Source organism: Ptychodera flava, chromosome 18, assembly GCF_041260155.1.
Source record: "Ptychodera flava strain L36383 chromosome 18, AS_Pfla_20210202, whole genome shotgun sequence".
In the NCBI taxonomy this organism is placed as follows: Eukaryota; Metazoa; Hemichordata; class Enteropneusta; family Ptychoderidae; genus Ptychodera; species Ptychodera flava.
Window position 1 is genome coordinate 27,092,766 of NC_091945.1, and position 72,089 is coordinate 27,164,854.

Here is a 72,089-nt window from a genome sequence, read left to right on the forward strand (position 1 = left end):
ATTCTCCCGCAGAGTTGACTTCATATGTCGAAAACAATATTCGCAGACATTGTATTGTGGGTTGTATGGCGGTTGATAAATTAAACGCACACCACGTAATAGTTCAATTAGATGTGGTTCAACGTGCCGCGCGTGATGAAACGGACAATTGTCCATGATCACACAATCACCTGGTGATAGACATGGCAGTCCTGTTTCGTGTGTCTGCACGACTGCCTCTTCAAAAAAGTTCATCATTTCGTAGCCATTCGACGGTCCCTCGATGATATCAGCATGGTCTACCCCGAACACGCTCACTAACAAATTGATAGTGTATGTCGCGTTGCTAGCATACCGCTGTATTTCGACGGCCGGTGTGCCGACAATAGAATGGCCGTACCGACGATTTCCTTCAGTACGCACGACTGACGCTTCGTCGAACCAGTGTAATTGCTCCGGTCGAAAATTAGACATTTCTTCGACGAAATCCAATTGCTTTTGCTGGTTTTCTTCGGTACATGCCTCGTACGGTAACCTGGATATTTTCTTCCGCGACATGAACAGTTTTTCCCGGATTGCTCGGTCCACAGTTTGACGACTTGGCAGACTTTGAACGTTGCAGACACCATCTTCTAGTAGTTTTTGCTGTATTTCACGAGCATACATACTGGGCTTTACAGTTTTGTAGTAACTGATGTACTCCAACACGTTTGGTGTCAATTTTGTGTTTACCGGTGTCTGGTTGACCTTGGCGGGCAAGACATCTCCAGTCTCGTTAAATCTCCTGACAATTTTGTATGTTGTCGCCTTTGTAACGCCACATTGTTGACCAATTTGGCCAAAAGAAATGCCACTCAAATAAAGTTTAACAACTCTTTCTCGCACCTCAACGGATACTCTTCGGTATTCCATTTGGAAAATGTCCGTGACTAGACTAGACTGGAGTGTTTAGGTGAATTCTTGTGCGAACTCGAGAGAAAATGACGAGCCTGAGTATTTGATTTCACGTAGACACGTGTCTGCCAAGGTTTTTTTTTTTTTGGGGGGGGGGGGGTTGGGCGCGGTATCATCATTTCTATTAAAAACAACTTGCGTGCATGCCTGGCTAGCCTTTCAAAAAGTTTATTTTCTAGCTACGTATGTTGCAAAATTGGTTTTGATCATTTTGAGTGAAACAGCTTCAGAACCCTTGACTTGAATGCTAGGCGCTCTCTGATCTTTGACCCAATCGGATCAGCATATTTATAGATCTTTTCGTCAGACACATTAGCAGCGCGTACATGTTTTGTGATTTTGCAACAAAGTGTTTAGATTGATACTTTTAATAGTTTGACGTTCAGAGGTCGTGAACTTGTTGCAAAGTGTGTCCACTGTTACAGTATAGTAGTCATGTTGAAAAAAAATCAATTTGTTTGAACTCGTGACGACTGCTCAGTACTCAACATCGCGTCCGCGTCGGCCGGTCTACCCCGGCGATGACGTTCATTTCAGCAAGAACTACAGTTGTCTTTTTGTCGCTGTGTAATTAGTATCGTGGTATAAGATTACGGCAATAAACCAGTGGAAAGAGATAAGGCACTCATGTCGGCAGAGAAGCAGGCAAGCGACTGTTATGTTAAGGAATCATTTAGGTCTGGTATTTGTTATTCTTGTCTTTGAGAACTTGCCGCTCGCAAGCAATATTGTGAGGTACTAGTGTAGATTTAGAAATAAAGTGTCTGATGTAAATTAGTAATTGAGTAAGGTATCATTTAATCTCATCGTCTACTTTCGTTTAACATAGTATAATTAAACGAGTGAACTAAAATAATATACACATATTGGCGACTGTCCATGAGGGAAACATCATGCGTTTGTTTCATTAGGCTCTAAGCCGATGGGAACTGACTGTTTTGGGAGACTGTCAGGCCCGAGAGAACACAAACGTATGCTGTTATCCGAATTTAGCTAGTCAATGTACGTTTGTTCTGTAACACACCCAATCCAATTACCTTGCAGAAAAATTGAAAAATTCCTCAGTCCTCGGTCGCAGAGGACTCGCTTGCTTCCAGAGTGTGCGCACGCGCAGACGACACTTTCAAAAATTTCCCCAGTCAAGAGTGCTTGGAACTGTTAACCGGTTCAGTTTCGGAAACTGTTCACCTGTAAGTTGCTCTTTGCATGTATCAGCGTCAAAACTATGCATACCACGTACCCACAACGGTCAATTAACGAATCTCAACGAAGATTCAGACGAGATGTGTTACAACGCCCTTTGATTGCTGCTATTTCCAATGTTAGGCTACAGAATGCGAACAACTCACTCGAGCAAAAATTATTCCTCTTTGATGCACATGTACACAAGAGACGAATCTCAATCATCTCTTTTTCTGCACTTCAGGTTATTGAAAATCTTCGCTATTTCGAGCTGAGCCACCCTGACAAGACCACGAACAGTAACACCAATCTGCAAGATACACCATGAATAACCAGTCGAATTCTTCAATTGTGTCTCCAACGGATACCACTCCAGGCACCGAAAACTACATAGATGCACCCGACATCGTTCTCAAAGTCTGTTACAGTTTTTTCGGAACGCTTGGAATTGTTGGAAATTTGTTGGTCTGCGTAGTGTTTATCAAACTGAAGAGGCTACGTAAAACACTGACCAATGTTTTTATTTTAAATCAGTCACTTATCGATCTCACTATCGCCACCATCTTTATCGTACTCATGTTTGTCCCGAAAGTTTACGTCATGCGGGATAACATAGGCGGGGATATCGTTTGTGCGATCTGGGTTTCCGAGTATATTCTTTGGGGTCTGTTTATTTCATCGACATATAACCTTACTGCACTGTCGATTGAGAGATATCTAGCGATCTGCCACCCTGTGTATCACCGCAACAAAGTCACAATCGGCAAAGTGAAGATAGTTGTAGTTGCCGTGTGGGTTCTCGGTTACATACGCGAATGCTACTGGCCCACGCTATACCACAACATAAACGGCGTGTGCCATGTCAAGGATTGGCCAACTAAGACTGTCAGGGCTGTGGTCGGTTGGGTCGTCTTCCTGACCGAATACGTGCTGCCGCTCGGCATCATGACGTTTTCATACGGCAAGATCATAGTCGCACTCCGTAAGCGCTCCAAGAAGAAAGGGCAAGGCGGCCCCCAACCTGCCAGTGTCTGCCCTGCCCCTGCCAGCAGTCGAAATGACGACGCCCAGGGTGACCCGAGACATGCGGCGCCCTCAGTCGGCCAAGCCCAGCCAGGAGCGAGAACCAATGATGCCGGCAAGAAGGAAGACGACACTATTAGCAGAGCCCGGAAGAATGTTACTAAAACCATGCTTATAGTCTCAGTTACCTTCGCAGTATGCTGGTCGCCTACGTCAATAATTTTTTTCGCCGACAACCAGGAGATAGTAGATATACATTACGATGGCCCGCTGTACTATTTCACCGTCATTATGGTGTTTTGTAACATGTGTGTAAACCCCTTCATATATGCCTTAAAGTACAAAGATTTTCGCGCGGGCGTTCGTGAAATTTTCCGATGCGGTCGCAGCCGAGTTGGAGCAGCCGATCAATTTGAAAGCGTCCAAACTCAGTCTACTGCTCTGAGAGAAAACCCGAGTAGAACATAAGATAACCATACATTGGAGAAACGAAAATATTTATCGAACGTCATTATTTCTCCCCCACCCCTCCCCGAACGATACCCTCAACTGCGACCGCCACTTTTGAGCTCCCGGGTCTAGTCACAGGCGACATCACTGATTAAAATCTTTTGCGTTCCTGATTTTTCATAGTACCATGGCTGGTAAGTATTTCTCGCAAAGTATGACTAAACCTTTTAAATTGGTCGGCTGCTATCACCGTCGCAAAGAAAATGATCAAATCCATCAAACATATCATTCCGTCAAATGCAAAACTGGTTCTTGAAAAATAATGGCCTTGTGACTAACTTGCCAGTCTAGAAAAAAATTCCATTCAGTCACAAAAAGCACATATCCAAATACAAAGTTTCGGCAATCGCTGATATATTTCTATCTGAAGTGGCCAGTATTGAGGCTTTACCCAATTTCTCGTAATACGCGCATTTTCATTTCACACAGTCATAGTGCAATTATTTTTTGAAGTGAATTTCTCTTTTCAATGAAATTTGGTCGATCGAGCATACATACGTATATGCATGCATGCATGCACACATACATATACATATAGCCTACATACATACATACATACATACATACATACATACATACATACATACATACATACATACATACATACATACATACATACATACATACATACATACGCACGCACGCACGCACGCACGCACGCACACACACACACACACACACACACACACATACATACATACATACATACATACATACATACATACATACATACATACATACATACATACATACATACATACATACATACATACATACATACATACATACATACATACATACATACATACATACGTTTTATGTATACTGTTTTCAGCATATTGAACTTAAACGTTATGTTGTGTGTTATAGTGATCGTGACAAATATAGTGATAGTCAATATTTTTGCCCTCGAGACATGCGTAGGCCTGGTGTGAGATTCAGTGATTGGTGTGAAATAATGGGCAGTGAACAGTGGAACTCTGGTTGTGAGGCTCTTACATATACAGCAGAGTAAGTTGACAGATGAAAGGGCGTATCCTGTTCGTGGAATGAACTGAAAAGTGTACTGTTTGCAAATTATGATGTATGATTTACAGGACGCATCTTGAGACTAAAATGCATGTAACTTTTAATAATCATTTTAGAAAACTTTATGCACAAGTTCTTTTTTTCTCGTGTTGCAATCTCATAAAATACTATTAATAGGCAGGAAACAACGACGTGGCAGTATCTATATGAACGAATTCTTTTTGGCCTCAAAGTATTATTAGCGCTCTGTTTAAAATATTTTGACGACAGTTTATAATAGTCTAAAATATTTATTTATTTCAATAACCAAGCATAAAACTTAGGGACCAGCCTACAAATTTTGTAGAGAAATAAATTGCTCTATATTGACCGATATTTGAAATTCAAAATGGCCGCCATCCCTGTGTTATCTCTATGGCGGAAAACAATATTTCCGATTTTCACAAAACTTTCTTTTCCCCATAAGCTTAAAAATGAGTCCCCTCAAGTGGCCGGCAGGCCAAAACACTATTGTAAAAGGTTGAGACTCCGAATATCTGTCTAAAGGACGGATTCTATCTTAATAATATGAAGACAACGATTACAATAATATAAAGGCAACGAAGATATCCAGCCATAAAATAGACGCTGTATTACTTGTTGTCTCAAATCTGACATTTGCTCACAGACTGAAATAATCTTTCGTAAATCGTATCATGTTTTCTTCACTGCTGTCGTTTCGTCATTTTTAACGAATTTCAACGTTATCCATATTCGTCTTTTTGGCACATTTTCCTCACCTTGCAAGCTTATAAACAGTCTGATTTCAACGCACACCTATACCGTGCCAGGAAATCCCAAGAGGATTTGACGGTTGACCTCGCTGTTAATTTTATGCACCAGCTGAGAGAATATAGGCGTATTGACGTGTTGTGTAAGTGTAAGTTGCACAATCACTGTACAGTTATATTTTCAATGATAGCTAATACGTATATGTTGTATACATTGAATATTATTTGCTTAGAAACGAATCTTAAGCTTTAAATTGAGTATTGGCTTTCTTCAGACTGTTCTAATTGTCAAATAAAACTCTTAAGTATAGCGATTTCTATTCCTTTCATGTTTTGCACCATATCAAGATAAATCATTCTATAATCATTTTATACGGTAATGGCGTCCTCAGATGACGACGTGAGCTAATCAACTTTCTTCGGAAACGGCTTACTCATCAAAGACATATCATTTGTGAAAAGAAACATTTTTGATTCGTAATTTTTTAAAGTATGCTGTTTAGGTATAAAATACGAAAAAAGATGGAAAATAGGCAATGATTTAGAACATTTGAACAAAAAGAGCATGTGTATCTTGTGTAAAGTTGAAATATTTTATTTGACGTCTATAATCACAAAAAGTATAAAATTACTGTTTTTTTGAGTAGTAATAAGTAGAATAAAATCATGATCAGATAGTCAGATAGTCTATTTTTCAAAAAAGTCACGCACTAGCCCTAGTTGCGTTATAGAATTTGTATTTCCTGTTGATTCATATTATAATTTTTCGATTTTTGTGTCGATTTTATTGAATATGTAGACATGTTAATTTTGTTCAATAAATTGATGTCCCCGAGTCGGTTACAAAAAAAACTGTATTATTGTATTTTTGTTTCCGAGAGTGATCCCGTCAAATGATGACTATGTGGCTTGTGACGTCATCAACAAGTTCGCGGTTCGATACGGTCTCCTGCCCTGAGCGTACATAGTCCCATAGTTTGGCCCATAATATATTACATGCCTTTCTTACACAATTTACTCTCCAAATTTTTGGGTTTATTTGCACATGACGGTCATATTCCTTAGTTCCATTTTAGACAAAAGTTCACTGAATGCATGATGGTAAAACGATTTTATCATCAAATATAGCGCATTGATATATTGAAACCAGTGTTGTGCAGTTTCAAATTTTTCTGCACAATTTTCTAAAAAGTGGAAATCCTATGTAAAACATGTAATTTGAACATTTTTAAATTCCTAAGCTATCAAGCTGAAAATAGTTCCGGTTCACTTCAGTTAAAAGATGATTTTGAGGCCCGCGACGTCATCCACGAGTTGCCATTGAATCCTATGAAGCGTGCGACGTTCGATATACGATAATATTTATTTTATTTTATTTTATTAAACCTTGTTCAACGAGGGTAGCCTGGTAAGCTTCAGTAAAGATGCTTATCTTCCCCAGGGCCCTCAGATGAACATACATGCTGATACAAAGCAGAACAACATGAAACATGACAAACAAAGCTAGCACAATACAATGCACAGAAAAAATGGCCAGGAGTGAACCTGCACACAAGAGAAAAAGAATGCACAATCACACTAAACGACAAAAACAATTTGACAAGAAAACTAAAACTCACAAACGCAAAAATTATTCTCAATAAGCTTTAAGGTAAGCAGTTTTAAAACTGCTTAATGTTTTACTAGATCTTATATTTAAATCGACATTATTCCACTGATTTGCACTATTTACCCTTTTCGATAAAAATCCTTATTTGTTGCAGGAACCACTAACAATTTCTGCATCTTAGATCTTGTAACTCTTTATGATCAATTTCGGTAAAAAGACGTCATATATTGCGGTGCAAGATTATTTAAACATTTAAAAACCATACAAACATTCTTATAAACTATTCTATCTGGTAATGGCATTATATGCATTGTTTTAAGTAAATACTCGGCATTATACCCTGCATCACACATCACTCTGATTGCGCGTTTCTAAATCTTATGCATCTCTTTCATAAACGTTGATGCTTCCCATAAATGACAACAGTAGTCCAATTGTGGTAAAATATAGCCATTATAAAAATGTTTTCTTATATTCATAGGTAAAAACTGTCTTATTCTCTTGAGCAAAGCATTATTACTATTTACTTTTTTAAAAATCTTGTCACAGTGCTGCTTCCATGACAGATTTTCATCGACAAGTTTACCAAGAATCTTTTCACATTGAAGTGCTTGCCATTCCGTTTCACCAAGATTACAGTCTAAAGTTTATTTATTCAAATGTTTACGTTTAAAGTTTCTTGTTCTTCTCGCCAAAGCATGTTGAAATATCTAGTAGCTTGCCAGTATTGCCAACACAGCGTCTATACGGTCCAAAATGCACTGTTACTGTTTTACGTTTGAATGCTGGTCCGGAGCAGAATTCAATTGTCAACAATTACGCAGTTTACACAAATACAGGCTGAATTGACATGCTGAAAACTGGTTTTCTCAACATGCTTTTGGGAGAAGAACATGAAACTGCAGTTAACTTTCATTAAAAACAGAAAGAATGAATAAAAATCATCAAAAGGTACTGTTGATACCCTTTAAAATCCAATAATTTAAAATTCATGGCATTTAGAAACCCTTGATTCATTTCGAGTACAAAATTGTCGCATGAATGTAAAAAAAAGTTCATCACAACGCCATTAAAACTGACGATAAGTGAAGTCATTATCATTTGAGAATTTATTCTTTGTGGCAAAAATACCAATAAGCAGACGAATGAATCAGGCAGTGAGTAAGCTTGACTCTCTCGCAGCCCCTTGATGGCTGCGGCACTGTGGCTGCTGTAGTCCGACTCCAAGAGATGGCATCTGTTGTTGTTGTCGTTATGAAATATACTTATTTGTTGTTGTTGTTGTTGTTGTTGTTGTTCATGCTCGCAGTTTCATTTTTATCTTTATTTTTATTTTATCTTATTTTATGCTCGTCAACAGCACAAGTCGACATCCACTTACAGACAAGTCTAAAATTACATATAAAATCTAAATGTAATAAAAGACAAAAATTGAAAATAAAGAACTACATACATACGCACAAGAAACATACAACGGAATGATTAAAATCACACAGACAAAACGGAAATTGTTTTGTAAAGTTGCATTGAATTGGCAAAGATATCAATATTAAAGTGCATGGGAAATGCGTTCAATGAACCCTCTCTTCGTAACGTCGACTCTATTATGAGGTATATAAATTAGGTCTCTCCGTCTGGCACTCAAACGAGGAACATTGAGACCAAAGAAAGATACACGATCTGTACAATTAAAATGTGACAAAAAACACCTACGTAGGAATAGACAGTCAAAATATCCCTACCAACAATACATGTAGATGTGGAATATTATAAAAACTACAGAGTAAGTTATAATCACATTACACCATACACTGCTGTTCTTATGAAAGCCATGTTTGACATGTAAAAAACGCAAAAAGCGTTTTTGGATTGATTCAATTCTCATCGCTTGGTGCTTTGAGGTAGAATTAAAAATGACCGTATTGTATTCAAAAAGTGAGCGAACAATTGTACAAACAAGCGATGAAGAGCTGGAGCATTATTAAATTAATAAAGCCAAAAATTCGATTTGCCTTGGCAACACTATGGTCAACATTAGAAGACCAACAACGCCGGAGTTCCCCATGACTTACCGACTTCCAAGCGCGCTGAGAAATCTCGTCTTTACGGTTCTGCCCGTGAATAGTACAGTGCTTAGCTTCCACTGATAGACAGGCGTTTTTGCAGTAATGAGTGCAATGCCCAGACCTTGCACTCTCTTTTCAAAATTGGAAAGCCATACGAAAAATGTGTATTCGGCCACAGGTATACAAAAACATTTAGAAGACCCACAAAGAAGACCGACACCGCCAGAGCTGCCTTATGACTTTCCGACTAGTTACAACTCGCCCTCGTCGTTTCACGATATGTAGCTAATGGACAGAGAAAGCTGCAAAACGCTACCACATAGAGTATTTCGTAGCCTGACCTTGGCACATTATTTTCAAAATTGGAAAGTAACGGAGACACAAATGATCTTCGAGTGACTGCGTTGTGTATTCGCGGCTACGACTGTTTTGAAAACCCACATAAGAAGACCCGTACTATCTGAGTTGCCCAAAGCTTCCCGACTCAGAAGCTGTAGGACCTCATCTTCTCCGGTTCAACTGTGTTAAGGTGTTTTTTAATGGACAGAAAAACAAAACTCAGTCACATTGATGTGTTTCGTACCCGTCCTTTTGCTCTCCATTTTCAAAATGAGAAAGCCATGCAGATCAAAATGATTGTCTTAAATGTGTTGTGTTAGAGTAGTTGGGCAAAAGTATACACAAAAATTTACAAAGACCGTAAAAATAATTAAATCAAACCTGTACACAATTTCTACTAATCATTCGTAACATAAGTTCAAACAGATAAAAAAAAACAGTTATCGACATGAAGGTTAATCTGAAATATCCAGGCAGAATTTGCGATTATTTTTCCATGCCTTATGGTAGTGTGCCTCGATGACAGATATCCGGACGCTCAATTCGCTCACGGTCTACCACCTGTAGGGGTTCATTGTAAAGCTCTCGGAGTTATTTGTTTCTCAAGCGGCAAAATGTCCACGGTGACCCCTGTGTTTATCCTTGTTTTACCGTGAGAATAGTGGAAAGTGTCCTCAAGGAAAATTGGGCAATTACATCGGTGTGTTTCGTACCCGAATCTTGTCACTCTATTTTACGAAATTGGAAAGATATGCACACACAAATTGTCATAGGTACACACGACTATTTTGAAACCTAACAAAAACAACACACATAGCCAGAGTAAAAAATAGCGTCAATGACACTGTAGCTCCCATTCTGGACTATTTAGTGTTTGTTCTCTGGTCAGATATTTGAACATGTGTGAAAGGGATAAAGTGCATGAAGTGAAAATACTTAAATGTAATGTACTGGAGACAGTGAAATATGTTTAATCTATTTATTCAGAATATAAAATGGAAAAAATACAGAATTAGATATATCGAATACTGTGATACAACCATTAACTCAACAAGTCATTTACAATGACATAGTCCCCACTTGTAATAGGAGTATTAGTCTTGATAGGGCAGGAAAATGTGGTCATTAAGAAGTATCACTGGAGTGTATATGTTGAGATCTATGAGCACATATGTCTATGTCGTTGTTCCCAATTTGAAACACATGAGGCATGTCTAAGTAATGGTTCTAAATCGGGAAAAAGATCAGACCTCTAGAAGTATTGGCCAGCCAAGAAATACATATGCGCATTATAAATGAGGTACAAGATGTGACATCTTAAGGTCTAATATCCTATCAAAATTGGAGGGTATAGAACTTGTGGTTACTTAAATATGCATATATATGTATAATCAAGGTCAAAGGTCATCGAGGTCACATGACATTTTGAAAAAAAAAATTATATTGCTAATTAATCCATATATGCCAAAAAATCAGATCTCTAGCTCTATTCGCTTGCCCAGAATTAGATGTGTACATAATTAATGAGGTAAAGCGTGTGTTGTCATAAGGTCTCCCATCCTACTAAATACAAAGGACATAGCACTTGTGGTTACTGAGTTATGGACAAATATGTATATTTGAGGTCAAAGGTCACCGAGGTCACGTGACATTTTGTCAAAAAAATTGTATTGCTAAGTTATCCCTATATACCAAAAATCAGACCTCTAGCTCTATTGGCTCGCTCAAAATTAGATATGCGCATAATTAATGAGGTACAATATGTGGCGTCATAAGGTGTCCCATCATACCTTACATGAAGGGTGTAGCACTTGTGGTTACTGAGTTATGGACAAATATGTATATTTGAGGTCAAAGGTCACCGGGGTCACGTGACATTTTGTCAAAAAAATTGTATGACTAAGTTATCCCTATATACCAAAAATCAGACCTCTAGCTCTATTGGATCGCTCAAAATTAGATATGCGCATAATAAATGAGTACAATATGTGGCGTCATAAGGTGTCCCATCATACCATACATGAAGGGTGTAGCACTTGTGGTTACTGAGTTATGGACAAATATGTATATTTGAGGTCAAAGGTCACCATGGTCAAGTGACATTTTGTCAAAAAATTGTATCGCTAAGTTATCCCTATATACCAAAAATCAGACCTCTAGCTCTATTGGCCCGCTCAAAATTAGATATGCGCATAATTAATGAGGTTCAGTATGTGGCGTCATAAGGTGTTCCATCATACCATACATGAAGGGTGTAGCACTTGTGGTTACTGAGTTATGGACAAATATGTATATTTGAGGTCAAAGGTCACCGAGGTCATGTGACATTTTGTCAAAAAAATTGTCTTGCTAAGTTATCCCTATATACCAAAAATCAGACCTCTAGCTCTATTGGCTCGCTCAAAATTAGATATTTGCATAATTAATGAGGTATAATATGTGGCATCATAACGTGTCCTATCATACCATATATTAAGGGTGGTAGCACTTGTGGTTACTGAGTTATGGACAAATATGTATATTTGAGATCAAAGGTCATCAATGTCACATGACATTTTGTCAAAATATCCGAGATATCTGCGTGAACGGATGGACTCACGGATGGACGAACAGACAGACATGACCCAATCTATTAGCCCACTGGACTTCATCCGTGGGGACTAAAAGTTGTGTCACTGCATCCTTTTTGCAATATGAATACGATGAGAAACTAAATTTTTATTTTTCGTGGCCTTATACATGGGAGTCTATGGAGATCTGCCTTATACATGGGAGTCTATGGACATGTAAACTAAAAATATGCAACTTTCACCACGATTTGCCCAAATTTGGGAAAGGTCACTCCTATGCACTTCCATACCAAGTTTCAAATCAATCGGACTTGTGGTTTCAGAGAAGAAGATTTTTGACCAAAAATGGGAGAAATTACAAAAAAATTCATGAAAAATAGCAAGTCCAAGATACTGACCCAAGATGTGCACAATCATTTCATGTCAGCCCAAAGTACTTACATGCTAATTTTTCATGTAATCTGCTCAGTGGTTATTGAGTTTTTTCAATTTTGACTGTTTTTACATTTTTTCACTTAATTTGCATATTTTTGGCAATGACAACTTCATTTGAACAAAATCATCTACAGCCCATCATCCATGTACACACCAAATATCAAGATGAAATGTACAGCGGTTTTGGAGTTTTTGATGTTGACGGACAGACATACAGACATACAGACATACATACAGACATTTCCCTAGCCTATAAGAATAGCTTCCATTGCCATATATACATATGGCTATGGGAGCTAAAAATGGCTTTCAAGCGAGCTGGTAGGACCTGGTCATCGCCCTTCGGGGTTATCCAGGTGTTACTTGTGCACAGAAAGCAAAAAGTCATTAAACTGATGTTTTTCGTACCCGTACTTTTGCAGTCTATTTTCAAAACGAGAAAGCCATGCAGACACAAATAGCCTTCGAGATAACTGTGTTGTGTATTAGGGCATGAACATTTGAAAACCCAGCACAAACACAACATTAACGAAAACCACGCACAAACACAGACATACACACAGACACACAAACAAACAAATCCTCACACACCGACTATTTGTTCGTATTCGCTCACAGAGTAATAGTTACCGGCATGCAGATTAGCAGATTATCTGCAATATCCAGGCAATATGCGATCATCGTAAAATGGTACAGGCGACTTAGCGGACGATATAGCGCCGCGGTTCGTTTTTCTTAATTTTTTCTCAAAATGAGCGGAATCCCTGCATAGCATATGAAAATCAAATGACTGTTTGTCGCAATCAAAATGTGCAAATTTTTTTTTGACGTACCCAATTTGGACAAATCTCGATAAGGTCATCTCTGCCGACCTGTATACTACGTATCAAACCTGTCTGATAAGCTATTTCGAAAATGACTTTTGAAGATATTTTGACCAAAATTGACATGAATTGCCTTAAAATACAAATTTGTATATTTTATCACAGTTTGAACAAATCTGACCATGGTCATCCCTGGGGGCTTGCATACTAAATATAAAAGCTATCTGACCAATGGTTATAAAGATTTTTGACCAAAATGCCTTTTCTGATTGATTTGCATATTTTCAACAATATCCTCAAAACGATAAAAAGACGGTTTGCCAATATCATGTGATGCATCTATACACCAAATATCAATTCTGTAAGTACTGTGTCCATCCACTCCATCCTATCATCCCATCCAATCCCATCACATCCATCCATCAATCCAGCCATCAATCCATCCATACAGACATCCATCCATACAGACATCCATCCATCCATGCATACATCCATCCATGCATACATACTGTTGCCAGATGCTAGATGGATACCCATCTAAATAGCTACTACAGACTATAGTCTATTGTAGCTAAAAATACATGACAAATTGACCACAACTCTCTTTTACATTGTCACTACATTTTATGAAATATCATACAGTAAGACAAGGAACAAAATGAAACCGTTTCCCCTGTACCTGCCAATTTTAATGGAAAGGTCACTATATGTACAGAGAATTCTTAGAAATGAGGAAAAATGAGGTTAATTTCGTAATTTAAATGGTCATTAAGTTGTGGTGTTCGCTGCTCATAAGGAAACACGGTGTAAAGTTTGTTTCTTTGCGGACAAGACAGAGAACGCACTGTGTCCAGTTTTCTGTTTTACTCCGTACAAGTTGCTGTCAAAGAAAACACAGATTTGGAAGATTTTCATATGAAATTTTGCCTTATTCTTCCTTAAAATATCAAATTTTGGTCTTTCAAAGGGCATTTTAAATGTTACAGTAAACACTCCAGCTACAACTGGTGACATGATCCTTCAACGGTACCACAGAGAAAGAATTTGTACTTTTAACTACCAACAACATTGATATTGACAATGTTTGGCAACACTGTTCACCAACAATGTTAAATTCCTCTCAACCCTGCATGTCAAAATCAAATGAAAGTCTATTATTTATATACAAAAGTTGAAATTCAAAATCAAATTAAGAACATTTTGACTGTATGTGTCATCGCCATGCCCCTTTGCTCCTCCAATCAAGAAATTCTTCAAACTCGGCCTCCTCCGTAAGATTACTGCTGTCGTCTTCCGCCGTTGTTCCCGACTTGTCATTTGTCTTGGTAAGAATTTCGTCCTTCTTGTCTCTCAATTTTTCCACTTTTTGGAGGCAGTGTCTATGGAGAAAAATATAACTTCACTAAATATTTGCCCCAATTGGAAAATGCCGAGTCAGCAATTCACATCCCCCTCCTCCTCCTCCCCCCTCCTCCCCCCCCCCCCAAAAATCCCTGCTAAGTCTATGGCAATATATTACATTTACTGGCTTTGTGACTGCTATAATTTTGGTATGGATTTTCATGAAACTTACGAAGGACGATTCAGAAACCAACAACAAAAGTACATGACGTTGCTTTGTGATCCATGTGTACCCATCCCACATCCTTAACAACTTACATTTGCTCGTCAATTTCATCAATCTGTCTTTCTCTCTGTCTCTCTTCATCCTCTTCTTCTTGAATGGCTTCCGAAACCTGCAAAATATGATGTGATCTTCAACTCCCCAAAAGATGTTCACTCAAAGATAAAGTTCTCACGCCAGTGTTATGGTTTGCTTTGTCAGTTGATGTGTAGATTTAATCTATGCTAGGATCTTAGTTAGGTCCAAAGGTTCCTAAGAATCAAAATTAAAACACAGATCAGACAGTGAAATGAACAAATCAGGAAAGTTCTCTGTTCTGCCTTGGCAATGAGAAAAAATTTCCATAGTAGGCAACAATCAGAGGTCTAGAAACAATATTATCGGTGATGAAAATTTATCTTTCAGTGAATACATGCTACTTTATTCAGTGTTGTGGAAGTGACAGGTCATAGGTGAGGTCATAGGTGACTATTTCAAAAGATCATTATGAGGAGCTCAAGAGCTGACAAGACCACACTGCTGAAGCTCACAAACAAATATTCAACATAATAGACATTTCGCTTCAAAACTTACATTGGTTTCTTCAGCAATTGTTTTCTTGAATTTTTCCCATTCCTCTGTCATGGGATCTTTTACTTCTACTTTCCGAACCTATGGAAAGAAAAGAACGGGAATGAGTTTACTTGGATAGTTTTGCCTTTTTAGTTTTGCTATCCATGCAGTAGACAGGAATATTGTGTGACGGTGAACTGAACATACCAGTATCTACTAATGTGCGCTCTCTCTCTCTCTCTCAATCTCTCTCTCTCTCTCTCTCCATCAATCTCAATATATCTCTCTACTCCCCATCTCAATCTCTCAATCTATCTCTCACACCCACCCTCTCTCTCTCTCTCTCTCTCTCTCTCTCTCTCTCTCTCTCTCTCTCTCTCTCTCTCATTCAATCAAACAATCAAAACCTCATGCACATATTTCGATAACTACTTCTCCAAGAGAGCATGCTGAAAGGGGAAGGGAAGAAAGAATGAATGAAATTTCTGGATATAATGATACATGGGTATGTATTTCAACAAACATGCAACATCTTTCAGAAATTCAGAAAAAATGTATTCCACACAAGATCTAAAGAAGTCTTGCTGAAGACAATGTCTGCTGCTCACTTTAGCGTCCATGACCGGATCATCAAAGAATCCTTCGGGAAGAGCTTCTGCCGTGTTGATGACCGGATCCTTACTGAATGGAAAACAAAATCAAAACGATGTTGTTTCATTGCTGTGTGAAATACAATTCCAATGTGTTATTTTATTATGATTGATAATAAAACATGAAGAGAGCACTTTCAGACTTTTTCATGCGAGTTGTGAGATAGTAATATGGTAAGAATGATTAAACTTCAAAATATTGATTTGGTGATGTTTACAGTGACAATGGGTGAAGCTTTCAATGATATTTTTATTATTTTTTTGTTCCAAAAAATACAGAACATTGTATTCTTCTTCTCACTAATCAATGAAGCATTGAATACAGAATGTCAGTCTTGCCAATAAAATGAATTGGTCACACAATGCATTGTTATTGTTGGCAAGTGAAGACTAGTTGGCGACATTACACACATACAGACTGTATTGATGAGTTCTAAACAGAGCATTTAAACATGAATTTTGAAAGTGGAACAAGAAAGTGTGTTTTCCAGACAGCAGAAAAAACACTGGTAAATGAATCAAAAGTTACAGATATTATGGAGTTTTAAAAGGTGGTGAGAAATATGCAGTTAAACAAATGCTGTCATGGTTGCCCACCTGTTCTCTACAATTTTGCATTAAATATTAATGAACTCTTTGGGGAAAAATCAAAATTTTGATTTTCACAGAAATAAGCTGGTGAAAATTTTAGATATTCTACCAGCTTCCGAACGAGCCCAAACGAGTGGTAGATAGTATACATGGTAAAAGTGTGATGGTCTGAATATCTGTCTGTCAGTGAGATGGATTCTATCCTCATTATTATCTCACCTCGTTGACTCTTTGTCTTCCGGTGTTGCCGAGCTTTCTTCTGTTGTCGGGTTGGAAGACACAGAGCTATCAAAAAAATCTGAGAAGACGATGATAAGAAAACGTCACGAAATGTAGATTGACGGACGGGAGTCACAGAAACACGCTAAGTGACTGGTTTTCAACAGAAAGGGCATTGGTTTTTCAAGCCTGTGCATTCACCATAGTATTGAATCTGAATGGCATTATGATTCTGCATTTATATGTGAAAAAGGTTTGAGTCTCAAACCTTTCAAAAATCTTTCAGAAATAAAAAAAAAAAGAATATCAAATTGTTACTTTGTGACTAGCTATGTTTCAATGAAGAATGCAGTTTTAACTTCAAAAAGTGGAAGATGCTGGGATGGGTTTTACTGGTTTCATTTACATATAATATATACTGCAATATAATGTATACCTCAAGTATACATGAAAAATTATTGTAGCATTTTAGAGGAATGTGCCATGAGTGAATGCAGAGGGTGAAGTTGAACCATAATGCTGCATACGGTGTCTTCTTTACCTTACCTGCTGGCAACTTTGACGTCGATGACAACGCAGCGGTTGTACTTGGTGCTTCCATCTCTTCTTCTGAACTATCACTTTCATCATCGAAGAAATCGATGGGCAGCCTGGGAAATGAGATTACAGACGAAGCAAAAAATTAAGGTGGGACTACTTTGCATTGCAATGCCAGGAAACAGTGACTGGTGTGCGGCGGGGGGGGTGGGGTGGGGGGGTGGGGGGTGTTCTATTCCACCAGACACAAGAAATGTACATGTATGCAAATACAGAAAGAAAATAAAGTGGCACTATCTGAGCTAGCTCTATTTGTGTCCCTGATAAAGTAATATATACATAGCGATCACACACTTATGATTGAGACAGTTATTCTTCGTAGTGATGAAAAAAGAAAGGTGATGATGCACAAAGGGTAATGAATTGGTGTATTGCCACTACTGTAGCCAGCAACAGTGTCTACCATAATATCACCTGTGAGGGCGCTCTAACAGTAAATTACTGTCCAGGATTTTTTTTAAGAAAACGATGACAAAAGTGAAAGAAAAGATTTGAATTTCTGGCTGACAATGTATCAGCTTCTTGATAAATTTGATTCAACTGGTTGCCAAAACATTGACAACAAAATGTCATGGTAACACAGGAAATTTGTGAATAACATAAACATGATGTTTCTAAGCATTATTACATTTTGAAAGACAGAGGCAAGTACATGTAAACGTACTGAGTATTTTGGTACATGTAATTGCTATCGTAGTGTCACTGCAAGTCCAGCAGTCTAGTACGCTTGTCCCGCATACATTCTTTAAGGGCTGCCCTCTGTCTTACAAACTCTTTGAGTCAATTGAGACATTGCCTGATATTAACAATCTTGACCTGTTACTGTTATAGATGAATCTAGTGGGAACAGAGCCAAGGCAAGCATTTTGCAGTCATCTATCACAGATTATTGTAAGCTTTTAGAAAGGAATGCAAGTCAAGCAAAATGCAGATTCAAGGTTACAATACCAGAGCAAGATACTAACTAAGAACAGCACAAAACTTTTCACTTGTCTTCCAGTTCATGCCATCAAAATGAATGAGGACACCTACCATGCTGTGCAAACATGCAATTTAAATTCTGTCTTTTTCAATCAAAAGAGCAATGACCAAACATGCACACAGTATTCACTAAGAGGGTAACGATACACAGCACAAAAAAAGAAACATGAACAACATTGGCTTCCAGTCTTTGCTACACTGTAAGTACCTGAACTTTTACATGATTGTAGAAGATATGTAACATCATTTCATGTGCGTGAAAAAAAAAATTAATGGTATCTGGGAAGATTCTTACCCTTTTGACTTTGTACTCGTTGGAATATTGTCCTCTGACACTGAATAAAAACAAAAACAAAAATGACAATCAGGCAAAAGGTTTCAATCAAAACAACACAATATGCTTCAGATGTCTTCATATTATTGTTGCGATGTACAGGTGTTTTAAGTTGACCGTTTACACTTGCATGTTCATCACACGCGTTTTCTCGTAAAGTACACACAGACTTTGTTGATAAGCCAGACATTAAAGTTGCCGACTCATTTAATAATTGTGTGTGAGTGATCAACTCGTGTGTGTGTGTGTGTGTGTGTGTGTGTGTGTGTGTGTGCAGTTGATTGCCTTTCTGTTTACGTGAAAGAGATCATAAACTGGCACCCTGTGTTCTGGCAATTAGTGATTCATCTCTGCTAAGACCGTATAACCCCTGGTATGTTTTTCTTGCAAATTAGAGGTACCTCTTTCCTAACACCCGAGAGACTTTCGTGTTTTTCTAACCAGTGATTAAATGAGTCGGCAACTTTAATGCCTGGTTTATCAACACATTCTGTGTGTAATTTATAAGAAAATGTGTATGATGAACATGCAAGTGTAAACGGTCACCCTGAGAGACCTGTAAGTTGCATAATATCAGGGTAATTTCACACTTGTGTAACTGTGACAAACCAGGAGAACTAAAATCATAGAAACAAATCTGTGTGACCTCAACTTTGTGTATTTACGTCAATGCTGGGGAAGACTGTCAAGATATTGTGATACAAGCGTCTAAAACAAACTTTCTGACAACACTCAGATTAGGTTCAATTTTGTTATGTTCAGTGATTTGGAGGGATTTACTTGTAAAGAAAAAGAGGCAGTTTATTCATACCACAATGAAAAAGGTTTCTACAGCAAATGAACACAACGGACCTGGAAACACTAGCATATATGTGCTAGGTAATTGTATGATGTTTAAACAAAAAGAATAAAACACTGAGATAGAAAAGTAACTGGCTCTGGTATGGCATTGGCTAAAAGAGCAAAGTGCTAGTTTTTCATTTCACATACAAGAAATTGCATTCTGTGGGTAATGTTGGGCTGATTTTTCCCTCTGGTCGTCAATACAATTATGAGGACATATTCATTTACAGCAACAGCAGATGGTTGGGATGTTATGCTGACAAGCAGAGCCACAGAAGTAGTGCTCTGAAAACTGACAATCCAGTACCTCTCTGACAGGAGCATCAACATAGCAAATTTTTATCATAATCACGAGGGGGAGGGGTGAGGGTTGTGCTTAGTCTGTCCTTCTCCACAGCCATTTTAATGATCTAAGGACTGTGAGACACTGCCTCTTACCTTTACTTTTCTTTGCAGTGATCGCCGTATCATCTGCTTCGTCATTCTTTCTCTTGACCACTGTTGACGATGTTGATGTGACTTGCGGAGTCTTTGGTTTGACAAAGGTGTCAGGCCTAGCTGGTTCTGTCTTGGTCTTGAGTTGAGCAACGTTCTAGACCAGGACAGAGATCACAAGATAACATGTGAGATTTCTGTTGTATTTTACAACCAAAAAGTCTGTGCAGAGGTCCAACACTGACATACAAAATGACAGGATTGGGTCAAAGCATAATGGTTAATAGGGGTTAAATGAACACATATGTGTAAATGCTAATGTGTAATATACATGCTGTGAATGAAACCAACATGCATTTAACCCTTTCAATGCCATGGTTTAGCCCAAACCCATTGTTATCAATGGTGACTGTGGACCTGTATACAGAGAATTCAAAGGTGAAAAGCTTAAATGAAATATGTGTTTTAGAGGCCAGTAGCTGTAACTTTTGATTATTTTTTTACTACATGTATTTTAAGTCTTTAATGGCATCTAGTTTCTTGTTCGACTCCCCAAAGCATGTCCAGATACACTGTATTCAGCTTGTCAACTCAGCCTGTACGTACATGTGTAGACTGCATTGTTATTGTTGACAAGTAAATTTTGGTCAGGACTAGAATTCCAATTACCAATAACTGTACATTTTATTCATATAGATGCTATGTTGACAAGGTAAATAGTGGGTGTTTCAACATGTTTTTGGGGTAGAACAAGAACTTGCACCTGGGATACAAAAAATAGTCATAGAAAGTTACAGCTACTGTCTCTCAAAAGTTATATAGTACATTTCACATGTGGAAATGTAAACTTAAGAAAAGATGATAGCTGGATGGATGTAGGAGACAAAATGCACTGTTGGGGTTCTAGAAAACAGTTTGTCCATTGCGTACATAAAAGATTAATGCACAGAAAGTCTCTAGAAATCTTATACAGAGAGTATAGAAAAGATTAGCTACACTGGGAGCAAGGTCATATTTGAGAAGGACTCCATGGATGTAACAAAGAATATTTTTGTGTAAGTGACACATTACATCACACAAAACAAATATTCTGTAATGGAGATGTTGCAAGAAATCACAACTACATTTAAAAACATATGCCAGTCTTTGCTGTTAGGAAAAGGTAGTGGTTACTACAAACATACAAAATCAGTTTGAAGGAAATTTTGTTTGCTTTGTCTCAGACTAAACTGACACGTAAATGATACCATTCCTCTATTTTGTGACCTTGCAAGAAAGATTTTTTTCTCTGTGCTATTTTGTATTTTGTTATCTATGTAGCACCTTTATCCCGAGGGCGTTATTAGTGGATCAAACCCTGTGCCTACCTCTTTGTGTTTCTTTCCTTGGATGTGTGCCGGCCATATCAATTCACTCTTGACGACAGCATTACACACCACACAGACCAACTGATCGATGTTGTTATACTTGCAATGGAATTAAGAAAACTTCTGGAAAAATGTTGAATTACACAGACTGTATGAAAACCTAGGACAGATATTACTGCATGCTGCTGTTCACATGGCTGGGATGTTTCAAAGTATACTAGAACTTTCCATATTCATCAGAAAGAGACAGAAAGAGCCAGACATACAACAAAACTTCTTCACAGCAGAAATAATATTGACTGTATAAATTCACTATATCAGATCAGAAAAAATGCCCCTCTCTGTGGATGAGAGCTTTGCGATCTCATTTAGAGGGTACAATTTTATAGTTTTCTTGCCCTCAACCCATCATAGTAGGTCCACCGACTGCATATCAATATCTTGCAGGCATAATGTCCTGTTCCAAAATGTCACAGCGTGAAGAATAAATCTGCATACAAGTACACATTCATGTACACAGTCACTCTGTATGCACAGTCACTCCACACAGATGACCGTGATTCATGCTACTGAGAAGAGGTTTTTGCTTCTATAGATACCAGTTCAAAAATGCCACCGTAGGCGGCATTTCCAAAGACAATATAATTCTGTTTTCAAAGATTCTTGTTCAAAAATGCCGCCCTAGGTGGCAGCTCCAGAGACCACTGAATGCTGGTCTGCCACCCAAGGGTGCATCACAGCAAATGTTTTTGCATCCTTCCTAGAAGCATTGTTTTCCTTTCCTTCTGCAGAGACATTTTTCCAGCATATGGCAAGTGCAACAATTTTTTCAAAAATTCTCCAGCCTCCTGAATCCAATGGGCCACCTCTTAAGTTGACATTGGGTAGTTTCATAAGGTGGAAAGTGGACTTGGTTCAAGTCTGTGATTTGTGTGAATTGGTGAATGTTTGAGTGGGGTAAACGCGATGATTTGTGTTCTGTTTTCATGTGAAACGCGTGAGTTGGGTGAATACTATACAGGGGAGTTTCTCCCAGAAAACTGTGTATAGAGCCTTAGGGACCGTCTCAGATTGTCGCAGAAGTTCAAGAAACGAAATTAATTCGTTTTGATCAAAACCCCCTCCCCCCTCCCCCTAAACGAAACTTCAAAAGTGCGAAATGTTCATGTCTGCCTGAGGGTACAATGTTGCATTTTGCTATAGCTACTAAAGACGCATTCCCCATGCCACATTACCATTAAAGTAATCGATCAGATTTGACTACTAACAGGGCATTTTACCGCATAAAAGTTTCATTTTATTTTACTTTCCCTTTTTGCATCTGTTCTTTGTCTCTGCAAACACGCAATTTGTACTTGGTAGGGGCGGTAAATAAGCGAGAAACTTTGACAAGGGGGCCAAGGCATGTTCAATCATATTAAAACGACTATGACCAGGTGCATAACATGTGAGAATAAAGACATCAAGTGGTTAGAGCATACGCTTATAAATAGCACATTTAAAAAAATGATACTTTTGTCTTTGTTGAATTTGATGAGTGAAAGGTTTAGGATACAATGTTACTATCGGTAAATTGTGTTTGGGGCACAAACGAGATGGAAACGGTTACAAATTTGTTGGCACAAGTGTGCAATTTTTCTTTAATTTAAACACACGAAAACTTGTGATCACAAAATAAAAGTGCGAAAGTGAAGTTCACTAATTGAATAGAGGTCAAACCCCCTCCCCCCCCTAAACGAATGAATTTCGCTTTTTGAACTTCTGCGACAATCTGAGACGGTCCCTTAGGTCAGGAAATCTACTGGATTCAACCACAGTTTTGCCTGGTGTAAGTTTTATCCTTCGTTCACGTCTGACACGGTTTTTTCACAACAGTCCCTCCGTGGTTGGAGGAACTGCGGGACTGTACACATGCCAACGGCGTTAAGAAACTCATGTTACAAATGTATTCTATGTTCGGGGCACAAGACAAACATCAATGGAAACTGTGACTCCATCATGGTATTTCACCCTTCAAAAATGGATTTACTAAGGGTTATCAGTAAATGTTGTCGAAACTCACACGACTACTACAATCGTCTGGGGTTGAAGGAACCAGAATAGGCTAAAGGAGAGTTTAAAATGACTGGGTCCAATCGCGAAACGACCTGCAAGCAAGAGCAATGCCATACCAGGCTGACTACCAGGCGGTGCCGCGCCGAAGATATAAAATGCGAAATGTGAGGAAGTTACTGGAATGCATACTTGTTTAAGAAGGATCCATGTCAGCAACTGTATGTTCGATAAAGGATATTTTGCAAGTGGTGAATCTATCCTTTTTCGGGTTGTTTTCGTGTCGGAACGCTGCTTTTTCATCAACTGCCGCAGATCGACTTTGTTTTTCATGGAGGCTGCCATCTTGAAAATAACCTAACAGTGTGTGTTTGCTTGTAAAGGCTCACCTCCAATTTAAGTACTTGTTCTTGTCTGTATGCTGCGACGACGACCATTCCAGGAAGACTCTTTTCTTGTAATTTCCTGTTAAGTTTTCAACTCGCTATCGGCAATACCAATTTAATTTTAAAATACAATCACACTGAAAACAGCACTGATAAAATGATTGCAGTCTATTTAAGGAGGAATATGACACACGACGTATTCCCGTTTCCCAAGTGAAAACTCGATGGAGCTCGCAATGCTTTTTAAAAGGTAGAGGCGACGAGTTTGATGACAAACTCTAACGGCAAACTGTTCCATATTTTCAACGAAGTAAGGTGTGTACATAATGTTTCATATAAAAAATGTTCTTCGTATGCAAAAAAAAAAAAAAAATCTCTGATGAACTCATTAGGCCTACTGAAAGCTTGGCCATCACAGAAAAATAATGACGGTGTCTGCTTACAACACGAGAAACTCAGCCTCCGAAACTTTCTTGTTGTTTGTTTTTGTTTATTTGTTTACGAATACATACATAGAATATATACCTACATTTCTGAACCATGAAGAAGTATGTTTGCTTTAAATAAAGCTATAAATAAAACATACGATGTAAAATGAATATATTTTGTCCGAATAGAAGGCAGACTTTTTCCTGCTTTCATCTTACATTTTATCTTTTTATTTATGCTTCATTTCAAACAAAAAGGATGTCTTGTATATAGATTAAATAATTAAATGATATAAAAATTAATTCATAGGACCTTAATTTATGCGCACAGCCAACCCGGTTCTCCCCTCTCGAACAATTAGGTCATTATGTCCAAAATAATCAGGAAATAAAATAGGACACTTAAAGAAAATTCTTTGTTTGCCGTTCTTGGATTTTTGGAAAACCTACCAGCCAGCCAGGGAAAAAAACAAACAAACACATGTACAGTGTATTAACATATGCTCACTTTTTATTTGGTTCCTTGGGGATAATAAATTTTTATTAGTAATAGTGTTAACATTGTGTTTGTTTTCCTAATTTTCTCTGAAATCTACCAGCACGCGGACGGCAAACACAGAACTTTATTTAAAGTGCCTTATAGAGAACACAACATACTGGTTGGAACAATCGTCCCCCCAAAAGAAAAAAATGGAGGGACTGTGTCGGAAACAGTCAGCATAGTGCAACTGACTGTACGGGGCTCAGCCAGCCTTCAACTGCATAGCAATCAAGGTTACTTTGACTCGTGATCAAAAGAGCATGAACTTCAGAAAGCTTTATTTCGGCACACAGTCCATGTAGCCGACTACGGTGGCCCTTACACGCCACGGAACTCTACTACTTTGAATATAAACTCTAATTTTTCTTGACAATATCTTTAATATTTGTAAGAGATTTTATTTCTCCACCGCAAACTTTTAATTTTGTACGGGCAACTTTATCTTAACATTATCTTAACTTTAACTTCTCGAAAGTATTTTTAGTTTTAACAATAAAGAAAAGATGTTTCTCAAAAGTATTTTTTATTTTGTAAAACAAACGTAAAATGTTTTCAAGATAACAGAACTCCCCTACACGTCATGGAAATTTATTACTTTGAACATAAACTCATATTTCTTGGCAATATATTTAATATTTGTAAGAAATTTTATTTCTCCACAGCAAACTTTTATTTCTGAACGGGGAAACTTTATTTTTGGGGTAAACTGTTTTTAAAAACTTTTAACAAAAACACTTTAACTTTTAAAAAATAACTTTAACTTTGAACAAAATATTTGTTTCTCAAAAATGTTTTTTATTTCGAAAAGAAGTAAAAATTGTTCACAGCAAGAGTTTAAGATTTTTGCTGAGCGCGAACTGAGTTACTTAAATGACATAACCCTATGTTTTTAGAGCAGAAAACTTAAATTCTTAAAGAAAAGTTTTATTTTTCAAGAGTAAAGTTAATTTCTTTATGGAAAAAAGATTTTCTCAGAGCAGCAAATTGAAATATAGTGAATAAAACTTTTTTCTCAATGGAGAGAAATTATTTTCTGAAGACAACAAAACTAATTCCTTCAAGATATATTTTCTACATATGAGTGTGGTTTAAGAATTTGGTAAAACTGAACTGAGAAAGAACGAAAAAGGGATGAAAAAGTCAAACTTACTTTTCTTCAGAGCGGAATTTATTTCTGAGAGGAGAAATATTTCATGTGAGGGCGCAATTACCTATAATGCATAGCAAACTCTTTCTAGCGAGAGTAAACATATTTTTGAGAGGAGTAAAACATTTTTCCGACGAGCAAAACTATTTTAACGGCGGCGGAAGTTAAAGTATCCCACCATGCAACACCCAAGTTTGATGACCCAGAGTCTCCGAGTTGGTAGCCGGTATCAGACAGTTCGTGTTCGTGTCAGCTACATGGACGATCTGCTCTCGAGACAACCATGACTGACTTCATCGGCTATACGGGCAGGCCAGCCCGGCCCTACCCTGCCTGCGTACGATGCTGTGTGTTGGGGCCGTATAACGCCGGGAACTCACAACATCGTACACAGGGCTACGGGCACGCGGGTCAGTTGCCACTTGTCTGAGTCCCCGAGAACGGTTTTATGTTTGAGTGATTCGTCCTGACGGCAGACGGTGTGCGACGGGACCGCATTGGGGTTCTTCACTGCATGGCATAGCCCTGCGTACAGGTCTGTGTGTTCCACAGACCTGTACGCAGGGCTATGCATGGCAGGGCTGTGTGTTACCGGCGTTATACAATGTGTGTGATATTCATCTTTTCTTAGAGGAGGAGCCAGATTCGTAATTTATAGAAACTGAAACTGAACCGAGCCCGCCAGATTTGACCACAGTCGCGGACTGGTTTGACTTTCACGTGTGGTTGCGGGGTCAAAAACGTGAAAGTCAACCAGCCCGTAAAAGGCATATCCCGTCCGAAAACACCACAGCTGTGGACCCACAACTACTGTATTGAACCACGCTCGACTGTGGTCAAATCTGGCGGGCCAGGTTCAGTTTCAGTCGAAGACTCTATCAATTACGAATCTGGCTTATAGAAAAGATGACTATCACACAACATAACATTAACAACACAGCAACTGATGAAGGAATAGCTCTGCATGGCAGGGCTGTATGTTACCGGCGTTATGTGGTGGGAGGCCGTATAACGCCGGTAACACACAGCCCATGCAGAGCTAATGAAGGAACCCAATGCGGTCCATCCCGTCGCACAACGTCTGTCTGCAGTCAGGACGAATCACTCAAACACAAAACCGTTCTTCGGGGACTCAGACAAGTGGCAACTGTTGAACTGACTCGTTTGCGTGCCCGTGCCCATAGCCCTGCGTACGATGCTGTGTATTCCTGGCGTTATACGGCCCCAACACACAGCATCGTACGCAGGCAGGGTAGGGCCGGGCTAGCTGCAGTACAGTACGGCAAACCGTCCGACCCAAAAACCTCGAGGTACTGTACTGCAGCTAGGGCCGGACTAGCGTGCCTGTATCGCCGATGAAGTCAGTCATGGTTGTCTCGGAGACTCTGGTCATCAAACTTGGGTGTTGCATGGTGGGATACTTTAACTTCCGCCGCCGTTAAAATAAAGTTTTGCTCGTCAGAAAAATGTTTTACTCTTCCCCAAAATATGTTTACTCTCGCTAGAAAGAGTTTGCTATGCATTATAGGTAATTGCGCCCTCACATGAAATATTTCTCCTCTCAGAAATAATTTCGCTCTGAAGAAAAGTAAGTTTGACTTTTTCATCCTTTCCTTTTTCGTTCTTTCTCAGTTCAGTTTTACCAAATTCTTAAACCACACTCATATGTAGAAAATATATCTTGAAAGAATTAGTTTGTTATCTTCAGAAAATAATTTCTCGCCATTGAGAAAAAAGTTTTATTCTCTGTATTTCAATTTGCTGCTCTGAGAAATCTTTTTTTCCATAAAGAAATTAATTTAACTCTTGGAAAAATAAAACTTTTCTTTAAGAATTTAAGTTTTCTGCTCTAAAGACATAAGGTTATGTCATTTAAGTAACTCAGTTCGCGCTTAGCAAAAATCTTAAACTCTTGCTGTGAACAATTTTTACTTCTTTTCGAATAAAAAACGCTTTTGAGAAACAAATATTTTGTTCAAAGTTAAAGTTATTTTTTAAAAGTTAAAGTTTTTTTTGTTAAAAGTTTTTAAAAAGTTTCCCCGTTCAGAAATAAAAGTTTGCTGTGGAGAAATAAAATTTCTTACAAATATTAAATATATTGTCAAGAAATATGAGTTTATGTTCAAAAGTAATAAATTTCCATGACGTGTAGGGGAGTTTGTTATCTTGAAAAATTTTACTTTTGTTTTACAAAATAAAAAATACTTTTGAGAAACATATTTTGTTTATGGTTAAAACTAAAAATACTTTCGAGAAGTTAAAGTTAAGATAAAGTTAAGATAAAGTTGCCCGTACAAAATTAAAAGTTTGCGGTGGAGAAATAAAATATCTTACAAATATTAAAGATATTGTCAAGAAAAATTAGAGTTTATATTCAAAAGTAATAGAGTTCCGTGGCGTGTAGGGGCCACCGTAGCCGACAATGAGATGCAAATGATATTCGGTCAAGGTCTCCTCAACTAACTTTCGGCTGGTTCTTCACTTTCTACTATTTTTTAGTATTTTTTACAAAGGCACAGACTTATTCTACCTGCAACTTAAAACTGATAGTGATTTTGTAGCTCATTCTTTACTATTTTTCATAGTTTTTGGTAGCCGGTAACACACACTTCGTGTTCGTGTCGGCTACATGGACGATCTGCCTTTATTTCGGTCCAGTGAGTGTGAAATAAACATTATATTATTACGTTACTTCCTCGATAAGGCAACCCTGATTTTTCCCCAAATGAACATTATTTGTTGCATGAACTGTCAAAGGAACACTGAAATTCCCGACAACGGCGGCAGAAGCAGAAACTGCGATTACATCATTAGTTTAGTCATTACAGGCACGTAAAACTTTACTGCGCACACAGTGTAGTCGCATGTCGCATGTCGTGACCGGTCTTCCATAGAAATGAATCGTCAATATTTCGAATATTTGTTCACTAATCGGACTCCTTGTTGGACATGACCTTCTGCAGAACACGTGGATTATGTTGACTGTCGAAATTCGTCGAAATTCACAAGACAGGGGCTTAATAAGCGGCCCAAAACTGCCGATCACACTTGGTGGGTAACTTGTGACCCAGCGTGACCTGTACTTTATTAATGATGTAATCTGGTCGATGATTGGCTGAATGCCGGAATACATTATCATAATGAGTCTCCAATTTTGGAGCTGACCCGGACTGTTAACGACATAGTCAGACCAGACTCCCTGAGACTTCGAACAACTCGATCAAAATCGATCACACGCTCGTAACACAATCCATGCTGAGCTCAGAGAGGTTTTACTGGTATGTAGAGCCTCAAGGAGTCACAAACAACACTTGCTTGCGTGTATATAAGCTGCCGCACATCTCAAAAGACAAGAAAATTACATCGATGAGGGCTATGCAATCAGGGTTGGCTCATTGTCAGGACTGAGTGACGTAGAATAGCCACACCATTGCAGCTACACATATCCTTGGGTTCACGCCGCCGCGGGAAGAATTTGGTTGTTCATTTTTGGTCGTAATAAATTAGTCCGTCTTTACAACTTTTCGGTGATGTATGCTCTTGTGAAGTTCCAGATATCAGCTCCCGTGGCAACAACCATCATCCTCGTTACGTTGATCCATGGAATAACCGGTAAGTACACACATTTCTGTGTATGTGTCTGTAAGCCTTGTTGTGGATCCTTCCAACTTTAGCACCGGAGGAGGGGGGCTGCGTATATGGAGGAAAAATACTATCGATGGACTGTTCTTCCTTCGCAACATTTTATTTTGCTAATTAAATGTTGTCCGACAAAGTTACTTAAAATATCGCATCTCGTCATCTCCACTATGGTTTTGACGTAAAATAACGAGCTACGCTAAGACATCGTCACACGATGCCAAGGTCATTGCCGTAGCCTTGGTTGTCCACACCTTTATTTCAATGCTTTGTTCCAAACTTGAAATATTGACAGCAATACAAAATATGGTCCCTATAACATATCTCCGTAAAATCGGTTGGGTCAGTAGGGAACATTTAAGTTTGTATTAATTTATTTTGCTACCTTTTTCACCAACCTTTTTTCGTGCAACATAAATTAATAGTTCCAAGAAATATTGACAATTCGCGTGATGTGTATGAAAAATTCACACTTTAGATTATAAAATCACGGTAGATCGGCTCTTTGAAAACATCTCAGTATTTAGCTTTTTATTGCTAGCATAAACTTTCAGATCTGAACGACCCAGAACTTGCCTTCTTGCACATGTAGCCATTGGAAGTAGAAAATAGAGGGCGCTTGGATTTTGACAATTTAAACACAGACGGCTTATTGTCATCGTAAGACAAACCGCTTCAAAGAGTTCACGAGACTTGCCTGCTTTGTTCCTTTTTATGGCAACGATCATTGGCTAGTGTTCGACATTAACAGGGGTAGTCATTAGAAGGCAGTGTCCGAGGTCTTCTCAGTCTTGCTTCAGGCTACAACGCCACATTTTAATCCATCTTTCTAGTCGCAAAATGTGAATTGTTTCAGTTGCAAAAATTTTGGTGGGAAAAACTGTTCAAAAACAAACGAAGAATGCATATTCCATATGCAAACTATACCACCGCGCATGCGGCGCCAGCTTGCTCACGTTTTGTGATCTAGAGCGAAACAAAGTTTCATTATCAGCACGTCATACTATTCCAGCATCAATACAAAGAGATAGTAAAGGTCACGTATTATCACCATTTTTAATTTCAGTATTTGGATCCTTGAGACATTTCACTTTAATTTAAAGATCCATTAGCTGTAACTTTGGTCATTTTTCTTATTTTGTTTGTTCTGTGTATCATCTGCAGTTTCTGGTTTGAATCGCTGAACCATGGAGAGATTCCTAATATTTAGCTCATAAATATACCCTATATGAGTATAATATGCATTGTTATTGTTTAAATTTTGTATTCAGGGGACTAGAATACATTTATCAACAATAACAATGGTCTTTTCACATATACAGGCCGTGTTGGCAAGCAGGACACCGGGCATTGGTCATGATGATTGGTTTATAGTAAAATTCTGTAGTTGATACATTGAAACAGAGTAGTGAAAAATTAGTCAAAAATTACAGCTAATGTCCCTTTAAACAGTTTCGTTTGAATTTACATTTAAGAAAAGCAACAATCGAATCTATTGCCATGAACATTTTCACCGGGATTAAAATCAGCGAAATTCATCTTTTAGCGAAAATGGTAAAATTGAATTAAAATGAGTGCTACTATAAAATTTACGGTTTATTCTGCTCCCGTCGACAATGTCATCGTCCACGGTCAGTCTACCAGTCATACATTCAACAACAAAAACATGGCCCTGTGTAAATCATCCACTGAGGTCACCGATAACCCTTGACCGGTCAGCCAATGTATGCCACAGCTTTCGTCAAGATTACGGTCACAGCAAATTAACCTTATTCTGCTTCATTCACGGCTTAAGCGTGGGTGTCCTCGATCTGCGGTTGGCGTCATATTGTGACGACAATCGCCAGGGTCATGCCTGACTAGCCCATTCGTTCACGGTTCATCGGGTTTATCAGTTGGCGAACCTATCAACGGAAATTATCTATCCGTTAAACTAGTTCGCGTCTCGAGCTCGAAAGATTTAAACTTTCGCTCAAACTTGCAGTAAGGAAACTTCAAACCATTCCCTGTCGGAATGAAAAATAAAAGTTAGGGATCACCTTGGGAAATTTGGTACTATAGAAACAAATAACCTAACATTTACCGACACTTGAAATTCAAAATGGCCACCATCCCTGTGTTAACTCTATGGGGAAAAATAGATTTTCGATTTTTCCACAAAACAAGCCGATGGAATGCTTAGTTATTCCATGACCTTCAAAATGAACCCTTACAAGGGGTAGACCAAAAGAGAATTGTAAAAGTTTGCGAGTGCGAATGTGTGTCCCACAGGCGCATTCTACTTTTAAATGCAGGGGCGCCGGGCCGGGAACTCTGCTCAAAGTTTGTCAGGGACCCCTGTGACCAATTATATATATATATATATATAATATATATATATATATATATATATATATATATATATATATATATATATATATATATATATATATATATATATATATATATATATATATATATATATATATATATATATATTAAGAGCCGGCAGCCGGCGAAATTGACCGGTTACTCTCACGATTTCGCCGGCTACTTTTTTGGAAAATTTTAACTCTTTTATCTCTCAAATATTATTTACCTTCTGAAATGATACGGAAAAGTATCACAAACTGTGTAATCAAACTATTTAATGGCTTTTATGTGAAACAAGTTTAGAGGACAAGCGACTGCTACGATCGCAGTGTACTACGTTATAGCACGGTCTTGCGTATACTGCCTTAATAAAAATCGGAATTGCATGCAACGGACGATTCCATTGGTTACCTGAATTGCTGATTTGTATGTGGTGACGTTTATTTTCGTCAATGAAAACGTGCGTACTACACCTGTAGGCCGTCATAAGCTCAATTCAAAATGGTCGATAAACAAATGAAGACAGAAGCGATCACAAGGTCAAGTTTCGCTGTACGATCTTCGGTTTTGAAGTGCACCGAGAAACAAAAGAAGGATAGTTACGTGGATTTAAACTGTTTTCGAAGGCAATGGCCTGATTTTTTCTCACGAAAAAACTTCCCGATAACAGTTCGAATTTTAGTATGTGAACGTATATAACCAGCTGTAGGTATGGTATGTACTGCTTATCGGTCTATCCACGCCAATAGCTTTCGCCCAGAGTGGTTTAAAATACGAAACACCTCTAAATTCACTTCAAAAACGATCGTCAGGTTAAATCCAAATGTGAGCTTCTGAACGTACAAATTTCCATATCCTATATCAAGGTTCTTACTTTGCATGGCCACATAGTCAAATAACCTTGAGGGTCTTTGTTTCTATTTGCGAAATATGGTAATCACTGTCATTTTTTATCGCTCTTGATAAATAGATTATCCTTTACCTCCTTAGTGGTATAAAAGTTCTTCATCTACCGATTCCATACATAACATCAGCGTTCTTAATTTTAAGCATAACATAGTACATTCATGAAACGTTTCTCGTTTACTGTGCTTAAAATATCAGTGTTTCATCAAGGATTGCATCAACAAAGGGGATTTTCACCCTTTACCTGAAAACGTCTTGTGGGATTTTACCAGTTCATGTGTTCCACTGTGCCTCTACGTTGTGACTGGCACCATTTCATTCCATGGGGGGGGGGGGGGGCTGCCCCCCCCTTGACAAATTAATTGGGGTGCCGACATTACAACAGAAGGGGAATCACCAATCCCCTGACTAGATGTAACACTATCATCTACAATATCACATTTATATCATTAATAATAGTGCATTATTATAGTTTACCTCCTAAAAGCATGGAGGTTCTTAGATTCTGAGACTAGTTTTCTTTGTTGAAAATATCGTCAACATTACCACATTTTATCATTTTTAATTATGAATTATCATATTTAGGCCTAATCTCCCAGGAAAATGGCTTTTATGATATGAACACAAATTGTCCTGGAACACTGCAGACAATTCTGATCGTGAAAATACTAAAAATTCAAGTGACTGTGAGCTGTGAAAAGTGAATTTTAGCTAATTAGGGTTTCCGGCCTTCGGTCGGGAGGGGGAACATACCCTCTCGGACCCTCCCCCAACGACGACCGCTTTGTTGTCATGGCAGCTGCAAGCCGTGTACTTTATCTTTCTGGCCCCCTACTTCAAAACTTAATGAAACCCCTGATATATATATATAATTTAAATGTTGCAGTTATGTTGACGTGATGCATCTAGATATCATGCATGAAATACATTGTTTGTAAACAAGAAAGTCGCACACGCGCAGTACCGACGACCCCCTCCCTTTAACCTCGGAACGTGTACTATGCTCGTACGTTTCACTTCATAGACTGTGTGCTACACCACATCTTGGCAAACAAATATGTAAGATTGAACTCATGGCAGCATTCGTGATATTTCTTGAAATGTTTCTTTTTTATCTTACAATACCATCGTTTGTTTGGTTTGACGCCTGCTGGCCGCGATGATTGATGAAATTCCATATAAGAATGAGCTTTTGTTTATCTCTGTTCAAATGGCAGACTTCATTGTTATTTCAGTATAACAGAATTCCCCGTGCCTAATTATATTTACGCTTGAGAATTAATTTTGGGGTCATTGAAGTGTATTTTCCTTATAATTATTTCACAATCGCCTATTGTTATTACTGTTCATGGCGTGATAAACGGGAAGGGTGACTGAACGTACACTCAATCGGTATTGATCAGGGTGGATCAACAGTTTACTGAGAATAAATATTTGTCCGCATTTTCCGCATAAATGACGAAAATAAAACCTGCTAGTGTTAGAATGGCTACTAAAAGTCACACTAATTCCTATGAATTTATGGCTCACACTTCAAGCTGCACCAACAGATGCGTATGCAACGACAAAATTTGTCCGAATTTTAGGCAGCGTTATCCGATGCCGCGCGCGTGCTGCTATATTTAGTAACAAACCTGAAATCGCGATCAACGCTATTCAAAGAAACTATACGTCACACCTTATTCTACTCATAAGTACACCATTTACACTTTTTAATAATCCATTTAACAATGGTTTCCTGTTCTAAACTTTACAGTAGACATTTGTTGAAATAACCACTATTGAATATTACATGTGAAAGTATAGTGCATTGTTGAAATAAGTAAAGACTATACAATGTAAACAGCGTCATTACAGACTCTACGAATACACTGGTTGAGTTGAATATTTGACTTGAGGCAACATGTAAGAGAGCAAGAAGATATAGTTGACACAATTCTGACAAATATCTTTGCGATATATGAATCATCAAAAACGATTATTATCATGATTTCATATTTACTGATCGGTGAGAGTCGTACAGACTTTCAGTCATATACATATTTCAAACTTAAAAATTTGGAGTTGGGCAGAGTCTTTTGCAGTGCAATGCAGCAAAAGTGGGAGGGTCACAATTCAGAAAGAGAATCGGGGAGAGGGGTAACATTAACCCCCCTTTTCCTCTGTCCTATCCCCTCATAAAGACGTGACTGAGAGCTTCCCTACAAGTGCTAGAACCATTGATGCACATCTGTTACACGGGGTTTGCTAAGTATGACGAGAACGTAATATTACTGTTCAGTTAAAGGTAGAATGCTCTTCAGGGACCGATACTTAGAGTCTCAACATTTTACAAAATTCTTTTGGCCTACCACTTGTCAGGGCGTATTTTGAAGTTCTTGGAGTAAGAAAACTTTTCACCGTCTTAGTTTTTCGAAAATCGAAAATTGTATTTTCCCTAATAGAGTTAAGACAGGGAAGGCGGCCAATAATGTCAGATATCAGTACCTGTAAGGTAATCCATTTCTCTTGTACCACAAACTTGATTTCGAAAGAGAATGGTTGAAAGTTTGCTTGAGGAAAGTTTAAGCAAAATTTTAAGTCTTTTTCCTTCGAGGGTCGAATTACCTCAAAATACTACTAAATTACATCGATGTGATAACCCTGAAATTCAACATTTTCAATTTTGTTCTAATTTCAGCTCAATGTCCGGATCCAGGTGTTCCAGATAACGGGTATTTGGTATCACCCATCAACCCATCTTACCCTGTTCCCACACAGACCGAGTTGAAATTCAGATGTTCGGAAGGATACACGATGTACGGCAAGTCGTCGTTGCTTTGTTCAGATGACGGCTCATGGGATAGTCAGCTTCCGCTCTGTACAGGTATTGTACTGCAATACTTCACGATTTGGTATTATTGTAAGGGTCTGAAGGGAGTACAATTTCAGCTCAATCTGGTCATTTTAGATGAAGTCCAGAGCAAAATATCACTGTAAGTTTTTCAAGTGTGAACAGCACACGACATAATCACTCGAATTGTCTATATTTTGTGCACGACACTGGTCTTAGACTAGCAATTATACCACATACTGTGGATTTATGGTAAAGTGTATATCCAACAATATCTGCTAGGGGGAAATCAACAGTACGAGGCAATGATCGTTAACAATCGTGGCCGGAACGATAGGCGGACTGAAAAAGAGCAGGCCTTGGTGAAATTTGTTTAGCGAAATGTTAATACTGAATGATTTAAATAACAAGATAGACAAAATAAACTTTATTTGCACAAATGAGCTTCCGCTTTATTCATAATTCCAAACAAAAATATTTCCATTCACTTTAAAACGGAAAGGAACGCAATACTAGAAAGCTAATATGTGGATATGCAAATCTTATTAACTTTTCAATCAAGAGAACGGCGCAAATACCCGCAAATATTTCCAATATATACCTGTGTATCATGTATGACTTCAGGACTCAGAAACGTGGCATTACTTGGCCTGACCGCTGAAGTGAATGGTGAGAAGTACAATTGGGTGAAAACCAAGTCACCGCTGAATGAAAACCCGTATGGTGTTCTGGTGACGAGTAATTCAACGGCGCCATATTGGAAATTGGACCTGGGCGGCGTCCATGACGTCGAATACGTGGTAGTGTACTATGGTTGGAGAAATGGGGCTCGTAAGTATCCTACTCAATTACGAGTACTCTACCGATTCAGTACGTTTGACGCATAATTTACATCCGATCAAGTGAGTATAGATAGCCTCACACTTTCTGATCAAAATTATCTCCATATTGAAGTCAAAAGACATATTTCAGGATATTTTAATATAAGTGAACTGCAGTTTCGAGCGAGACAGGAATCTTTCGGCCAGAAGACATTGCGCCCTTAAAGACAAATGGATATAATCACGATTTTGCCGACCATATGCCTTGGGACATTTCATTGATCGAGTGCTCGATTTTCTAAATAAATTTATTCATTTATGCCCCTGTTTATTATCAGAGTATGGAAATCATTTATACGCTTAATATCATGATTTCTATGATGTCACTGCAAGGAAAAACCGTTACATCTACTTGATACTTACTCCATGTGAACGTAAAAACTCTTTGTAAATTTTACAGGATTTAAGCTTGTTGGCGCTGTGGTCCGGGCAGGAATGGACGAAGAGTTGACTGAAAATTCGCAATGCGGATCAATGGTTGGTGAGAGTGATCTAACCAGTCGAAGCGATTCTATTATTTTCTCCTGTAACAGCCCAATCAGAGCACGCTACGTCAGCATACAACGAGAAAATGTCACCGGTGAGGATGTTCTGATTGTGTGGAATGTCGAAGTCTTGGCAACAGGTGAGTGACCATAGTTGTACTATGGTTTACCTGAAGGTGATCAAAATCATAATCCAATCGAAAATTTCAATTCTGTAATTTTCGTTACGAAAGAGCGGCGTCTTTCTTGATATCATTTTTTAAAAAGGCAACCTGCTTATGGTGTGTATGTGTCTCAACTTCTCAGATATTGTAGGGCTTGTGATTCCTACGCGGATTTTCAAATGAGACACAGCTTATTGGTATCAAAACTAGTGAGACAGGGATATACATCCAAAAGACTCGTGAGGACTTTCAAAAAGTTCTACGGTCGATATAATGACATTGTGGCCAAATATGACACCTCGGTCACTCAAATGATTAGCGACAGCATTCCCGGCTTTGACTTATAACAGTGATTCATATACTGTATCACTTCATACAATATTAGACAATTTTGGGACCAATCCTGACGGGTGTAGCATGCTAGCAGGGTACGCTTACCCATTCCGGACACCTGGTACCACCACTAACTATCAGTGGTTCAGGATGGTCCTACTTAAATTTGTAAATCTCAAATGTCCCATGGACCTGGTAATGTATTACCTTGAATGAAAATGATTATTGGACCAGTTTTATGTCATATTAATTTAACCTCGGGAAACGGACTGGTTCTTGGAAAGAGGTGATCATAATCTCGACACGCAACTTTTGTCGTGTCCGGGTTTTTACAGACGTTCATACTTTCAAGAACTGTCTTGAGTCGACGGTTCTTTGGTTGCGAATAGCAGAAAAGCTGCATTTTTTGCTGTTCAATTTTGACCACCCTAACAAGATCTCGTGGTCAACCCCCCTCCCCCCCACTTTCAACCTACAAAACTCTCGGAATCGAGAGAGGCATCGAAAGATCTGTCAGTGGACCAAAATATCCGATCGATATCTATACACACTATTGCTGAAAAGACAACTTATTTAAGGCCAGGAAGAAAAAATAAATTGTTCATCGGAATCGCCGCTTCTACTTTGGCATATTTGGAAATTTTTTTTTGGATCGCGGCAAATTCTTACTTCCGCATTTATATTTTTAGTACTGCCGCTGGTGGCGCCCTACACTGTGTCGGGTTTTCGCGGGCACGGGATTTTGAATGAGACTTCATACGTGTTATACGTTCGGACTTAGTTGACCGCCAACACGTTGTTGTGACGTCTGAATTTGGCGAATCACGACGCAAAGGGGGTCGATTTGGCCAGAAATTTGCTCGTTTTGTAAAGGTTAGTACATGTCACATCATGAGTATTAATTTGATCGCCAACATTCGACGTGATGGCCAACAGTTAGTTCCAGAGACGCTATTCAGTGTTTGTCCTGATATTACGTTCAGCGATTTGTTCAACAAGATCGTGACAGCAGATGGACGGTGCATCCGATTGAATGAAAACTGCATCGAAAGTATAAAAATTTACGGCAATGACAAAACACATGGTTGCGTCGATGTTAAAGTACGATCTGAATGATGACTATATAACTTCACTCCGATCACAGTCACGTACAGTGTTGTTAGACCATTGTGTAAAATGTGTATATATAGACAGTGGTAAAGAGGCCAAAACACGGGGCCAAAGTAAAATGAAAAAACTCAGATGCTAGGTCCCACCAGGACAATATTAAAGGACAATACTGAATTGTTGAATTTCAGTGATTTGCTGTACATTTCATGATCAGTTTTATTCTGAGAGAATGTTGAAATGCTCAGAATATGTTATGCAAACACTAAATGTGAATGCAATGGCCTATGTTATTGTTGGGAAATATAGTATTGAATTCAGTTACCAGTATCTGTGTTTCTTGTCTGAGATATTTCTGATAAAAAGGGAACAATTATCTTGCCTTGTCTGCATCTGTGCAAATATGCCAGAGAACCGCGTTTACCTTCGGCCTAAAAAAAAATAAAAAAAAAAATTTCGCTCGCCGCTCCTGGGACTTGGTCCAAAAAATCCGATGAACAAGATTTTTTTTTTCTCTGGCCTAATGTATACATATAGTTTAAAATCTTTGGTCGTCGAATTCTTTGCTCATGTCAACTAACAGAAAAATCCATGATTATTTATAAATCCCATTCACCAGGAGTTTGTGAATTCGATCCCGGGATTCCAGAAAATGGCTACCGTGTTAGCGGAGATCCCATATTGCCTGCAATTGAAGGAAATGTTTCGCAATACTTGGAATATGCGTGCCAAGAGGGTTATACTAGATATGGAGACGCCGTTGTCCGATGCATAGGTGGATCCACCTGGAGTTTCCTTCCCATATGCACAGGTGTGTAATGCCTTCCTCATTCTTTGAAGAGAGAGAGAGAGAGAGAGAGAGAGAGAGAGAGAGAGAGAGAGAGAGAGAGAATCATTTGGAAGCCAAGACAGCAAACACGCGATTTACATAAACATCGACACACTGCAAGGGACGGGTCGATAATAGAGTTGAGGCGTTGATCTCGAGCATGGCAGGGTTTTTCAGTCGAGTCGCAACGACATCACCGCTGCTCCGTCCCAATCAATACACCGAGCTAAAGCCATCGAAAAGATGGATTTAACTCTCTCTCTCTCTCTCTCTCTCTCTCTCTCTCTCTCTCTCTCCTCTCTCTCTCTCTCTCTCTCTCTCTCCTCTCTCTCTCTCTCTCTCTCTCTCTCTCTCTCTCTCTCTCTCTCTCTCTCTCCATTACAACTTCGCCGATGCTAACTCGCCATGTATGCAACCTCGAAATTTCGGGGTTAGTTAGTATGCTAAGCCGGTCCTAGGGTGTCACGGAATCACGCTGATTACAATAATTGCAAATCAAACTTCTGGAACATATCTATCTCCACATTTCTCTCTCTCTCTCTCTCTCTCTCTCTCTCTCTCTCTCTCTCTCTCTCTCTCTCTCTCTCTCTCTCTCTCTCTCTCTCTCTCTCTCTCTCTCTCTCTCTAATAGCCGATAACAAATGGGGTATCAACTGACTCTTTTCACGGTTAATACATGGCATAGCAAACACGCACAGTGAAACCTGGGACTGACAACAAGTTTCCACTGTCGATAAACTCATACAGACTGAAACGGCGATGTTTTCTTTGCAGAGTTTGAAGATGTAGCACTCAGCAAATACGCCGAAACCAGGACTCTAAACTCAAACAGCAACGTCACCACTTTTGGAAATGACGGTGACGTCGCAACATACTTCAAAACGACGCATGATCCACAGGCCAGCTGGGTGGTAGATTTGGGAGGACTTTACGAAGTTCAGTACGTCTACGTAATCAATCGTGAAAGTGACCAAACTTGCCAAAAGTGCGGTACGTAGCCTCCTCACTCAGTCATAAGAACACATAAAGATCCTTCCGCGACACTGTTTACCGTTACCCTGTTCATGTTGTATTATTTCTCTATTCACCTGTCTCCGCTTTATTTGAGATGCCACGTTCTCTAATCCATGTTTTTAGGGACTTCTACACTGCTGTTTGTTTAAAGTGGTACGCGCCTAGAAATTACTGATCGATTCTAACTCTTACTTACACTTTCCCCCAGGACATTTATACCATTCTCTTCAATATTATGAATAAAAATCAGGAATCACTGGCACATTATGATACTGGAGAAACAAATTGTACAAAATCAAATAATATTTTAGATTCTAGATTCAAAATGGCCGCTACTACTATATTAGAGAGCGTTCAGTTATTACGAGCGTGGGTGGGTGGGCCGGCAAAATTCAAGGGCTGGGGTCAGCTCAAATCTGAAAACTGCAAAGGGGTCATGTATTTTTCTAACAGCACAGAGGGGGGACTTGATTTTCATAAGGATCCGTCCCGTCAAAAAGCAGTTTCAGTGTTTGAAATATTCTTGGAAATAAAAATAATTTGCTGCATGATTTCATTGCCTGAAGTCTCTTAACAGTCAATCTGAATAAAAGTATAATTATCTGTCACATGATCATGTTACCTTGGCAACTCTATACAGGCTTGTCTTCTTGTAAATCGAGCTCGTTGAGGGCAATGAACAATTCCTATTACTTGCATATTAGAAATATAGCTAGTTTTGTCAGGGAAAATGTTTAATAGTTTACCTGTAGACTATCATAAGAAGTGAAATAATACCTTAAGGTGAAATTCCAATATCATAATTTTGTCTACATATGAACTCTCAAACACCCTATTTGAATCAGGTATATTTGTACCCATTGTCAAACACTTATAAAAGCATATATTTAGTTAATTTAGTATTGTAAAAACATTATTCATAGTTTTCTCATAGACTCCAATGTATAGTGATCAACATTTTCGGTGAAATTCCAAAATCAAATTTCTTGCACACACATGCACTTGTAACCACCCTGGTCTAATCAAGTACATCAATAGCAATAACCAAGCATCTTTAAGTGAACAGATTTAGCCGGTTTTGTATCTGAAAACAATTATTCATAGTTGACCGTGTATAGTGAATCAACATTTTGATGAAATTCCAAAATCAAATTTCTTGCACACACAATGTACTTGTAACCACCATATTTCTAATCAAGTACAATTATGTTAATTATCCCACCTCTTTATATGCCCAAGTATAGCAAGGTTATATTGGAAAAAAATATTCACAGTTTTGTCATAACTCCCATGTAGGCCTATATGGATGAACATTTTCGGTGAAATTCCAAAATCAAATTTCTTGTACACATACGAATTGTAACCACCCTATTCCAATCAAGTACATTTATTATTTAAGAAATATCTATAAATTCTCATATATTGTTAGTTCTATTAAAAAAACATTCATAGTTTTCTCATAGACTACCATGCATAGTGAATCAACATTATCAAAAATTACACTCATGCACTTTTTTCCTGCCACTTCAAGCAAAGTACATTTACATGAATTATCAAACATATTTAAATTTACAGACTGATATAGCTTGTTATTATGGGGAAATGTTAATAGTTTGCCTGATAGATGCCCATGTATTATGATTTGACATTTTAAGATGAAGCACTACGGGGTAATGGGGCCATATTTTGCCTTCTAATAATGGCGCAAAAAAATGGTGACCTTCCCAAAAGGCATGCCTGAAATTTCATCATTACCTTCAAAAATGCTTGCTCAAAAGAAATGCGACCCACCTGCAATTTCTGTCCAATCCCTTTGAGGGTGGATTTCAAAGTCAGAAGAAGTCAGAAGGGAGGATTTGAATGCCTGGTTAGTTTGTTAAGGATGGCACTTGAAAAAATCTTAGAACTTCTCTCTATTCTATTGCCCCCTCTTCAGAGGCGGTTTTGAATGCAGCTTTACTCAAGTATTGAGGGGTGGGGGGTCATCAGTTTTTTTTTGGTGCAATGGGTATGTTGATTCACTTCTTTTGACCGACGAACAGGAAGATTTTGCCGGCCCATCCCCGGTCATAATAACTGAACGCTCCCTTAGTTCCGAGAACCAACTTTCCGATATTTACACCCAAGTAACACGGTAAAAAGATCATTTCCCACTCAGGTTTCAAAAGAAGTCTGCAAAAAGCGGCACATCCACAAAGTCTTGAAAAAATGTGAGGTTGAATATCTGTACCTGAGGTAACCGACGCGATCGTACGTAGAGTTGTACATTATCTCATCAACACTGCCACAAACATCCTGCTGTCATATCACAACAAGCATCAATCAATTTTATTACCGCTGCCACTATCATCACAATGAAAGGATCATACACACAGCATGTTACCGTAGCTGCCCGAAAAGTTCCAAATTTCCGAAATTCAAGTTCGAAGAGTTTGAAGCGAGGGTAGTTAGTGTTCGACGCTACGAAAGAGGGCCGAATCACGGTTTAGTGAGAGCATTCCGTGTTTGCTTGGAGATATTACATCCTGAAGCTCAAACCTATCACTTCGATCCTGTAGGTTGAGACACTTTAGAATTTCGAACTGTTATGCCATTGACGAAACGCAGCAACTTACACAATAATACATCAACACAGTGGTAATTCTGGATCTAAACTTTACTTTGCGCCCTCACTAGGTCAAAGGTGGTTCTTCCTCTACATAGCAGTTGGGATGCACTTCGACGATACGAGAGCGAACTGGAAGTGTGGAGAGAAGATAAACGACAAAACGAAGATATTGTCAGAGGCCACCATGCGCTGTTCTCGTCCAATCCTCGCGAGATATGTTGCAGCGCGGATAGGCGGCGTCGCGGGAATTCTGAACTTAGCCGAAATTAAAGTTTTTGGAAAAGGCAAGTAGTGAAACACATAAACGTCAGCAACGACGATTTTCGTCTACTCAATGGGTGGCGATTGCCTCAATAGAAATTGTCGCAGAAACTTTCGTGGAACGCTATAACATATGCATTTGTTGTGTCTGGCTGTACACGCTGCAAACGCATTGCATGTAATAATCACAATTACTTGTAGTAAGCTGGAATGCGCCTCGAGCGGAAAGAGTTTGTCGGAAGCTCAAATATTAACAATAATTGTCAATTTTCCTGCTTGTATGGGTCTGGTATAGTAATAAAGTTTACGCCTTCCTGTCTTTATGAAAATAGGAAACTCAAAGCCCCTGTAAAAAAGCTAACTTTTAACAATTTTTTTAATATTTTTTTTGAATATGACATCCTCAAATGTGTGAAAGTAGACCATAATTGATACTGAATCGCACGGTTCGTATGCCCAGCATTCCCCTTCAGGTTTAACATTTAGTAACGCTGCCATTTTGAAATTCAAATATCGGTAAATTTTAACTATTTTCTTTCTGTAATTCAAAAATTTCCGGGATGAGCCCTGTTTATTCCTCGATTAGACAAAAGAGGATAGTGACCGTTTCCCCCTGGAAAATTTGAGGAAAAGCTTCCAGAAAGCGTAAGAATAAACATTGTTTTCGAATAATATTATTAAAATCCATAGGCAATAATTGATAATCTATGCTCAATATTCAAATATCGTGGGTCAACGGTTATTATAAAGTTGGTGTTTGCTCTTATAGTATACTTAGAGGTACCTATATAGCTGTATCTCTTCGTCTGTTTTCAGGTATTTTTTTCTGCTCGTAAGCGAAAGATACAGTTTCTTGTTCTCCCAAAAAGTCATGTGGAAATGGCGCATGCTCAGCTTGTCACTGAGCACATCCTACGTCCGCGTTCTGTCCACTTTTATTGCTAACAAACTGAATTTCAGGCCAGACAAAAAAAATATTTTTTTCAATAATAAAAACGCATATTCTACTCAATTCATTGTTTTAAAAAGGTTAATACTTTGTATATCAACATTTTTAAGGAGAAGAAAACAGTAAACTTGTTTGGAAAGAAGTAAACTAATAAAGTATCAACAGTTACGGTCATTGTCCCTTCAATAAACTTTTGTGAAATGCAAAAACCAAGCTGAAGAGCTTACGAAATATTGTTCGTTATTGTACTTGGGCCTCAGCCCAAGTACATTTGTTTTCATTCCGTGGGAAAAAACTCTGTAAGGTATAACCATTTCTGGCTGAGACCAGGGAGGGCAAAATGTCTTGGCTTCATCTTTCTTGGCATAATAAATGGCGTAATGATGCTAACTTAATGGAAGTGCTGCTCTCAGCCAGTCATGAATAAGTGAGATGTGAATATAAATGCTTCTCTATCTGAGTTTTTGCCACAAAATCTTCTGAATATAATCAAAATGTGCATCGAAATGCAACAATTAATGCACCCTCCGTTTCCTAAGCGATGGCACGACCCTTGCTACACCCACTGGACGAGCCAAAGTGGGAGGGGTAATTTCAGTTTGGTCGAACAGGAGGGCTCGAGACCAGAATTTAACATTTAAGCTTGAAACATGTTTAATCACTGACAAGATGTGGACTAGTGTTAATCAAACTGAAAGTTTGAAAAGGAAAGGTTTTATATCCCGGACACAATGAAAAACATTACGACTGGAAACTGTACCCCCAGTTGAGAATAGTAATGCCCACAGCGATGGAGAACACTTATCCTTGAGCTGAGAAAACCAGACCATCATTTCGAAATAGAGCTGCAGATTCGAGAAGCTCGTTCAAAATAGCTAGGTACACCCCATAAAGGGGTGGTTTCGAGTTTGAGGGCAAATTTCGCCTCCTTGATATAGAAATCGTACGTTTGTTTTTCCAGGAGAACACACCATTTGACACAAAATTTGCATGTAAAGGGGTCGCCAGTAAGTACGTGGTCAAATCTGGCATAAGAAACAATATGAAATGTTGGGTAAAGCCAGTCCAAAATAAACTGATTTGAACTTTGTGTTTTGTAATTTATACCACTGCAGTAACATTACCTTTTTTTGACAACATCACACAATGTAATACGTTTTGAAACTGAATACTCCGACGTATTCTGTGTCTCCTTTGCTAAAAAATACGGTATGCCGATTACCATGTAAGGAGATGATGACGTCAAGACAGATTTGTAGTGCGTTTGGTCCTGGATGGTGCACGAAGTTTTGTCGAGGTAGCTTGTGTATTTGTTTCCTAAATGGGAGAGATTAGGGTCGATCTAAACGAAGACCGAAGAATGTTATGATACTCTAAGCGAGCTGAACTCTAACGCGAATGGTTGGATAATTTGGAGGATGTCTAGAACCGGGGTCTAGAATGATCTCGTCTCATTAAGATTATTTGGCGGTCAGTATTGAATTTCAACTGCGTCACAAGTTTGCGAAATGAGTATTCCGTCGAACGGTCAACGAACGATGTTTTAGAAATCTGGAGACATGGCACATCGCATTTTTATTTTAGTATTTTATATTTTACAAAAGATTTAAGAAGCAATGATTTTGTCGAAAATTCTGAAAAAAATATAGGAAGATTTGATCGCGAACACATTTTCACTTGGGGTCAACTAGCCCTGCGTACGATGCTGTGTGTTCCGCTACAGCTAATTCGCCCCGCTCACCACAGCCCTGCAAAGACCCGTACGTAGGGTCGGTGACTTCAAATCCATTTTGGGACTTCACGTAAAAAGCCAAATTACTGCCGAAATTCAGCGTTCTTGGGCCCAAGTCGTATCCCAGCCTACCTCAGCTACTCGATCGCTTCCAAAAATGACAGTCTTTTATTCACTTCTCGTAAATAACCGTCGATGTCGGCAACTCTCTCGCTAGCCCTGCGTACGATGCTGTGTGTTAGCTGTAGCACATAGCATCGTACGCAGGGCTAGGGGTCAACCGGATGCGCTATTTTGCGGGTTGCGGGTTGCGGGCATGAAAAATGTGTGTTTTTTGATATCATTTTCGCCCTTCTCACACTTCAGATTAGTTCAACCGCCGATAAAAGCACAATTTTCGAAATCGTTTTCAACGCCGTTTCAAGTAATTTTATTGTGGTGAACACGATTATAGTCCTAGGAAACTTTTCAAAGTCACGCTGGATCAATAGCCCTGCGTACGATGCTGTGTGTATGGCGCGTAATCAAGGCCAATATTCTAACTCCCCATTTTCAACTATACAAAGCGACATTCAACATTCAAACTCCCCATTTTCAACTATACAAAGCGACATTCAACATTCAAACTCCCCATTTTCAACTATACAATGCCGCATTTTCAACTTTCGAACTCCCATTTTCAACTATACAATGCCGCATTTTCAACTTTCGAACTCCCCATTTTCAACTATACAATGCCGCATTTTCAACTTTCGAACTCCCCATTTTCAACTATACAATGCCGCATTTTCAACTTTCGAACTCCCCATTTTCAACTATACAATGCCGCATTTTCAACTATCGAAGCCATAGGTCCCCCTAGACCACAAGCCAGCGAACACAAGCCAAAATTAGCATACATATAGTCAAATACGTCTTCAAAAAATCGTCGGTGTCATTTTACATGAAACTACTTATCACTTTGTTAGGGAGTCCCAAACACACGGTGACCTCGCAGTTACTTTTGAACATGGACGACACCGAGTTTGTTCGTGACCACGTCAGTGGTAGTTTGTCTAGGCTGCTACTTGACCTTGACCAGCCCGACAGACGGGGAGATGTGTCACGTAGGTGTGAGAGTCTTGTTAGACTTTTGTCACAGTTAAGTGGCATTTGAATGTGTAGTGAGCGTATTGTCCAGCTGGTGCAAGCCGCTCAACGTGAAATACATGATGTTGAACATAGTGGTCACGGTGTAATAAAGGGAAAGTGGCTTCACGCATCAGCCATCTCGTCTTGTATGTGCTTTGGTGTGTTTAGTGTTAGCTCTGCATTGCACTGGGCGGTGTGTTACCGGCGTTATACGGCCTCCCACTACATGTGGTTGGAGGCCGTATAACGCCGGTAACACACAGCCCTGCCTAGCCCTGCGTACGATGCTGTGTGTTCCGCTACAGCTAATCGCCACGCTCACCAGGCGATTAGCTGTAGCGGAACACACAGCATCGTACGCAGGGCTAAGCCCTGCCATGCAGGGCTAGTTTAGTGTTTGAGTTGTGTTTTGGCTGTAATAGTGTGGAAATTAATAAGCGAGTTGTTAATTTTAAAATAAGCCATGGCGAGCCACGCATGCATGCTCTTGATTAGACGACATGATTGCGACCGAATTAAGCCTACGTGATGGCGGAGGTCGGCGGTAAATCTTGATAGCATCACAAGTGTTTCCGGTTCATATTTTTGGACCCTCTAGAACATCACATAGGAATAACTCTAAAACTCCGAAACGTCATGTGACGTATCTATGACGCGTTCTGACGTAGTATAGCCCAGAAGGAAAAACGTGGGTAACTACAATGAAGCAAGTTAGGGATGCCTAGGGAGAATGCGAATCCTAAATGTTGAGTTCGATAGTTGAAAATGTGGAGTTCGAAAGTTGAAAATGGGGAATAGCAATCCCAAATGTTGAGTTCGATAGTTGAATGTTGAGTTGTAAGCTTATAGTTGAAAATGGGAGTTTGAATGTTGAATGTCGAGTTGTATAGTTGAAAATGGGGAGTTGAATGTTGAATGTCGCTTTGTATAATTGAAAATGGGGAGTTTGAATGTTGAATGTCGCTTTGTATAGTTGAAAATGGGGAGTTTGAATGTTGAATGTCGCTTTGTATAGTTGAAAATGGGGAGTTTGAATGTTGAATGTCGCTTTGTATAGTTGAAAATGGGCAGTTAGAATATTGGCCTTGATTACGCGCCATACTGTGTGTTCCGCTACAGCTTAAATAGCCCCGCTCACCACAGCGGGGCTATTTAAGCTGTAGCGGAACACACAGCATCGTACGCAGGGCTAGCTGGATCAAATGCTTGAAGGGGGCATACCGGCATGGAGCGACTATCATACTGCAGGTGCAAGTCATACGTTCATGATATTAGGAGATAAATTATTGAGAGCTGCAGAACACAAACTCATCCAAAAATATTCCTATTTAGATCGATTCCTGAAAATAAGGCAACGCACCGGCGTATTTTTCCCCGGGATTTTTCCCACTGAAATTCTCGCGTAAAATGTTAGCAGAATGTCGTTCTCTGAGGTCGCGACCTCGCTTGAACCGAAACGGCAAAGTAAACTAAGTCCTTTGTTGTACGTCTTTTTCTTTTTAAAGATTTCATGAAAAATACACGGCATTTACAATACACATCACTTCTACGCTTTTTTAAGTCAAATCTTTCCTTATGCATTGCATTTAACTAGGCATTGTTTAATTTTCTGTATGAGTTGCCCTGGAACCGAATTGTGAATGGATGCATTACAAAGAATTTACTTCCTATGGCCTGATACTAGAAATGTAACAATTTTCATTCCGCGATAAGTGGCGACATTTTCGAGGCGCGATTTTTTTGTCAGTCTGGTATTACGTATATTTCTCACTCACATCCATGGCAAGAAAGAAAAGTATTCAGATCCCTAATTATTTGTAATGGCCAGGCAGCTCGGAATAAATAAATTGGTCCTCGGAATCGCCGCTTTTAGTTTAGCAGATTTTGATTTTTTCAGAAACATAACGTATTTTCACCCATTTGGTTTGGTCTGTTATAGCATCTTTAGTCCAAAAAATCAAGTTTACAGCATTGATGTTTTCAACAGCCTTCAAATATACAGTATTACGTTAAATACACCATATAGTAGTGTTTCATTAATTTTAACCATCTTGACCTGATGGTGAAATATGGACTTCGCAGGAAAAGGGATACTGTACGATAGACCTGATCATCATTATTTATAATAGACACATTCTAAAGGTTTTATTTCTTATATACTAAATGCCATATTACATATATTAGAAATCTAGCCATAATTCTAAAAACCCGCAGCCCGTAGCCCGCAACCCGCACTTTAGCAGACACCGGGGTCAACATGGCATGGGGTCGCAGCCATGTTGCCTCAAAACTTATTTCTGTCTGCACTCAAAACTCAAAAATGTCGGATATGAACCTGAAAAATCGATGCAATTTCGTTAAAATTCGGCGAAATTTCAGCCTATAGACAAAATTTCATCTAGGTAAGGTAAATTTACTGAAATTTGATCGACAAATAATCCTGAGCTTGAACGTGACAGCTCGCCTTCTCCGGGAAGTCAAGCATCCAGCTGCCCATACACAGTTGCTCATATGGCCAGGTTTATTAGATTGTTTTCAAGCGAGCGAGCCAATAGAGCTAGAGGTCTGATTTTTGGTATATAGGAATAACTTAGCAATACAATATTTTGACAAAATGTCACGTGACCTCAATGACCTTTGACCTCAAGTAGATATATTTGTCCACAACTCAATAACCACAAGTGCTACACCCTTCATATTTGGTATGATGGGACACCTTATGACACCACATATTGTACCTCATTAATTATGCGCATATCTAATTCTGAGCAAGCCAATAGAGCTGGATGTCCGATTTTTGGTATATAGGGATAACTATAGGGTAGAAATCTAAATATGCCCATCTAAATATTAGACATCTACCATCGAGAACAAAAGAAATTTGCTGTAATTTGAATATTTAAGGAGTTTAAGCAATTTTCACTATAAATAAAGAACCCCTGCCTCAAACTCCACAAAAGTTGCTAGACATATTTTGCCGTTGTCATGCCATTGCTTCGTTTAATAACCAGTTAATCAAATGCCTAATTGACAGGAGGAAATTCAAGACCATATTTGAATAGTAGTATATATTGTCCTCAAAATTACTCTATCACGGCCCAAGTACTCATTGCCTTCAGCAATACTGCCTTGTTTTAGTTGAGGATAATACAGTAACTCACTATGTCAGTTGCGCAAAAAATGAATATTAAAGGTGTCGTTATTCGCTTTTGTTTTGTTTCATGGCAGCAGCGATGTGTGAAGATCCTGGACCACTCGACCACGGATCCTACATGGACCCTTCATCAGGTCAGACTGTATCATTTCCAGTCTACAGCGAACAGATTATACAGGTTGCCTGTCTTCCCGGATACACGCTGATTGGCAACGACACACTGGAGTGTACGACAGAGGCCCGGTGGAACGCGTCAAGGCCGGTGTGTGTTCAGGACCAGTCGTCGACAGAAGCAACTTTCGGAAATTACGAAGCGACAACTGGTGCCACTTCAACGCAGAACCTTGGACTTGACACTGATTTGCAGCCAGTGATTACATCAGATGGCACAAACGCTGCAACGTCGTTCCCGACGACAACTATATACCGCTCACGCACTACAGAATCGGTTGATGTGGTCACTAGTACAGTGGCCTCATCAGCAGAGACGTTAAATTACTCGGAAGACAGCACGACAATAAATTTTTCCCGCGCGAGCAAAAATTTGCTTTCTACGCCTAATAAACCTGGCTTGAACCATATTGTTATGGCAGTCAGCCTGGTGTGCGTATTCATATCAGCCATTGGCGCGGCAGTAGCCATAAGGATAGCGAAATCAAACTATGCAAAATATGTAGACAGGAAAAGGATTGAAACAAACGCAAAATATCTTAAACAAGAAAGCAAAGTTGACTGCGTAGCGAGTGAATTTATGGAGAAACCACGAAATCTCGCCTGGCAATGAGGTAACGAATCCTCGCCAGGTGAGATTTTCGAACATGAGAGCCAGCAAAACAAAAAAGACTGAATGACCGAGTTCCAATTTTAGTATCGTGATCGTATCACATGCCGATGTACGGCTATTAATGGCATTTTGCCAGGGAGGAGGATTGTCTAAAAATAAAAAAAGGAGTTAAATTAATAGAAAATTTCTGTCGGCCATTAAATGTTTTTATAAAAAAAACACACGAAAGCCAGCCGAAAAATTCTCATCTCACCACCTGACTACCCTTCTCCAAGGATAGAATGGTATATCCTTCTATGAAATTATAGTGAAATTACAAATACTGTCTTGTAATTTTTGTTCGGTAATATATTTATTTGCGTACTGATGTTGCGAAGAAAGTCACTTTGCCCAAACTTTGTATTCCCTTCGCCTATCAGAGAGAGAGGGGGGTTATACAAAATGAGTTAGACAGATATATGACGATAATAATAAGTTTGTAGTTCTTGTAGTCAAACCGTACTGCCTACGGTTTCAAGACACACCAATTAAGATGCAAACTGTGAGATACTGCGGCCCCGGGAACATCGATATTGATTGAGTGGCGTTCCATGTGCCGAAGTTTTGTACAGAAAATTGCTACCATTTTAGCGCCGGCAGCAATCGTCCATTGTTCCGATGGCCGCAACCTTACAATATCAAGATTCGCTTTACAACCGTACCATAAAGGTGGCTTGTAAGACTTTTTATCTATAAAATAAAACTATAGAAACAGCACATCTCTTTCCTCATTTGCCTTAAACTACCCCCTTGAAAGTTGAATGCCCTTGAGACCATTGACCTTGTAGCAACTAATGAATACCAAGAGACTTGCTTGAACGATTGAGACGGCTTAGCTGAAAATGTATTTGTGGAATGACACAAAATCGATACTATTTTACGATGCACGATATCTTAGGGACTGGACATAAATTACAGGGGGGGTGGGCCGGTGTTTTTCGAAAAACCGCTGCGTAAAAAATAGTGACCCTTCAAAAGTTCATGCACAAAAATTAGTGACCCTCCCCCTTATCCGTGCATGAAAATAAGTGACCCTCCCCTGTTACTCAATACCCCCCAAAAAACCTGCAATGTGTTAAAGACCCCCTTCTGACTTGCTATACTTTTTAAGTCGCCCTCCCGAAAGGAAGGCAAAATGTGGCCGATATAACGCGTTGTCCAAGAAATATCAAATCATATGTGTGTGATAATTCATGTAAATGTACTTTGCTTGAAGTGGCAGGTAAAAAGTGCATGCCTGTACAAAAAATGTAATTTTTAGATTTTATCGATAATGTTGATTCACTATACATGTAGTCGACTATAAGAAAACTACGAACGTGTATTTTCCAGTATAAAACTAGCTATATCTGTTCATATACAGATGTTTTATAACTGATATAGATATACTTGATTAGCATGGGTTGTTTACAAGTGCACATGTGAACAAGATATTTGATTTTGGAATTTCTGTCAAAATGTTGATCCACTATACATGGAGTATATGACAAAACTATACATGGGAGTCTATGACAACACTGTCAAAAATTTTCAGAATTAAAAATTTGCACTATTTGTGCATATATGGACCCTGAATAATTGACATAATTGTGCTTGATTAGAAGAGGGTGGTAAAATGTGCATCTGTGTACAATAACTTTGTTTTTGGAATTTCGCATAAAATGTTGATCCACTATACATGGGAGTCTATGACAAAACTGTAAAAAATATTTTTCAGAATTAAAAATATGCACTATTTGTGTATATATGACCCTGAATAATTGACATAATTGTGCTTGATTAGAAGAGGGTGGTAACACGTGCATCTGTGTACAATAACTTTGTTTTTGGAATTTCGCATGAAATGTGGATCCATTATACATTGTAGTCTATGAAGAAACTATGAATAATTTTTTTCCAATAAAAAAATAGGAAAATCTGTGTATTTATGTATGCTTGATTATTGATATTGATGTTCTTGATACGACTAGAGTGGTTACAAGTCCATGTGTGTGTAAGAAATTTGATTTTGGAATTTCACCGAAATGTTGATTCACTATACATGGCAGTCTATGGTGAAACCCTATGAATAATTTTTTTCCAATACAAAAATAGGTAAATCTGTGCATTTATGTACACTGAATTATTGGTACTAATGTTCATGATAGACTAGAGTGGTTTCAAGTCAATGGTTGTGCAAGAAATTTGATTTTCGCATATCACTTAAATGTCGATTCACTATACATGGCAGTCTATGATGAAACTATGAATAATTTTTTTCCAATAAAAAATAGGAAAATCTATGCATTTATGTACGCTTGATTATTGGTATTAATGTTCATGATTAGACTAGAGTAGTTTCAAGTCAATGGGTGTGCAAGAAATTTGATTTTGGAATTTCACTGAAATGTCCATTCACTATACATGGCAGTCTATGATGAAACTATGAATAACTTTTTTCCAATACAAAACTTGGTAAACCTGTGCATTTATGTACACCTAATTATTAGTATTAATATTCATGATTAGACTAGAGTGGTTTCAAGTCAATGGTTGTGCAAGAAATTTGATTTTGGAATTTCACCAAATGTTGATTCACTATACATTGTAGGCTATGAGGAAACTACAAATAACTCATAGGTTATCTGATCCTAAATTGTTATTCAAAAGTTGTTCGACCTGAAGCTTCCAGTTGTTATTGATGACACTATGCACTATTCTGAACAGTTTGTATTCTGTCAATGTCCTCAAAAAATTAAAAAATGTACATACAGCGACATGAACATTTGACACCGACCTATACCCAATGTATTGTCAATGAGAGAATGATGTCAAATAAGTAATCTCCCAAATTGTTATTGAAAGAGTTATTATAGGGGACAGTTATGCACAATAGTGTTGAATAAGTAGAAATCATGACAACTTAAATCAATGTGGCTGCTTGGATCATCAATACATTGTTTATTATACCTGAATTTGCGCCCGAAGGGCGCGCCGAAAATGGTAATGGCAGAAAATGAAAGTGCCAGGAGGTATTTTTTCTTTTTTCAGTATTCCATAACGTGCACATGCAATTTCAGCTTTGATGCATGAAAAAAGGTGACCCTCCCCCATAGGCTTGCACAAAATTTTATGACCCTTCAAAAATGCTTGCGCGAAAAATGGCGACCCACCCCAAAAAAAACACGGCCCCCCCCCCCCTGTAATTTGTGTCCAGTCCCTTACAAGGCAGAAATGCAACAAGTATTTGATGCTGGTATATCGATGGATTGAAATGGTATGGGATTTGTGATTGTTTTAACAAATTTGACGTCTTAGACGGCGGCTTATGAGCCGACCACAGAACACCATCAGCATTGCACTCTGACTCAACAAACCAATTTCTCACTTTTCATTCCATTCCATTCATTCATTAATTTATTAACGCATTCATTTGCACTGTTTTTGTACACTAACTGCCGCTCAGGGCTATCTTGACGTCCACTCTAATGTTAATATTTGGTGATTTAGTTTAAAGGGAAACAGTCGTCGGAACTGCGCCTGTGCGGGTTTCTTGTTTACAAACAATGTTGTTCGTGCACGATATGCACCTCATCATCATAGCTTTAACATTTATATTATGACAGACATGTTTTAACTTTCATCAATCACCATCGTACCTTGGAGACAGTGTTTACATTGGTCGTGTGGGTCCCATACGACCTTTGAACGCAGTTCCGACGACTGTATCCCTTTAAAGCGTTGATACCGACGATGTCGAAACGAAATCAACGCACCCGATATAAATATCGAGGTAAATTTGAAGTTTAAAAGATGATGCAAACGATGCTCTATGCAGTAGTTAATGCAATGTAGCTATGATTTTTTAGGCAAGTTTTCGACCTCAAAGTAAATTTTATATCATGACGATATCAGCTTCTTCCGACGTATTGCTCCATGAAGCAATCACTCTGCGCCCTCTTTTGGAAATTTTGCGTCCAAGATAAGAAGATACTGGTCAAAAGATCACGGTGGAAGTTAACTTTGTGTGTAATATTCCCTTAAAATTGTCGTCACATCATTCATCAAATAAAAAAAAATAATTTTATCAAATTTGGTAATGCTTTTGTATTCCATGTGACTAGAATGACGTCATCTCTTTAAAAATCCTCTGTCTAGTGATATAGAACCGAATGAAGACGTAAGCGTTCGGTTGTCTTCGTCAGTAGTCGAAACATAGTCTTGACGTACTCTAACGTAGGCATTGTTCAGACAATAAGGCAAAACTGTTTGATTTTTTTACCTTTTCGATTTCCACACTTCCTCTTTATCAAAGATCGGTCGATGGCAAATCACATCGATTTCACTTCAATCTTACATATCAGAGATCCTGTGACATTCTTATCCGATGTTCGTGTGTATGGAGCACAGGAAAGTTTGGTATCCATATCTCAACACTCAGAATATTATCTCCTCAATCGACCTTATTGTAATTCAATTACTCTCAAGGGACAGACATTCATTCATTTCATTCATTGCAATCCCGATCGACCACCAAACTAACTACCACCGGCCCCCATTGCTTCGATAATTCCTTGCCTTTACAAGCGGTCGACAGCACTCAGTATCGAGGGCGATCGGTGGCAGCACTTCACTCATTTACAGAATTATTTTACCGTGGACAGGACAGTGATATATTCTTTATAGGGCGTGAGGGTATACCTATTCAAAGTACAGTCGCTATAATATAACTTGATCTACGGTAGACTTTAATAATTTACGAACTCCGCTCGATCCTTCCTGCTCCCCGTACAGTGTTAGGTCACGTCCCCGGTAATCGGAAGTAATATACGGTCCAGGAGGTATGAAGAATACAGCATACTGGTTGTGACGTGTCGGCATTGAGATAGTGACCGTAGGGGACCCTATCGGCCTTCAACTACTCTGCGATCAAGGTTACCTTGACTTCTGATCAAAAAAGGGCATACGGGACAAACCTACAACGTTTCTGACCAATAGGCGTAGGGTAAACATGAAATTATCATGTCGTTTTCTGGTCAAAAGAGTCATGTTCTTTCAGAAAGCAACATCACCTGACCTGTAGTATGAACTTGGGAGGGAACTTCGGATTGACAGCATAAGCGCCAGCTGCGATCCCATCATTTAGCAATTTACGTGCTTCACAGAGCACGCAGTGTAAGGAGCCAGGTGTTTTTCTTAATAACAGAGGAGACTCTCTGAGTCGAAAACTTTGCAGCCACGCATCTATCGCACATCCTTAATTAACCCGATGTTCAGCCAGGTTAAATTTCGCGTTACGAAGAGTTACGGGCAACTTTCGCTGAGTTAAGCGGCCGCACTTCGCACGTTGACTACAAGGCAGTAACTTGGATGTCGGAACACGCAACCAACAGTGGCCCGCTGAGTGACATACAATAACCACACCATTGCAGCTGTACATCGTTCCGTATTCGCGAAATTGTGGTCATTTGTTCGTCATAGCGATAAAAAGTATTAGTAGTCCGTCGACGTAACAAAATGAACGCTCGGACGAGGTTCCAGGTATCGGCTCCCATGGCAGGCATTCTCATTCTTATGATACTGATAAACGGAATAACTGGTAAGTAATACACTTCTCTGTTTGGTGTCTGTGTATAACTTGCTGTAAATCCTTGAACATTTCGCATTTGGGACAGCGTACTTCAGGGAAAATACTATCAACGAACTATTCTCCCTTCGATATGCACACTTTATCTCGCAAAATCAAAGGGTGCCCGAAAAGGTAGCGGCAATAACGCAGATCCTAATCAGATTAGGATCTTGATGAATCATACCGATGTACAATAGAACATTGTGATATTATAGAATGAGCCTGAGGTCATTTAGGATTCAACACTGTTTTAAACTCGACAACCCAAAACTTTTTGCACGTTTTTAAACTCGACAATCCTAAACTTTTTGCACGTTTTCAAAAATCATGAAGGAGTGAATTTCTTTTGCTTCAGAGTCGACAAAAATGAAAATAAAACTTTCGGTTCAGACTCACTTTTCTTATTTTTCCGGCAGCATTAAGAACCGCGATCGTGGTACTCAATTATCATGATCTAAAAAGTGATATTTTATTTTAAAAATTGCTAGCTCTATTTTATATTCCAGTAATAATTGTATTCCAATAATAATCTTCATGACCAAAAAGTAGGGCGTGTTTCAACACATCAGAACCATGCATTGGGACGCCGTCAAACGCGGCGCGCCGAGACACCATACTGCAGAAAGTATCGCAACACGCCGTTTAGATGGCTGGGATCCTTTAAAGATTTCACACTCAAAATTACAACTATATTATCAGAAATTCCTACCTTATTCAAGACTGGCTTCTTCAAAGCCGGCCTTACATATATTACGTAATCAACTGTACACTGACACCGACGCTCATGAATCGTGATCAGGTTCAAGGCATCAGATAAAACTCATATTAAAAATTTCATTAACAATTTACACACGGTGTATTAGAGTCTCGCTATGAAGGGGTGTTTCCATGACGGTCTAACTGGAAGTAACCTATACTTGTTGCAAGTCAAGGTAAAATTCTATCACTTCTAATTAAAACTATAATCGCTCCAACCGTCTAAAGGCTTAATTATGATAGTCTGTAACATTCTATTAAAGTTCATAGTCAAATTCTCTTATTAATTAAATACGTGGACAAACAACATGAAAGCAAGCGAAACCGATGTATAACAAGACATTCCAACAGAATTTTCCATTCGATTTCACTTTCCTGGCATTTCTCTTACTGCCAAAATTATTTGACGTAACCCCCTTCCAGTGAAATTTTCATCAAATTACAAATATTATTTTTCTTGACCTTGAAAAAGGTAACTGGCAGATGTTATAACTCGAAATATCTCAGTGAGGTATCTATTCGTTATCGTTAGGTATAAGCCGTCTTCTTAACAGTAGCTATCTCCATGAAACTTAAATATTGATGGTTTCTTCCGAGCTAAATACAAAAATGTGTAAATGAAAAAATGTATTTCTTATAACATACCTAATCTGATAAGTTGGTCGGTGACTTTATATATATATATATATATATATATATATATATATATATATATATATATATATATATATATATATATATATATTTATTTATTTATTTATTTATTTATTTATTTATTTATTTATTTATTTATTATTTATTTATTTATTTATGAACGGATGAAAGAAAACAGAAAAGTTGTAAATTCACAATACAGTGGTTCAGGTCACGGGAACATCTTCATACTAAACCTGTGTTACTATCGTGAACCTCTACAAATCTGAAAGACCGGAAACTTACCTTTGTTGTCGTAGTGGACCCTGTGACCGTTGGGACCAGACCGCGTGGAGGCCGCGTCGACTTATTCAGCTAAAATAAACACGAGTCGCGGTCATCGGAGAGAGACTTAAGGAGGCTTTAGTTGTTTCGTTCCAGTTCGGTGGCTACGACTATTTAAGAGAGTTCAACACTGGCAAGAGTATTCATTCGAGGACAATAACGTCCAAGGTCTTCTCAGAGTTTTCTGAACACTGCCCTCACATGGCAGTAAACGTGTTTCTTCGAAGAAATAATTAACACAGATCGTAGAGGACTCCAAAGTTTTAAAGGGCGGGCGTGTTGGGATGCGATGATCATCGATTTGGCGATTTTTTATCGAGAAATACAAGTTTGTCTGCTTTAATTGTTCAAATACAACGACCTTCCGTCACAAGCTGTGTCGAGATCGTGCTGCCCTTTGAATAAGACAAACAATTACTTCACTATACGGGGGGGGGGGGGGGGGAACTTAAATAGCTCATTTAATTAAAGTTCATTTTCCAAGGTTCCTAGACAAGAAACGACACCTTTAGAACAGCAATACAAAGACCCGATAAAACAGCGTGACAATGTAAATATTCTCGAAAGGTCTTAACTTGCATTGCACTGTTTGTTTTTGTGCACATTTCGTTACGACCTTAAACTTACAGATCTAGACATATCACTCCACCCGTAGTCAACACGCAATATACATAATTCTATCGTGTCAATTTTAATTGGAAATATATTTCAAAATTGTGGCAAAGACAGCAGGGAGAAATTATTTTTAAGATAATTTGGTTGGTTTTAAAATGTTGCCCTGTTTTGGGTTATACCATATGCTCATTTGCCTCGTGCACCGTACAGTTATAGAATAAATCACTCCAAGCGACAGCTCTGCATTCACGTGTTTTCAGTACATTTGTCCTGTCTGGAAGTGTCTTGTTCCGAGAATAGAGTTTAATTGCCCAGTGTTCAACTTGACAACAATGCAGTGTCCAATCTTACTGTCGTGGACAGTCCGCGGTAGAATTCTTTGTCTACAATAACTTTGCATAATGTATACGCTGTGCTGTTCGCAAGGTTAATACTCGGTAGTTCAACCAAGTCCCTGCGCACGCCATATTTCAACGTACTGTGGGGAGAAGTAGAGGAGTGTATATAGAGTTTAAAAAACGAAACATCCTGGAAGGTTAATTGCTCCTGTAAAGAATGCAATTTATTCAACTGGGATTTTAAATAAAGAATTTCCGAAAGATGTTGAAAGGGATAGGCCTATACGGAAAAAGAGTCATTTTGAAAGATACTGTTTCTTGTATCCAATAAAGGAATGCAATCACGCATGCTCTATATGACGTAATCTTTTAATTTGGTGACTCCAGGATGAATTTTTGACTTTCTTTCTGATCAAGCCGCAAGCTGCTCGCCTTACCTCGTGGAAAAGTTGGGCAATAACAAAACGAGACTCGGCTGTGCTTGTTTTCAATCACGAGGGACCGATTTTCCCACTCTCGCCGTAACAATAGAATGTGTCCATGAAGCAAGCTTACATGGCTATTTTCTATGACCTTTGTATCGGCAGAGAATGGAATCTGAATGGTTTCAGTGAACAAAATTATGGGTAAGGTTGTAGGAAAACACAGTCAAAGACCATCACATGATAGCAGGATAGATACACAGACCGAAGTATGAAGCTGTGTACATATTTGGATTCGCGTTCCTGTCCTTCAACCAATCAAAGTCTCTGAAGCGTTGATAAATGGCGCATGAGCATGCTCAGTGAGCTCCATTGAATCAGTGACAGTGAGACTCAGTTCCGTAATTGGCATTACAAGTTCAAGGTACTAGGAACCCTTACACACCTAATGCACTTGCGTATTGTTAACAACAAACTAAGACACGGTGTTATTGCTGAAATTTTCATGATGGTTTAATTTCACGATTTAGACATTTTACTGTCATTCAATTCACGGAATTTTTCCAGCTAATAGGAAAAAAATCAATTGTTTAACACTTTCACCTGGATTTGACCCAAGAGTTTATCATTCGGCGAAAATAGTGAAATTAGATTAAATTAACCCCGCAGAATTGTTGTTGCTGTAAAAATATAAGTACGTACATCGGTCATCAGTGTTTAAAATGTCGACAGGTAACTTCTTTTAAAAATGCGCCCGCCAGCACAGGTCCAGTAGCATAATTTGTGATGATTTTTTCCTATTATTATCATAAAAAATAATTATGAATATTAATAAATTATTAATATGAATGTTACAGAATATTAAAACTTTTTTTACAAACCATGTCGTCTACTTTGTGTAAATACCGTCTGGAAACCCCATTGTTGTGATAATTATGATTATTAATAAATTATGATTATGGTTAATAAATCATATTTTACACATTGTAATGTGCTTATGTAAACAACCCTCTGGAAACCCTTATATAGTTTCACAATCTATGCCAAATTATACAAGTGACACAATTGCCCAGGTTCAGTCTACGGCGAGAGTTACCATTGCCCAGGTTCAGTCTACGGCGAGAGTTACTACACAGTGTATATAAAGAGAAGGTAGCCAGCTCCACTCGACAGTAAACTGACATACCCATGAATTACCTCCGTTTTCTTCACTTCTGCATGTTGATTCTCAAAATTTCTCCCGGTGTTGGCAAGTCCATAAATCAGCCATCAAATCTACCCAGTTTTGACCACTTAGACGGAAAATTTGTGAAGTTTGGGGCTGCGAGAAGGTGTATATCGCCAATGAAATGATGCTGTCTAAGCGGAATCGACAGCATCCGGGATCTTTTAGGGCCGTTTGCGAAATTTGAATGTAGCCGCCAAGCGGGGCCGAGGGCGGAGCCATGATTTAACGTTATTAGATATGCTGACATAATTGATCGTACGGCCAATGAACGCTCATAACCTTTTTTACACATGAAAGTTACACTTACACTGTACGATTACTTCATGGTCTGTCCTAACCCTGCGTACGATGCTGTGTGTTCCGCTACAGCTAATCGCCCCGCTCACCACAATTGAGCGGGGCGATTAGCTGTAGCGGAACACACAGCATCGTACGCAGGGCTAGGTCTGTCCAAGGATGGAGGTGCCTCAAGTCAACGGTCCAAGCTATGTATGTGTGATTACAAACGGATGACGGGTTGCAGATGCGTTTGTTTATGATAGATACCCGGTTGACATTGTGAAAATATGTCAAGTTCAGCGACTTGGCGAGGAGACCTCAAAACAGCGTACGTACGTACAAACACGCAGTCACCTTCCAATTGAACTTGTGATTTTCAGAGATTTACAATGAAAATACAGGCAGCGTTGACTGTCGTCTATTTTGCTGCCCAACAAAATATTAAAAACGCAGTCACGGACGTGTTTTACAGACAAAGCACAGACAATGTACCTTGAAATCGATATCTTTTTTATTGAAAAGGCGTACGCGTGCTGGCGTTACGAGGACCTGTTACTTTTTTTATGAATATGTTAGACAAATATATCCATGTCTTGCAAAAAATACTGAGAAAAAGTTAAATTTTAATAGTATTATCAATAGTTTTATTACAGAGCTTCCGTTAACGCAAAATCCTGCGTATTTCAAGCATGTTATTACTTTGAAGTACGCAAAGTAAAATGACGTCTGCGTAATCCGATACGCATTAAAAAGCGCAGTCTCTAGGCTGTAACAAAGACATGAGCACACGTAGTTTCCCTCCAATGTGAAGTTTATCCAGGACTAAAAATAAATTGTTTGCTGATAAAAATGTTCATAATTTTGCAATATTTTGTCCTACATCCTGTCAATCACGTTTTCCTTCAAGTCTGTACCAATAAAAATGTAACAAGTTCAATAGAGTCCGTCGTTATTGCAAAAAAATGTTTTTTTTTCCGCTGCGCCCAATGCATACTTGTAAACCCTGAAGATCTCCTGGTCGAATATCAAGTTTAAGTTAATGCTACGCGGACTTAAAAATAATAGTTTTATGCCGGTCTGCAAACTTATTCCAGAATATTGCAAAATTGGCCATAATTGCAGCCGTGATTCCAGTCTCATCTGTCCCGTGTGAGCGCTTGGGTTCAGTACCCAAAATAGGATTACAACATCGAAACGTAGTTGTCCGAGTCACGATGCCATAAATGATCTGATGGTGATAACCATGGAAGGCCCGAGACTTAGTAAGTGAATTTGACTTCAGAGCAGCGATGATAGGTCAGGCAGCGAAGGCAATAGTGGGAAGTTGTAGTCTAAATAATTAGTAAGAAATGAAAATCGTCGACAGAAAATAGAACAGAACAAATTGTGAAACTAATATCAAAGAAAAAACATTGTCACTGATGTTGTTTATCTAACACTTTAGGCCTATTCATTGACTTTGAACCGGTTTTCGATATCGCGTAGACAGCTGTTATATATAGGTACTTACATGTAGTCATGTTGTACGCATTTTTGGTACATTTTACGCAAATAGAAAAACAATTTGCGAACAGCCTTACGCAGATTTGGAAATCCTAACCGAAGCTCTGCAGTTTTATCACACTCAGAAACTGAAGCGAGGACTTTCTGTGTCTTTGGGAAAAACAATTGACGCTACACACGAATGCAGTAGGGTCTATGGAAAAAACACACTAAAATTTTGAAACGAGAACGGGCAAGAAAATGTGAGCACGTTAAAGTAAGCCTGGAAGTGCTAGTCTTGTTCCTTGCTATTCAAGGTATTTGTGGGTACGATGTGCACATGGCGGAGGGTCTTCGGGAATAGGTGGATACCGTGGAAATCTAGCTGTGATATCTCAGCGGCGAACGCGTTCAAATCAAAGGTCACCGCCACGGCGAAATATCTCAGCTAGTGGAAACATTCATTGCTACGGATTAGTCGCTGATATGTTTTGGCGGAGGAGGGGCAGAGGAGTCGGTCACAGTCGATGACGGTGTGCTCACTGTCGTCGGAATTTCATCTGGACGTTTGTAATGGACGTACGTGATGACGGTGTCATCGAATAATATGGATAAGGTGTATAATGCTGGCAAACACGATCGCAGTAATCTATATTGAGCTGCCTGCCGCGGTGTTTGTTCAGTTGATGCTTCGCTGAAGCTACCACCTCCATTGATCGCATTGAAGCTGCTTTGGAGCAACCTTACAACTGCTACAAAGTTCGGAAAAGTACATCGTCCAACTAGAGAAATGAAACTCATTCACGTTTTGATGTTGATCAGAGACATGTACATTCGGGTCAACAGATGAGAGGTCTTATCAAAGGTCACGAGCGTTCATTGGCCGTACGATCAATTATGTCAGCATATCTAATAACGTTAAATCATGGCTCCGCCCTCGGCCCCGCTTGGCGGCTACATTCAAATTTCGCAAACGGCCCTAAAAGATCTTGGATGCTGTCAATTCCGCTTAGACAGCATCATTTCATTGGCGATATACACCTTCTCGCAGCCCCAAACTTCACAAATTTTCCGTCTAAGTGGTCAAAACGGGGTAGATTTGATGGCTGATTTATGGACATGCCAACACCGGGAGAAATTTTGAGAATCAACATGCAGAAGTGAAGAAAACGGAGGTAATTCATGGGTATGTCAGTTTACTGTCGAGTGGAGCTGGCTACCTTCTCTTTATATACACTGTGTAGTAACTCTCGCCGTAACTGAACTTGGGCAATGGTAACTCTCGCCGTAGACTGAACCTGGGCAATTGTGTCACTTGTATATTTTGGCATAGATTGTGAAACTGTATGAGGGTTTCCAGAGGGTTGTTCACATAAGCACATTTATGTGTAAAATATGACTTTATTAATATGATTTATTAACCATAATCATAATTTATTAATAATCATAATTATCACAACAATGGAGTTTCCAGAGAGCATTTACACAAAGTAGACGACTGTGTGTATAAAAGTTTTAATATTCTGTAACATTCATATTAATAATTTATTAATATTCATAATTATTTTTTATGATAATAATAGGAAAAATCATCACAATTATGCCTACTGGACCTGTGCGCAGTGATTGTATCGTAAGTTGAACTACGGTCAATCCACTGTCCCGCCTGCGTTCCACTAAAACCACGTGACCCTGTGACCCTTTACAAGTAAACTTGAACTGTTACACCTATACATAGCCCACCTAATGATTGCCACACCTTCCGTCAAGATCACGGTCACGGTCATGCCGGTAACTTCATTTTGTTTTATTTCACAACTCCGTGTCAGAATGTGTGCGCATGGCTTGCAGCGTTGCGACCATGGTCAGGGTCACCGTGACGCATGAATGAGCCCCAACCTCGCCAGCCAAGGGCTTATTTTCTGGCTGGTCCCTCCCTCAAAAATATCGCTAGAGAAAAACGCAAACTTATACGGTAACCAAGACGTGCGAACCGGATTGTGGCCATAATTCATCACTTTGTTATGCGAACCTACCCATGACCTATGACTCGCCACTCTGTCGATAACCAATGAATGTAAACTATGTTTGAAGCAGAAAGCAAGACACAAAGCTCTTCATCTTTCGAACATTTCCAAATTCCAAATTTGGAGTGCTGTAGGATCATATTTTCTACAATTTTGGGGGAAAGGGGTGGATCATTCTATGAAAACTAGGACTCGGGATGTTAACAGTTTACATGATTGACTGTCTCCGGAATTCTCCAGCTCAGTCCAGTCAATAAATAATAATGATAACTACTGGAAACATTGATGTAAACGGACCGGAAAAGTTTGGTTTCTAAAAAAATGTTGTCAACGTGCACGTGAGGGTTCAAAACTGGAATCATATTCAAATTTGTTCTCATTTCAGCTCAATGTCCAGATCCAGGTGTTCCAGATAACGGGTATTTGGTATCGCCCATCAACCCATCTTACCCTGTTCCCACACAGACCGAGTTGAAATTCAGATGTTCTGAAGGTTACACCATGTACGGCAAGTCGTCGTTGCTTTGTTCTGATGACGGCTCGTGGGATAGTCAGCTTCCGCTCTGTACAGGTATTGTACGGGAATACTTCATACCAGGGTTTGAATAAAGTGCGATTCAGTCTCACAAGGTTATTTCGGATAAAGTGCTATAGATCTAGCGACATTCGCTTAGTTGAAATGTTAAAGAAAACATTGTAAAACCCAAAAACTTGTGTGAATATTTTTGACAACAGTACTCATCTTAGAATCATACAGTGTGTTGTGGATTAAGCTTACAGTAAATGACCAACATTCTACAATAGAAAAATAAAAGTTCATTTACAATCTTAATGAACAATCGCGGCTTAAAGTAACAAGAGGACTGATAAAGAGAAGGCGTTGATGAAGTACTGTGTCTGTTTATTGCAATAAACAACGAGACAGATAAGCACTCATGCGGTGACATGCACGGTGCTAGCGCTCTGATATTTCAGCCGAATTTTCATGGTCAGGCCGATGCCTAAGCCTTCAAACCTGTACAGGACGTCATTTAAAGAACAACGAAACAGATTTTTCAAGATGGGGACTGATTTGGAAAGTTACAGACGAAAATTGGACATTTTTCTGGTGGCGACCCTTCACGTCAGCGAAAGCTACCAAAGATGGCGGCGCTTCGCATTCCACTTGTAAATTGCTGTTTGTCATTGGCTATCAAGGTATTTCTTGTTGGACTTCTTGTTGTAGCTGGTAATGTCGAAAGAAACCCAGGTCCCCAAGACTTCGAAGTACAGAAACAGCAACGAAAGAGGACATCTCTGATCTACACGAAAAATTAGATGCAATTCTCGCCGACACAAAACCATGAACAATAACTTTGCGCTTCTTCAGTCCAGACTAGACAATGTAGAAGAAGATCTCAACGATATAAAAGTGCAAATACAAGAAGACGGAGAGAGAATCTACAGAACTAGAAAGCTGAAATTTGAGATTGATAAAATGAAAGTGAATTCCAGCGTTATTGCTGACTCAGAGATGCAAGGAGACGATTCAGCTGGCTTGCTGAAATCGGCAGTGGATGATATGAGAAAGTCAATCAACGAAATTAAGAAAGAAAAAGACGACTTGGAAAACAGAAGTAGAAGAAATACCTGGTCTTCTTTGGCATAACCCAAGATCGTACAAATGAAAATTGGGAAGACTCCGAAGATAAAGTAATTCAAGTAATTCGAAATCAACTCGGCATAGCCGACAACGTGGAATTTGAGCGGGTTCACCGAATGACGACTGCACCACCTGTTCGCGACTGTAAGCCCATCGTGGCGAGATTCAGAAGCTTCAAAGATAGAGAAAAGTTCTTCGAAATGCTTTCAAGTTAAAGAATACAAATATCTCTGTAAGTGAAGATTTCTCCAGGAGGGTCAGAAGAATCCGTTCAAAGCTATGGGGTCATCGTCGCGCCCTTCTTGAAACCAACAAAGATTTGAAAGCCCATCTTCAATACGATAAACTGGTGGTGAAAGGCATTGACTGCAAACGCGTTTTCAGTTTCAACGAAGAGACTGGTCAGATTTCCGAACATACCTTTCCATTCAATACACAATTACCTAGATGAGAAAAGGGCCAAGGCCAAAGGTGTGAAAATTCACTTTCACTGTTAGTTTGGAATATTCGTGGTCTGAAAAGAAACTTGGGTAATCACGACTTCATATCTCTTTGTCAGAAATACGATATTGTTTGTCTTTTAGAAACTTTTTGTACAAAAGATTATGTTTTTGATTTTTTTGTCAAATTACAATGTGTTTTCTTTCCCAGTCGTTCGAAGTTCTCGGAGAGGCAGACCCAGCGGCGGTGTGTCAGTTTACGTCAAAAAGTATATTGATAAAGTAAGAGGGTAGAATGTAGAGTCAAAATTGTATTTTTCTTGAATTCAACAAAGATGTATTTTCATTTGACAAAGACTTACTTTTCGGCTGCTGTTATATTAGACCAGATAATCCTACCATAGAATTGAAATGTTAGATGACTTTCTGGTTCACTTTTCTTCAGTCAATCCTGATAAACACATTATTTTATCGGGTGATTTTAACTCAAGAGTAGGATGTCTTGACGATTTCATCATTGATGACACAATTTCACATGTACCTGTATTAAACAATCTGGGTTACATTCCTGACACATTTTCCACACCCCGTCAATCAAAAGATTCAGTGATAACTCCAGCAGGTAGAATGTTAATTGATCTATGTAAGCGAATCGACATTCATATTGTAAATGGGAGAACAGCTGGAGACCAAGATGGTAATTTTACATGTATATCGTATGCCGGTGCTAGTGTTAATGATTATGTCATCTTGTCCACTGAGTTATTTCACAATGTAAAGAATTTCAACGTACTGCCTCGCACCGAATCTGACCATGGCCTTGTCATGTCATTTGTCATACACAGGGCATACGAATCATTGTGATGTAAATGTCGAAAATCAAAATGGTGGTAGAAATATAGAGCGTTTTAAATGGTCTGAAAATTTTAGAGAAAGCTTTCTTGAAAGTATGTCTTCTAATGAAGTGAAAGATATTTTACAGGATTCTCTTGACAGTTTACCCAATGTTGATTTATCAATTAATATGTTCACTAGAGCACTTAAATTGGCAGGGGAAAACATGAAGTGTCCAGTGTCTGATAGCAAATCGAAACAGCGTAAACAAACAGTGTGGTTTGATAATACTTGTGTTTTTAAAAAGCGTGACATGTACTGTAAATTGAAAGAGTTCAGAAAGACAAACTCTGACATTGCTTTGAGGAATTTTATTGCTGCCAAGAAGGATTTTAAACAAACTTGTCGAAATAAAAAACTCTACTATCAAAATGCTGTAAAAGAGAAGCTCGCAAAAGCTTGCACTGAGGGTAAGGCAGATCTTTGGTCTATTTTGAAATCCTGTATGAATCGTCAGTATAATAGTGCAAATAATATTACTTTAGAAGACTGGATAGTATTTCAAAAACTTGTATATGCAGTGTGAAGGAAATGAATCTATAGATTGTGACTTTTTACAACTGTAGAAGAAGCCATTCAAAATACAGCTACTCAAAATACAGATGTCTCATTAAATACTGCACAGGAAATGGATGATTTAAACAAACCCATTTCAATAGACGAAATTTTGATAATTTGAAAAAGTTGAAATCATCAAAGTCCCCAGGCTATGATGGTATTCCTAGTGAATTTTTTAAGTTTTCTTTTCATGTAATTGCTCCGTTTTCTGCATACTTTGTTTAATTTTATTTTCGAACATGGATATTTCCCACAAGATTGGGCTATTGGTGTGATTATCCCTTTGTTTAAAAAAGGTAACAAGAATGACGTAAATAATTATCGTGGTATCTCACTTTTAAATGTGTTTGGTAAAATTTTCACGTCAATTTTGAACGAAAGGTTGACATCATGGGCAGAGAAAAATGATGTAAGGTCTGACTCTCAAGCTGGTTTCCGAAAGCAGCATTCTACTGTTGATCATATTTTTGTTTTACATGCGATTGTACAGAAATATCTCAGTGTTAAAAGAGGGAAATTCTATTGTTTATTTGTAGACTTTTCAAAAGCGTTTGATTCTGTAAACCACTCCTTACTTTTGTATAAACTTTCACTCATTGGTCTTTCTGGTAAGATGTTTAACATTTTAAGATGTATGTATTCTAGTGTCAAGTCATGCGTCAAATCTAGGTCAACAGTTTCAGGTTACTTTGACTGTCCAGTTGGTGTAAGACAGGGTTGTATGCTGAGCCCTATTTTATTTACATTTTTCATTGAAGAGTTAAATGACATGCTTAAAAATTCTGGAGGGCTTGGTATCCAACTAACTCAAGATATGTTAAATTTATTTCATTATTGTACGCAGACGATGTTGCAATTATTGCGGATTCTGTTGGAAATTTGCAGAAATTAATTACTGTTTTAGAGCAGTTCTGCAGTAAATGGGAAATGCATGTAAATTTAAATAAGACCAAAGTTATGGTATTTAGAAACGGTGGTCATAGAGCTCGGTCAGAAAAATGGGTATTAAATGGTCAATGTATTGAAGTTGTAAGCTACTACAAATATCTAGGAATTTTAATTTCGTCCAGAAACACCTGGGGCAAAGCGGTATCAACTTTAGCTGATCAGGCGAATAAAGCATCAAAGGTTCTGTCAATTTCTTCTAAAAAGGTGGGGGGATTTCCATTTAAAACGCACTTTATGTTATTTGATTCAATTATTTTACCCATCATGCTTTATGCCTCTGAAATATGGGGTATCAGTATTATGAAAAACTAGAGCAAGTTCAAAGAAAATTTTGCAGATTATATATGGGTCTACCGTCGAGTGCACAAAATGAAGCGGTGGTTGCTGAATGCGGCAGATTTCCTATTTTTATTTCCACTTTAAAGCGTTGTGTTAAGTTTTGGCTTAGAGTAATTGAATTACCACCTTACAGACTGCCACGTCAAGCGTATGCTATGCTTGTAAAGCTTGATGTACTGGGACGGCAAACCTGGGCGACCTCCTTGAAGCATATTTTATATTCATATGGCTTTGGATACGTTTGGCTGGCACAGGAAGTTGGTGATAAAGACAGATTCATGCAAGAGTTTGACTTGAGAATTAAAGATGTATATAAACAAAAATGGTGGGAAACCATCAGCAGGAAACCAAAAATGCGCACGTATATTGAATTTAAGACCACCTTAGAAGTAGAAAGGTATTTGTCTTTGAAGCTCGACTTCAAAATACTTCAAACGTTTGCTTGTTTTCGTTGTTCTTGTCTTCCGTTACAAATAGAGGAAGGTAGACACACTGGTATTGCCAGCATTGAAAGAATCTGTAAAATGTGTAAATCCAATAAGGTCGAGGATGAGTTTCATTTCCTCTTAGAATGCCCTGTTTTTGACAAGCTTCGGTTAATGTATTTTGCAAAAGAATTTCTTATTCATCCAAATAAGTGTAAATTCTACGTTTACTACGATCAAGAGATGAGAATACTTTAATTAAGTTATGTAAACTTGTTTACAAAGCTTTTCAGCTTCGCTCAGAAATTCTTTCAAGTGAAACTAAATTGTAATTTCTCTTTACCTGTCAAATCAATTCAATTTCTTTTCCGTTACCATTTGTATAATTTTTGAATTGTAACTCCTTGCAAATGGGCCGGAGGCCTTGGAATGCAATAAACTAATCTAGACAGATAAAAAAATAACTTTATCACAACCTTTTGTATGTATTCATAATTTCGAACAGTGAATATTAGTTTCCGCGAAAAAACTCAATATTTGAAGGCAAATCTGTCGACATCGATACAATAACTTTTCAGGAGAGGAGCGGCGTAAACACCCGTCAACCAATACTTTTTCTTGTGTATGTGTATGTATGGCTTTAGGACTCAGAAACGTGGCTTTACTTGGCCTGACCGCTGAAGTAAACGGCAAGAAGTACGGCTGGGTGAAAACCAAGGCACCGCTGAATGACGAAAAATATGGTGTCTTGGTGACCAGTATTTCCACAGCGCCATATTGGAAATTGGACCTGGGCGGCGTCCATGACGTTGAACACGTGGTGGTGCACTACAATCGGAAGAAAGAGAGTCGTAAGTGTTATATGCATGATACGTCCTCCTTCAATCTACCGATTTATCGATCGCATAAAAAGAGACTACATATTAACCCTACATCATCTTGCAATATAAAAGATCTCCGTTGTATCAATTTAACTGATATTTTACGCCGGCTTAAGGTTACTCATCGAAGTAAGCCAATCAGACTGGTACACTTTTATATTAATGAATTCATTTATTTAGGAAGTCAAGCATGACATGTAAAATAACCCAATATCTTTTCAAGGTACGTACCTTGTACCTAGCAGTATTGTCGCATAACTCAGGTATTATGAATTATTATCTTGATGCTGAGGTGTTTTGCGCGAGAAAATACTCTGTCATCATGAAGATGGTGCGCCGCCCACGACAAAAATGTGTAATTGTAATGTTACATCCATTGGCTTTTGCACGTTTCGCGCATCTAGTGCCTGATTTCATAAATGAAAGTATTCATTTATGCGAAGTGAATTAATGACAATGTTTGAATATGCAAATTATTGATTTGCTTATTGTTCGTGCATTGTAAACTTACGAGTCAGTGCAATGACAGACACTTTCCACTTGATACCAACACTGTGGACACTGACCAGCCTGAACCCTTTGTAAATCTTACAGGATTTAAACTTGTTGGCGCTGTTGTCAGAGTAGGAATGGACGAAGACTTAACGAACAATTCGCAATGCGGATCAATGATTGTCGAGGGTGACCTAACCAATCAGAGAGATTCTATCATTCTCTCCTGTAATCGTCCAATCAGAGCACGCTACGTCAGCATACAACGAGAAAATATCACTGATGCGGATGTTCTGATTCTGTGGAATGTCGACGCCTTAGCGACAGGTAAGTAACCATAGTTACACAACACTTTACCGCAGAGGGGATTCCACATCGTAGTTTTCATCAAATTTCTCTCCACATCGTTCAGTAATAGCAGTTCCTTCTGCTTATCTATTAACGTAATTATGTTATTCATGAGACCCCTATTCCAAAATTGAACATTTTAATTTATGTC

General features: G+C 38.7%; 4 protein-coding genes across 5 annotated transcripts in view; 3 read left to right on the top strand and 1 right to left on the bottom strand.

The window, feature by feature from the left end:
• Positions 1 to 4,164, top strand: part of LOC139117845 (cholecystokinin receptor type A-like) — a 10,714-nt gene extending 6,550 nt beyond the window's left edge. Inside the window, exon 2 of the mRNA XM_070681081.1 lies at positions 2,360 to 4,164. Within this exon, the coding sequence (XP_070537182.1) occupies positions 2,440 to 3,606 (1,167 nt within the window). The 5' untranslated portion in view covers positions 2,360 to 2,439 and the 3' untranslated portion in view covers positions 3,607 to 4,164. The remainder of the gene's footprint in view (positions 1 to 2,359) is intronic.
• A 9,726-nt stretch (positions 4,165 to 13,890) lies between these two features.
• LOC139117692 (zinc finger protein 830-like) lies at positions 13,891 to 23,972 on the bottom strand. Its single transcript, XM_070680938.1, has 9 exons — positions 23,925 to 23,972; positions 20,120 to 20,273; positions 18,800 to 18,839; positions 17,473 to 17,576; positions 16,927 to 17,005; positions 16,075 to 16,147; positions 15,488 to 15,565; positions 14,950 to 15,026; positions 13,891 to 14,669 (listed from the first exon to the last, which is right to left on the bottom strand). The coding sequence occupies exons 1-9, from the start codon at positions 23,970 to 23,972 to the stop codon at positions 14,504 to 14,506; spliced, it is 819 nt and encodes a 272-aa protein (XP_070537039.1). The 3' UTR covers positions 13,891 to 14,503.
• A 5,252-nt stretch (positions 23,973 to 29,224) lies between these two features.
• Positions 29,225 to 51,363, top strand: LOC139117273 (CUB and sushi domain-containing protein 3-like). 2 transcript variants are annotated; one of them, XM_070680228.1, is made up of 8 exons: positions 29,225 to 29,649; positions 35,615 to 35,800; positions 36,392 to 36,598; positions 37,049 to 37,273; positions 39,357 to 39,548; positions 40,341 to 40,556; positions 43,257 to 43,472; positions 50,493 to 51,363. In XM_070680228.1, the coding sequence occupies exons 1-8, from the start codon at positions 29,568 to 29,570 to the stop codon at positions 51,197 to 51,199; spliced, it is 2,031 nt and encodes a 676-aa protein (XP_070536329.1). In that variant the 5' UTR covers positions 29,225 to 29,567; the 3' UTR covers positions 51,200 to 51,363. The 2 variants fall into 2 exon arrangements, with proteins under 2 accessions (XP_070536329.1, XP_070536328.1); XM_070680227.1 differs by having other exon boundaries at positions 29,376 to 29,649; positions 50,490 to 51,363.
• Positions 51,364 to 56,418: 5,055 nt separating this feature from the next.
• The window catches only part of LOC139117693 (CUB and sushi domain-containing protein 3-like), a 19,735-nt gene continuing 4,064 nt past the window's right edge, over positions 56,419 to 72,089 (top strand). The window contains exons 1-4 of the mRNA XM_070680939.1: positions 56,419 to 56,816; positions 65,357 to 65,542; positions 70,862 to 71,068; positions 71,693 to 71,917. Of these exons, the coding sequence (XP_070537040.1) occupies positions 56,735 to 56,816; positions 65,357 to 65,542; positions 70,862 to 71,068; positions 71,693 to 71,917 (700 nt within the window). The 5' untranslated portion in view covers positions 56,419 to 56,734. The remainder of the gene's footprint in view (positions 56,817 to 65,356; positions 65,543 to 70,861; positions 71,069 to 71,692; positions 71,918 to 72,089) is intronic.

Coding starts and splice junctions, on each gene's coding strand:
- LOC139117692 (XM_070680938.1), bottom strand. CDS start 23,972: ATGGTCGTCGTCGCAGCATACAGACAAGAACAAGTACTTAAATTGGAG. Junction 20,274..23,924: donor AACAAGTACTTAAATTGGAG/GTGAGCCTTTAC, acceptor GTCCTGGTCTAG/AACGTTGCTCAACTCAAGAC. Junction 17,577..18,799: donor ACGAGTACAAAGTCAAAAGG/GTAAGAATCTTC, acceptor CTCATTTCCCAG/GCTGCCCATCGATTTCTTCG.
- LOC139117273 (XM_070680227.1), top strand. CDS start 29,568: ATGTATGCTCTTGTGAAGTTCCAGATATCAGCTCCCGTGGCAACAACC. Junction 36,599..37,048: donor TGGTTGGAGAAATGGGGCTC/GTAAGTATCCTA, acceptor TAAATTTTACAG/GATTTAAGCTTGTTGGCGCT. Junction 40,557..43,256: donor CCAAACTTGCCAAAAGTGCG/GTACGTAGCCTC, acceptor CGCCCTCACTAG/GTCAAAGGTGGTTCTTCCTC.